This window comes from Micrasema longulum, unplaced genomic scaffold, assembly GCF_059751315.1.
Source record: "Micrasema longulum isolate JH-2025_06_02 unplaced genomic scaffold, ASM5975131v1 h1tg001167l, whole genome shotgun sequence".
NCBI classification, from domain to species: Eukaryota; Metazoa; Arthropoda; class Insecta; order Trichoptera; family Brachycentridae; genus Micrasema; species Micrasema longulum.
Window position 1 is genome coordinate 45,907 of NW_028278354.1, and position 72,089 is coordinate 117,995.

A 72,089-nucleotide genomic window follows, 5' to 3' on the forward strand; every position below is an offset into this window, starting at 1 on the left:
TAGACAACAAAGTTAATGAAATTAATTAAATGCAACAATGTTTGAGTATGTCCAAATGCTTGCAGACTGGCTAGATTTTCTCCCTAGGGAGTTATTCATATTTAAATTTATTTCAACACTTCCATATTCCCTTCTCAAAAATGTTTTCCCTCTCTGTTGAAATAAATTTAAATATGAATAACTTCCAAGGAAGGATATCCAGCCAGTCTGCAAGCATTTGGACATACTCATACATTGTTGAATTAACTACCTGGTGAAAAAAGAAGTATTAAAATTGGAAAATTGTTTTCAAGCGTTGCCTAGTAGGTGATTTGGTTCAGCCGGATGAATCTCACCCACGTGATAAAGGTTTCAGCTCTTTTACTTCACAAAAGTCAACAGATGGAAGAGTAGAGAAAATGTAGATGTTCAAACATGGGCAGAATGGTGAATGTTACACAGTGTGTAAAGTGGCCACTTACACCAGCCAGTGACAGGTCATAAGCCCTGTAAATTTAGTAATGTATCGAAAATAAAACAAGTTCATTGGATTTGAGAGAGAAAATTTGTTTGAAAATGTCATGACAAGACGAAACGCGTAACAATATACCCTTTGTATATTGTATAAAAAATAAAAGAGAATTATAATCCAATAAACATGTTTTATTTTGGGTACATTGCCAAATTAAATATGAAATTCTACCAATTGTCTGCATACACAATAAATAAGTCCTGTAAATGCCTAGACTCCCATATTCCCTTCTCAAAAATGTTTTCCCTCTCCGTTGAAATAAATTTAATTAAATGCTTTTAAAAAGGGTCGTTTTAAACGCTACTAGTTAACATGCGGTTTTTTTTTTAAGGTTTTATTATAAAACTATCATTTTTCATTAAAACCTTCAGATGATATTTCGCATGCTAATTAATTGACACAAAATAGCAATGATTCTATTGCTTATGTGTGCTGGGTTGCATGTGTGCATGTATACTGCCGTGTCATGTATTAGTGATACTAATTCGCTTTAGTCTTTAGTCCGTAAGTAGTTACGAGTCAGTTAGTCGGTGCATAATCGCTTAGCGAGAAGGTCGCCTCTCCGTTATATGTTGCTATTAAAGTGCAGTTAAAAAGAAAACTCTGTGCTAACTGTGAAAATTATTTTGTAATTGTGACTGGTGAATTTAAATAACGAAACACTAAAAAGGTAATTGAAAAAAATATTTTTTTACACCTTACTAAATAAAGTTAAAAAATCGTATCCTACCGAAAAGTCTATAAACTTAGTGGGTAATTAAATATTTAACATGTAACTAAATATTATAATGAATGAATGGTGTTCTGCACCACTGAAAATATTGAAAAAAACGTTTTTATGTAATATCAATGTAGGCATTCGCAAAATTCTTGTCTATAAAAAATCTGATTTTATTTATATTAGCTTATCTAATATATTTTAAAAAAAACATACGTAAATACATATTTGTCTTAATTTCGAAAATGCCGTATAAAAATAAAAAGTTAATTTATGTAGACAAATAATTGTATTTCAATGTTTCAAACCGATATCTTAAGTTTTTTTTATTTATTAATTTATACAGTTACTTAAAACAATATTTTTATTTTTATTTTATACATCTATTTACTTTTATATATGTATTTTGTTAATGTTATAACTGTAACTTTTCAAAAAAGAGCTCTTGGCTTGGAGAGTGACTTACAGTATTGTAGTTATTTTGAGATTTGTTAGCTATATTATTTCGAATATACACGAGAAAAAATAAATAAGAAATATGAAGAAATACACAAAACAATAATACAAAAATACTAATTAAAATAAAATGCTGTTTTTGTCGGGTTTAAAAAATTTCAACAATGTTTAGAATATGTCCAAAAAAAAGGCCATGAAAAAAACGAAACGAACGAACGAAGAGTATGTCCAAATGTTTGCAAACAGGCTAAATTTCCTCCCTAGGGAGTTATTCAGATCTAAATTAGTTTATTATTAGTCTTAAGTTAAGGAAAGGTGGATGTTTAAACACGGGCAGAATGGTGAATATTACACAGTGTGTAAAGTGGCCACTTAAACCATCCAACGACAGGTCAAAAGCCCTGTGAATGCCTAGACTTCCATTTTCCCTTCTCAAAAATGTTTTCCCTCTGTTGCAACAAATTTAGTTCAAATATTTTTTTAAAAAATTACTTTGAATTTATTTAGTGATACATTAGTTTAAATTGTTTTTAGTTCATTAACAAGATTATTACAATTTTAGATTTCTTTGAAACCAAAACTATTTTGACCATGATTTGTGTAGAGATTAGACTTGGATCTTGACGTATTTGTTTTCCTGTTGTTTTTTAAAACAATTAAAGTTCTCTATATTTTACGTTAGTTTAAATAGTTTTTCTTTAATTAAGAAGATTTTTATAATTTTTTATTTCTTTAAAAAAAAACTATTTTGACCATGATTTGTGTAGAATTTAGGCTAATATCTTGACGTATTTGTTTTCCTGTTGTTTTTTTAAAACAATTAAAATTCCCTACATTTAAGGTTAGTTTAAATAGTTTTTCTTTAATTAAGGAGATTATTATGATTTTTTATTTCTTTGAAAACAAAACTATTTTGACCATGATTCGTGTAGAATTTAGACTTAGATCTTGACGTATTTGTTTTCCTGTTGTTTTTTTAAAACAATTAAAATTCTCTATATTTTATGTTAGTTTAAATAGTTTTTCTTTAATTAAGGAGATTTTCATAATTTTTTAATTCTTTGAAAAAAAAACTATTTTGACCATGATTTGTGTAGAATTTAGACCTAGATCTTGACGTATTTGTTTTCCTAGTGTTTTCTTCAAAACAATTTAAGTTCTCTTTTCAATTACTGTTTTGTATAATGTACTTTGTGAGTATAACATATTATAAAAATTAATTTAATTTAAAATACCCTACCTACTTAAATATTATAAAAAGTGTAAATAATATGTTTTTTATACAATGCATACATGCGGTCTGTTCTTTTTAGGATTAAAAATAATATATTTATCTAAACAAATTCCATCAGGGATGGAGAACATTTTAGCGAAGGGAATATGAAAGTCTAGGCATTTTTTTATTTCTTATTTTTTTTATTCCAGTAAAATGGCTATATAGTGCAGAGCCAATTCTACCATACAAACATGAACATAATTATAAATATAAACAAAAATATAACAATAACAGGGCTTATGACCTGTCAGTGGCTAGTTTAAGTGGTCACTTAAACCAGCCCATGACAGATCATAAGCCATGTAAATTCTCCATCCCTGTTATAATTCGTTAATCTTAATGGCTTCCTAAGGGGTGAAATCCAGTTTTTTGTCTACAAACACTAAGACAAACTCAAAATATTGTAATTTATAATAATATTTTTTTAAATATACTGGAAATTAACTTAACGAAAAAGAAAGCTTTGATAATTAGCACGCTTACCTTCATTATACAGTGAAATGTAATTCACAGGATACGCATTAGGTTATAATATAATTAGTGTATTTTAAATGCGAAAGTCGTCATAATTGTTTAGAAACTACATGGGTATGAGATCATGCGTAGTTTTACGTACTGTGTTTATTTTCAGTGGACTGTTAACAATATCTTCAGCATGTAAACAATTAATGTTAATTATTTTTCCGTTCTAATTAAAACCTAGCTAATTAAAAATAATTATAATGCATAGATATTTATGTATTTTTTTAAAGTTTTTGGTAGTACACGAGTACTGATAATTCTTTATAACTCGTTGGTGCGAAGTAGACTCGAGAGTGGCTCGATGATTTGGGGACCGTGTGAGTTGAAGTACTCTATTATGGTGGAGAGGGTTCAGAAGAAATTTCTTCGGTTTCTCTACATGAGGGAGTGCGGATATTATCTATGGCTTTATCCCACTGAGTTCCTCCAGGGTATGTTCGGTTACAGCAGTTTGAAGACCAGAAGGAATGTGTATTTAACTACGCACTTCTTTCGATTGTTGCGCGGTATTATTGACAACCCTGAAATTATGCGGAGCATTAGCTTTTATGTTCCGGATAATCTGTTCTGAAGACTGTTTCACATTTTAATATACAGAACCAACCTGCCAATGATTATGCCTGTTGGAAAGGCTATCTCTATGTTGAACAATATTACTTTGGACATTGACATTTTTCAAGTCTCTGAGGGAGTTTTTCGTTAGAAAATTCTCTTACTTTTTAAAAATATTATTCTCTGGATATTATGTATACTGTTGCCGACGTAAAAGTACATGCACCAACTTGGCGGCCCTTCCTGGGGTTTTAATGTAGCATAGGAGGCTTCAGTATGTGTAAGCGATCTACCACCTCCTCAATAAAGACTAGTATTTGTCACTTTCGGGGGTGGTGATCGCCATACTGAAGCCCACATATAGATTAGAATTCATGAAAATATTTGTATGCCCATAATGTGTTTTTATGTTGTTCTGTATAAGTGTTGATCGCCGCGCGGTCGGCGGGGAACTGCGGCCGGTAGCGGGAGGGTGGGGACCTTATACGTGGCGCGAGAGAGACCGATAGAGCCGGCAAATGTGCTCGCTATCTCTCTCGCCGCGTGATTGGTCAACCTAGCACCGCCCGCTATTGGCCTAGCCCACCGCCGCACGGCAAAATGTTGTATATATAGCCCCGCCGGGGAAAAATAAAGTCAGTCATCTCACCACACTACTAAGGCTTTCTACTCTCCACTTCACCTCCCTACCTCGCTTCAAACCGGACCTCATCGCCACCTGGATTCGAACACCGCTACCCCCCTGGACTTGGAACTCGGATACTCTTTGGATTGGATTTTGGACCCCGGATAATTTGGACCCTTGGATACTTCCCCGGAACACACCCCGCCGTTCCCACCGACGGAGAGATACCGGCCTTACAACCCGGTTGCCTGACTCAGGATTGCGGCCGCCAGCGCTACTCGCTAGCGACCCCGCAAGGGATCTCTAGGCGACGATACCTCCCCCGGAGCTTATCGTTCGTCGGCCGAGGCCCGCCTACGCCCGGCCACTCTGCGTTTGACACCAGCACCTATAGAAATACAGTTCTTGTGACGGGCGCGATTGCTACGGACGAAGCAGTGATCCGCCGCGTCTGTTACAAGTTGGTCCTTCGAGAAGAACCGGATATTCATCGCAGAGCGCCTAGAGATGACTTCGAGAACCCCTTCACTCCGCTCGGGTCGAGGAGGCACGGAACCGAGAGAAGACCCTGCTACAGATCAGGACTCAGCCGAGTCGGACACATCCGAAGATACAGTCCAGCGGCTGAGGACGCAGGTTCGAACGCTCCGTGCTTCACTACACGATCAAGACCGACGCGTGCCCTTGGAGACGAATCCCGAGCCCGCGCCGCGTACTACGGATATGGACGGCATCATGACGGTGCTGTCAAAAATGGCGATTCTACTAGAGGCTTCGCAAGGAAGAAGCCCGACTTCAGCCCCAGAGGACGTTAGCAGAGTCGGCGCCATGATAGCGCGCCAATCTACTGCCAAGGACCTACCCGCCTTCGCCGGAGAGCCGCAGGAATGGGCTACTTTCAAATCGCAGTACACTCAGTCGACGGAGATGTGCTGCCTTTCGGATCCAGAAAACCTCCTGCGTCTACAGCGTGCGTTAAAAGGACGGGCAAGAGAATCTGTGTCGTCATTACTAGTGGATCCAAGCCAAGTGAGGGTGATAATGAAGACGTTGGAGCTACACTACGGCCAGCCGGACATTGTAGCGTCTTCCTTGTTGGAAAAAGTGAGAAGGCTCCGCTGCATACAGAACGACGGATCTACGCAAGCATTAGTAGATCTGTCTAGCGCAGTTCGGAACGCGATAGCGACCTTAGAAGGCTTCGGTGGCGATTACATGTCTACGCCACAACTACTAAGTGAACTAGTGAGCAAGTTACCGCTGTGCATGAAGTCTCTCTGGTGGTACAGCAGAAGAGGAAACCGGGTGAGGCCCTCCGCGAAGGATTTCGCGCTCTTCTTGGAAGATTTAACGGAATCTTCGATGATAGGCGGCGGAATAGAGCCGCAAGTGTACAGCGGAAAACAACGCGAGAAGCCACAGAAGCGAGAACAAGTGCATACAGTGATTTCAACAGAGGGAAACGGGAAAAGTGTAGCGTCATGTGTTTTGTGCGGACGAGGACATTTACTACAAACGTGCCAGGAATACATAGAGTGTAGTATTCCGGAAAGATGGGACATAGTGAAGCGAAAGAATTTGTGTTTTTCGTGTTTATCGAACACTCATCGGGCGATAAAGTGTAGAAATGTAAAAAAGTGCGGCCTCGATGGATGTCGCCGAACACATCACAAGACATTACACGACAGAAATAGTGCCGATATCAGTGAAGCTCGGTCTAGCGCCGATATACGAGCGCCAGATAATAATGCCCGCCGCAACACGCCTGCAGCGGCGGGCGCCGGGGGAAACAGACCGACCGCGAACGAAACCCGCGCCGCGAGTTCAAATGAAAGAAACTACGATTACGGCCACAGTTCGCGGACGAATAATATAGTGACGAGCACCTACGCTCGGGAGGAACCGGTCCTCCTAAAAGTGATTCCCGTCATGTTAAGTGGTCCGCGAGGACGAGTGAACGCGTACGCGTTACTAGATGAGGGATCAACCGTGACATTGATTGACGCAAAAATAGCAAACGACATCGGCGCGCCGGGAGAGACTCGAGGATTAAAAATCCACGGTGCCGGCGGAATGTGCGTAACAGATAGTGCATCAAGAAAAGTCACAATTAAAGTGCGCGGAGTTACGGAAGATTTATTCACTCTCCGCGCAAACACAATACAGAAGCTGAGTCTGCCGCTACAGCCCGTGATTGAAGGGGAAGGCAGGATGCGACAAGTGTGCCCGCAGTTACTCATCGGCCAAGATAACGCCTCTCTCATAGTGACGAGAGAGGCACGGAGATGCGGGGAATACATCGCCTCAGTGACAGCCTTAGGAAAGGTGATACACGGTGGGCGGACACGCCAGACTAACGCCAGCATACTAATGGCGCTTAGTACAGAACAGAGACTAGAAAATCTAGTTAAACAAAATTACGCCGTCGACGCGTTAGGTATAAGTTCGACAGCCAAGATATCGCGTCAGGAGGCGCGAGCCACAGAAACCATGAGAGCCACGACACGTTTCCTACCGCAAGGACAGTACGAGACAGGGCTACTGTGGAAAGACAATCGAATATGTTTACCGGATAATCGCCGTACAGCGCTGAATCGATTTTTAAGCATAGAGAAAAAGTTCAGTAAAAACAGTGAATTCGCCGCGGCTTACAAGTTAAAGATTAAAGAATATCTAGACAAGGGGTATGCCCGGGAACTGACGCTGGCTGAAAGACAAGACACTGCGAGTGGGCTTTGGTTTTTGCCGCATTTCGCAGTGACGAACGTGAATAAACCGGATAAAATACGGATAGTATTTGACGCCGCCAGCCGCTGCAACGGGAAGTCATTGAACGACATGTTGGCCAACGGCCCGGACCTTCTCTCATCGCTTATGGGAAATATAATGCGATTTCGCGAGGGAAAGATCGCGCTGGCAGCAGATATAAGGGAGATGTTTCTCCAAATTAAAATAAGAAAAGAAGACCAGAGGGCGCAGCTGTTCCTCTGGCGCGATAGTCCCGAAGAAGAAATTCGGGAAATGATTATGACGTCGATGACGTTCGGCGCGGCGTGTTCACCGAGCAGCGCACAGTACGTGAGAAATCAAGTCGCAGAAGATCACGGGCAAGAGATGGCCGCCGCCAGGGATGCTGTGCGAAATAAATTCTACATGGACGACTATATGGATGCCGTAGACAGTGCAACAGAGGCGATACAACTGCGCCACGATGTCAGCGAACTACTACGGCGGGGCGGATTCATCCTCGCGAATTGGGCGAGTAATGATCCCTCCGTAATGGAAGCGATTCCTTCAAGTCTGAGAGGGAAAAGCGCACGCGAAATAATTAGCGGAACCTCCGTGACAGAGAGGGTCCTCGGCATCAAATGGGACCCGGTGACAGACGAGTTTCAATTTAAATTTAAAGTGTCACGGGAGGTTCCAACAGAGAGGCCTACAAAACGGCAGATGCTAAGTGAAGTTATGAGCATTTTCGATCCACTCGGTTTCGTAGGGTGTTTGACAATACGCCCGCGAATACTGCTACAAGATGTGTGGCGCTCCCACATAGAGTGGGACGAACAAGTGAATGAAGAACACGCAGAGAAATGGCGCACTTGGGTGGACATATTACGCAATACCGAGTGCGCTATACCGCGGCGCGTATCGAGCGCCAATGGCCAGCCAGTAGAGCTGCACGTATTTTCCGATGCCTCGGAGCAAGCGAGCTGCGCCGTAGCCTACATCGTGGAGGAGAACGCCGCCGGAAGGAATGCGACGTTCATGGCTAGCAAGTGCCGAGTTAGCCCGCTACGAGCGCTATCAATTCCACGCCTGGAATTACAAGCCGCGCTCATGGCCGCACGACTGGCGGCCACAATCAAGAAAGAATGCGGAAGTAATATACGCGATACCTACTACTGGACAGATTCTACTACGGTGCTGTGCTGGGTCCAGAGTGATTCGCGCATCTTCACGCCATTTGTAGCCCACCGCCTAGGGGAAATAGATGAGCTAACGAACGCTCAAGAGTGGCGGTGGGTACCAGGAAAGAAGAACCCCGCTGATCTCGGGACGCGGGACGGCGAGATACCAGACATCTCCCCGGCCGGCATGTGGTTCAGTGGGCCGAGTTTCATAAAGAAAAATAAAAGTCAATGGCCGCCGCTCAAGGTAATAACGGCGACCCCGGATACAAGCAGTGAAATAAAGTGTGCGAACAGTGCCATCGTGATGACAGCCCTCCCGGACGAAAGAAGATTTTCCTCCTGGCGGAGACTGATCAGGACTACAGCGTGGGTGTTGCGCTTCATAAACCGCTGCAGGAAAAAGAATACAGGAAGCGCGACACTCATCGCCCCGGAACTCAAGGCATCAGAGAGGGCGTGGATACTCATAAGCCAGACAGACAGTTACCACGCCGAGATAGCCGCAATTAGACGGGGGGAGTGCCTCCCGCGGAACAGCCGCCTGCTGGGCCTCACTCCCTACCTCGATAAAGATAGCGTCCTCAGAATGGGGACGCGAATTATGGAAGCCCCCGCGGTGAGCGAGCAACTAAAGGCGCCCGTCATACTGGACGGAGCGCACGCCTATACGCGTCTATTGATAAGGCATTATCACGAGTCGCGGCAACACGCAAGTACAGAGCGGACACTCAGCGAACTCAGACAACAGTTCTTTATAACACGATTACGGACAAATATAAGGAAAATTATATACGAGTGCCGCTACTGTCGAATACAGAAGGCCCGCCCGCAGCCTCCGCTCATGGGACAGCTGCCTGCCGGCCGACTCGATCATCACGTAAGGCCTTTTACCCACTGTGGGGTGGACATGTTCGGGCCCGTATACGTAACTATCGGAAGACGCCGGGAGAAACGATACGGGGCCCTGTTTACGTGCATGGTTACGAGGGCCGTGCATATTGAAATTACACCGTCGTTGAGTACTGACTCGACGGTGCAGGCCCTCAGAAGGATGGCGGCCCGCAGAGGACATCCGACAACGCTCTACTCGGACAACGGGACGAACTTCAGAGGCGCAGACAAAGAGATGGCGGCCGCCATGAAGGAACTAGCCCACGATCCCGAACTACAGAACGAGGCGACAAGGAGAGGGATCAAATGGGTGTTCAACCCGCCATCGGCGCCACACATGGGGGGAGCCTGGGAACGGCTCGTCCGGTCGATAAAGGGGGCGCTTATGGTGATTCTAAAGGAACAAGCCCCCGAGAGGAAACGCTAATGACAGCGATAGCGGAGGCCGAGTACACAGTAAACACTCGGCCCCTAACCCACGTCTCGCTTGATAGCCGAGACGACGCTCCGCTGACTCCGATGCACTTTCTCATCGGGTCGAGCGGGGCCCAGCCGCATCTGGCCGATTACAGAGACGCGCCGCCCGAACTGTGCCTCAGAAAACAATGGCGGGTGGCGCAGAAACTAGCCGACGCATTTTGGAAAAGATGGATGAGGGAATATCTCCCGACGTTGGCACAGCGACGGAAGTGGCAACAGGCCGCCACACCGATCATGGTCGATGACCTGGTCATAATAACGGACGCCGCCCTCCCGCGGAATGAATGGCCGCGGGGACGCGTCATAGCAGTCACACCAGGGAAGGATGGACAAGTCAGGAGCGCCCGGGTCCAGACAGCCACCGGAACCTACACACGACCCGCCGTCAAGCTCGCCGTGTTGCAAATCAAGGACGACGTCGGCGCAGAGATGCCTCCTCGGCAGGGGGGAGTGTTGCCGACGTAAAAGTACATGCACCAACTTGGCGGCCCTTCCTGGGGTTTTAATGTAGCATAGGAGGCTTCAGTATGTGTAAGCGATCTACCACCTCCTCAATAAAGACTAGTATTTGTCACTTTCGGGGGTGGTGATCGCCATACTGAAGCCCACATATAGATTAGAATTCATGAAAATATTTGTATGCCCATAATGTGTTTTTATGTTGTTCTGTATAAGTGTTGATCGCCGCGCGGTCGGCGGGGAACTGCGGCCGGTAGCGGGAGGGTGGGGACCTTATACGTGGCGCGAGAGAGACCGATAGAGCCGGCAAATGTGCTCGCTATCTCTCTCGCCGCGTGATTGGTCAACCTAGCACCGCCCGCTATTGGCCTAGCCCACCGCCGCACGGCAAAATGTTGTATATATAGCCCCGCCGGGGAAAAATAAAGTCAGTCATCTCACCACACTACTAAGGCTTTCTACTCTCCACTTCACCTCCCTACCTCGCTTCAAACCGGACCTCATCGCCACCTGGATTCGAACACCGCTACCCCCCTGGACTTGGAACTCGGATACTCTTTGGATTGGATTTTGGACCCCGGATAATTTGGACCCTTGGATACTTCCCCGGAACACACCCCGCCGTTCCCACCGACGGAGAGATACCGGCCTTACAACCCGGTTGCCTGACTCAGGATTGCGGCCGCCAGCGCTACTCGCTAGCGACCCCGCAAGGGATCTCTAGGCGACGATACCTCCCCCGGAGCTTATCGTTCGTCGGCCGAGGCCCGCCTACGCCCGGCCACTCTGCGTTTGACACCAGCACCTATAGAAATACAGTTCTTGTGACGGGCGCGATTGCTACGGACGAAGCAGTGATCCGCCGCGTCTGTTACATATACTTATGTATTATTTTTGTATAAACCTAATTTTACTGTTATTATTTTAATTATTTCTATATGTATGAATTAATTCCATTTTGTAATGCACATATATATGAACAAATAAAATCGAAATTGAAATTGAAAAATTGATCTCTAATATTCTGATACATGGGATAATTAGTGAATCTTGATCTGTGCTAATTTGAATCAGCTAATGATCTGTACATTTTTTGTCTGTATATACACGGTTTTTTAAGGCCAGATCGCGAAACTTCAGTGCAACATTTCTCATGGTTAGCTTTGAAAAAAACCCTAATATTTTTTTTTCCAAAAACTCTTTTTTTTCTTATTTTTATAATATCTAAATGGAGTAAATCTTTAATTTCTCGGACAACATCTCTTTCGCAAGCCTCTTCTTCTACTATATTTAAAAAAATAACAATGACTAACGAAGCGATACGCACCAAACGCGGACAATGGAGGCGGCTGGGTAGTAGAGGGGTAGGGGTTTGTAGACGGACTGCTAGTCCAAGAAATAAAAGATTTAATCCGTTTTGAGATTTAAAAAAAATATAAAGTAAAATTACCTTTTTGGAAAACATTTAATAAGATTTTTTTCAAAGCTTACCATGAGGGGTGTTCCTCTAAAGTTTCGCGGTCTGGCCCTGAAAAACCGTGTATAAAGTTTTTTTTTTGTATTTATGTTTATTATTATTATTAAAGTTGGATAATTTATACAGCGCAATTTTTGTGAAAATCACTTCAAGGGCGCTGTGCAATAAATAAATATCCCAGCACGTCTTGCAGCTACAGAGCGCATGGCCGATTGGGATTCTAGTTCTTCATTTTCAATTATGATATATTTCAATTATAACAGATAATTAGGTACTTATTTATAAAAAAAGAACATTGTTAAGTGTCGTCAGGACGAGTTACCCCCGTGAGGATACACTATTTATTTAATTTTAAAAAAGTTAACAAACAAACCATCACGCCGTTTCGCCGTAGGGGTAGGCAGAGAGAATCTCATTTCATCTTCATTCATACATCAGCACGCACGCCGGTTATTCAGACTTTTGACATGTGCACTTTCAAGTATTTGTTAGATTTGGTCATTCCATGTCTTTCTCGATCTTTCTCGTTTTCTGCGTCCACCAACGTTCGGAATCTTTTTAGACGTTTTTGCCGTCCATTCGCTCTTCATGTCCAAACCAACGCAAACACCATTCTTGCTTTTGCCGATAATGCTTAGCTCGTGAAAAGTAAACATGAATAAATAAATTGACGGATCATAATATGCCCAGTAATTATCGAGACTTCAATATTCAATTTTCTTAGTTTGTCTGTTATTTGCTGTATCAAAAAACACTATTTTACTTATTTTGATTGTTTTTTTTAAAACATACCAGGAGGCCCAAATCCAGCAGCTTTAAAAAAATCAAATAGAATTTTCGTGATCTTACCGGGAATAGAACCCGAAACCCTGCGTGCATAAGGCAAGCCTCTTAGTCGTTTTAGCATGGGGGCCGCCATTTTTTCATATGGAAAAAAAAACTTTTTTTTAAAAATGATAATTAAGGTAATTGGTATTACGCCTGATGTGCTAACACAGGGAAAATGAAATATTGTAATGCAAAACCACATATCAAACAAATAGTTAACATCCACCCTGTCAGGAATCGAACCCGAGACCTCCGGCAGAGTAAACCAACGCGCCAACCTACTATACTACGAGGCGGACTTATCTCCATTTGATTTCCTTATTCAGGATTTTTACCTGAGAGTAGCCATCAAGTCAAGATCAGTCGTCCGAGGGTTTTGGTTCTATTAATTTTATTTATATGGGGCTTTTGTCGGATTTAGTCATTTTTTCCGTTTTTACATATTTTGAAAGTGTACCTATTTATTCCGAAAAAACAGCATATAATATTACAACGAAACACATTTTTTTATAGAGATGTAATATATTTATATAGATTTTTAAAAATTTTTTTTTTTTTGTTTTTTTAAAAAATAAACATAAGTGATAAAACAGAGTATTCAAAAAATAAAGCATAATTACATAGCAAAGAAATACATATTAATAGTAAAAATATTAAACAAAAAATCCCACAAAGGCATGGCCTGTTTGTGGGTATACAAGAAAATGTTAATGAATTTTTGCTCCTATAATAAATAATAGACAATTATAATATTTTTGTATAAAGATCCGTACCTTATGTAAGGCTGAGACAAGCATTATCGACAAAATCAAGAAAGGAGCTCTGCGCTGGTTTGGACATGTAGAAGGAATGGACAGCAAAATAACGGCTAAGAATATTTACAATGCGAATGTTGATGGATGCAGAAATAGAGGTAGACCGAGAAAGACACGGCATGACCAAATTCAACAAATACTTGAAGATGGACATGTCAAAAGTCGGAATAATCGGCGCGCGTGCATGAGACAATGTATGGATGTAGAAGAAGCGAGATATGTATGCAAAGTGTCTCAGACTCACGGACCAAAGGTCTGTGATTCGAATCCCACTCTACCCCAACTTGATTCCATTTTCTAATAGTTAGTTATTTACAACTCGTTGAAAATGGCCTTCAAAATTAAATATTTGGGTAAATGATAAGAACACAAATATTTCTTTAAAAAAATAAAAAATAGAGTGATGTGGCGTTCTATCCTCTCTGCCTACTCTTACGAGGAAACGGCGTGACGGTTTGTTGTTGTTGCTGTTGTTATAATATTTTTGTGTAACATAAGAAAGAAAAAATAAAATATTCTGTAAAAGATTAACGTTTCGTTTTACGTAAAAGAAAATACCATTCTTGCGTACATAAAGAAGAGTGACGTTGTATGATAATGTGTTTTTTAAACTTGGTTAGTAAATATTTTCAATGCAAAATATGAATAGCAAAAAAATATAGCGTTACCAATGAGTGTTACATAAAAAAGAATTATGAATTTAATTTTTACTTCTTCATTACAGAACTGTATTTTTCATCCGCGAGGACACAGAAACAATCAATTTAAAAAGTAGCAATTTATAAGATATTTGACAGGGATTATAAATACCTTGATGAGTAAATATTTTCAATCTAAAATATAATTAAAAAAGTAGAGTGTTACCGATAAGTATTATATAAAAAAAAAAAAGAATTTAATTTTTCCTCCATTATCACAGAACTGTATTTTTATCCGCACAGTCACACAAACAATCAATTGAATTATTAGTCAAATATATAAAATATTTTTGTTTTTAACCACAATTTTTTTTTCCACCAACCGGTTTCAAAGCAAACAAGCTTTGTTAAGTAAACCTTGAAAAAGAAGCTTGTTTGCTTTGAAACCGGTCGGTGAAAAAAAATAAAATTAGTGGTTAAAAACAAAGTTGTTTTATTTATTTTATTATATAATGATAAACCACAAAGTTAGTGCTTCAAATATAAATTTATAAATCTAAGTAATTTATAAGATATTTGATTAGGATTATAAATACCTTTATAATAGGAATAAGGTCATGCCCTTGCACAAGCTTGGTCATCGGGATAAAATACAACTTTAAAATTAAAAATTCGTTTTTATAAGAAGATCCAACCGGATATACAAATCTTGTTCCTCTCGTAAAGGTGTTTCGTGTCGAAAAACTCGAATGAACTTGACATTACTAAATGGCCACGATCGGAAGGGCAATCCCTATCGATTGTATTAGATTACTGCCAGTATAATTCAACAAGGTAATTCAGTGAAGTCATATGACGAGAATCGATGACGTCAGAGTAATTGATCATCATCATCACCATTATTGTCTTATCCGCACCTAATTGTGCATAGAGCACTGTTACAAACATTTAATGTTTTTAAAAATTCATATTTACATTTATAATAGAATTTGATAGAGCTAGCCAGTGGTTCAATGAATTTTATATATTCTTTAAAGTAAGTAGAGAGAAGAGATCTCGAGATCGATCCCCGACAGGGTTTGTATGAAATATTTGTCAAATTGGGTGTTTTCACACAAAAATATTTCATAGTCCCTGCACTGGTACCTGAAGCGTAAGACTGATCATCTTAGCTTCTTGTAACAAAAATGATCAGCATGCGCTGCGATTGGTGTACCAATTCAGTGCCCTATGCACCATTAGGTGCAGATAGGGAATGATGATGATGAGACTATTAAACTAAGCTAAACATTTTTTCTGCACCGAATGGTGCATAGGGTGCTGCATTGTTGCACCAATCGCAGCGTACCTTGATATTTTTTGTTAGATGAAGGTAAGGTGATCAGTCTTACGCTTCAGGTGCCAGCCCAAAACAATGTCGGGAATCGAACCCGAGACCTTGCATGGTAGGCAAACGCGCTGACCATTACACCACGATGCCGATAGTAAATAAATTAATAGACATGTAAACTAGGCCTGAATATATTTTTAAAATTTTTATGCTTCATATTATCAGCGTCATGATATTTTCAATTACTTTTAGTTTTTAAAGTTTATATTTGAAGCACTAACTTTGTGGTTATTCATTATAATAAAATAAATAAAGCAACTTTGTTTTTAACCACTAATTACGTAAACCTTAACGATGAAGCTTGTTTGCTTTGAAACCGGTAGGTGGAAAATAAAAAAATAGTGGTTAAAAACAAAGTTGTTTTATTTATTTTATTACTTTTAGTTTAGTTTAAGTTTACAACATTTTTTGTTACATTATTACAAAAGTGACAGTAAAGGTGATTAAATTTTATTTTAAAAAAATATTTTTATTTAAACTCTTTTATTCCCTTAATTATATAAAATCATGATTTACAACCCTTGCTCGCACTTGTATATAACATAGAAATTTGTTTAGTATTCCACAGGTCTGACGATATCGGTCACGACGATACCCGGTCACTGGTAAAAATTCTAAACAAAAGTGGAATAAAACTATATACGCATTTTAATTATTATTATAAAAATATTTATTTGATGTCTTTCAATCTTATTCATTCACATTAAAATTACTCCTTACTGATGCTGTTATACAGTTTAGGGCCCAAGAATATATAACAACTCTGAAAGAGTTTTTGGTGTTACTACATAACTATTTAATCGCAGGCGTGTACTATTTTCATGTACGGGAAAAATGTGTAATTTTGGATGAAGATGAATATATTTGATCAACTTATACATATGGATTTGTCTCACGTCAAGAAACCCACATTATTTGAGCAAATTGCTACTAGGAAACCTGATTGGTGTTCGATAGAGAACCCTAAGAACTGCTTTTTGGGTTTTTTCTACAGGATCTAAATGTGTTGCAGCTGCTCCTCTCCAGCCTAATATTCCATAGCCTAGTATCGAATGGCATAACACATAGTAAACTATTTTCTGTAGATTCTCATCAAGAGCCATACGTATCTGTCTACAAAAGTATAAATTACACAATGTAATTCGATATTCAATATAAACTCGATATTGCCAATCGATAGTAAAGTTTTTCGGCGGTACGTCACTATTACGGCGACTACAACAATAAAGTAGTAGCATTTGTTTCTTAAACTTATAAATCAATATTTATAGAACTTCATGAGCGTGTAAACGTCATAAGTCTTTGTTTAAATTACCTGTAGAGTAAAGATTATCATTTTTAACCAATTCATTATTTCTTAGCTTTAAGGAAACATTAAAAAAAATCATTCTGTTGAATATTTTCAGAGTAATTTAGGTTCAAGGATTAATTAACCAGTGATTCTTAATATTTAATGTTTTCCTGTTTGTCATCTTTATACAATTTAACTCTTTCATCGTTAAATCCACGACTTTTCTCTCAACGATTCATACTCGAAATATTGTTAATAAACTGGTTTAAGAAGTATATGTATTATTTTCAGACGTTTCCTCGTAAAATAATTTTGTGAAATCTCAATCACATCAATAAATTAACGGATAAAACATTAAACAAAAATAGCTGTATGCTTAATACACTTCAATATGTTAGTTCTTGTGTTAAAAAAAATTATTCGCTGTATGGATAAAAATTTAATTAATATTTTTTAAGATAACCATCACCGGTAAAACTATTTTTCGCTCCAGTTTGGTAGTGTAAATTTCATATTGGTATTTTTTACTTTAAACTATACCAAATGATACATTGTTATAATTATAGGCATAATTAAAAGAAAACGCCACATAGAGCTTTATTCATTAATATCTATGCCAAAAATTTTTATGGTTGTGAATGGATTAACACTGAAAATATTTTAGCGGCTTATTTGCAAAACGAATGTGAAATTAGCGTTTTCCGAGTCAGGTTGGCATTTTATTATATAAGTTATGTATGGCGAATTGAAATAAAAATATTTTATGTGTTTTTAGCAGCGAAGATCACATAACATCTGGTTCTTTACGTTAGAGATTCTGTGTTTTACATGCAAAATAATGCATTTTGGATGAAAAAATACTAGAACCATTTAAAAGTTCAGTACCTATTTATCAATTAAACAACATAGGTAAATAGGGAACTAATTAACTATTTATTTACTTATTAATTATTGTAGTATATACATATATATGCGACCTAGAACAGGTGGTAATATCTTAATTCCTAAATTAAAAACAACTACTGCACAATTTCATTATACTTACAGAGAAATATTTTTCTTTAATGAAATGAACAGGTGAAAATTTACATCTTTAATTTTTCTTTATGTAACACTGATAAAAAACATCGTTTATATCTTTTTTTGTAATTTATATACGAGTATGTTATCCTAAAAATATTATTGATTAAAATAAACTGAAACCTCTTCTTCAGCTTCACAAACATCAACAGATGAAAAAATTTAAGGAATATAGATGTTCAAATATGGGCAGAATGGTGAATGTTACACAGTGTGTAAAGTGGCCACTTAAACCAGCCACTAGACTTCTTTATTACCTTCTCTTAAATGTTTTTCAGTTCTGTTGTAATCTGTTAATATAAACAGCTCCCCTAGGAGTTGAATCTAGTCCTTGTCTACAAAAATTTGGACAAACTCAAAATATTGTTGAACAATAAATACATTAAACAATATCTTTTCGGAAAATACCAATGTGTACAGAATAGTCACCAATGAATCCTTATGAGATGAAAACAGATTGAATTAATACCCTGTAAAATATAAAAATGAAATTAGCAGCAATTTGTATTCAAGACGTCACACCATACGATAAAATAATACCACGCCGTCAGGACTCGTAATCGTAAAGTAATTAACAATAATATGTAAGATATCTTTTGACAAGTATACAATATATAATGAATTATTATACCTAAATTATACATTTCCTCAAAAACATAACATTATTATGCAAAAACTCACCTTTACGTTTTATTGATTTGCATGCATTTTTTTATTATTACAGCCAACGCATGTTTTATATGATTTTTTTATAGAATAGAAATCCAATAATGATGTTTTTTTTGTATTTTTATTGAAACCTTACGATACGGGTTTTTTTTCGGTTTGAAAAAAATATATGTCAAGGAGAAAACCTGGAGTGATCAAGGTTTTTTTTTTTTATTTAAAAAAATATTTTTTTTAAGAAAAAAAATAATTGCTAAGTACCTCGAATAAATTTAGCCAAATGGCTACACATACAGTCTTACATGCATTTAAAACCCAAAGTTTAACTTAGCCATATTTTGCACTTGATGATTCTTGATGATTGATGATCAATTCAGGCAGAGGAAAACTTGTCGAAATCCGGCGCTCCCCAAACACTAGATTCGGAGATCGTGCTTTTGCCGTTGCCGGCCCCTCTGCCTGGAACTGATTGCCATCAAACATACGAATCATCGACAGTCCCAGTCAGTTCAGATCCCAACTAAAATCTCATTTCTTTAATTCATCATACCCTCAATTTTAAATCAGAAAATATAATATGTCACTTTAGCTTAGTTAGAATGTAAGTTTAAGTATACAATTGTAAAGCGCCCTTGAGGTGATCTTTCACAAAAATGGCGCTATATAAATCATCCAAATATTATTATTGTTATAACATTCTTTCGCGATAGCTTTTTTTAGAAAAGAGAAAAAATGCATATTTTTTTGTATGCTTCAAGCAAATAACATTTCAATATTACAAATAACAAAATATTTAAGGCGTCATATTGGGACAACATATCCCTTGACAACGTGAACCCTTCGAGCAATGGTTCGACATTATTAAAGTATAATACTTTCCAATGGCAAGAGTATTTTCCTCTTAAACCTTGGTTTACTGATGTGAAAGATGTCGATCTCCAAAGTGATAATGTTCAGCTATCTGACTGCTCTTTCAATCGGCATAATCAGAGGCAGGTTGGTTCTGGAAGCCGGAAGGTAAAACAGTATGTGCTGACGCTGTCGGATCAGGAATATAAAAACTGGTACTCTCTAAAATGGCTGAGTTAGTATGTAGGTAACGATAAAACTCAAATAGCCGTATTATAATTATATGTCTACTCTATAATGTCGAAATTCGTGCATTATGTAGGGCTGAGACAAGCATTTTGGCCAAAATCAAAAAAGTAGTTACGCGGTGGTTTGGACATGTTGGGCGAATGGACGGCGAAGGAACGGCTTAAAATATTAACTACGCAAATGTCGATAGATGCAGAAAACTAGGATAACCGAGAAAAACGTAGCAAGACTAAATTATACAAATACTTAAAGATGGACATGTCAAACCCTCAGGTAAAACTTTTGTTTGTGCGTGTGCCATCCATAAATAAATATAAAAAATTAACATACAATAAAAGTCAATCCACCTTATGGAATTTTATCGTATCGTGTGGATTTTTATCATCTTAAGAAAGGAGCATACAATAAAATGTCTGATTTTATTGTTAAAATTTTTGGTGTAAACATTTATTTCATTATTTATTGATGACATTTAAATAACTTTGAATTGACCGCCAAACTATTCCGTTCCAGCCTTAATATAAACAAAGTTTTTTCCTTATTCGTACCCAGCGATGCATAGGGCATATTTTGATTTGATACACGAATGTAAGATGATCAGTCGTTGTCTTCAGAACTAGTTTAGGGACCATGAAACATAACAGTGAAGCTCAATCTTTTATAGAAATCTTTTATGTCACCCCTGCACGGTGAACGACCCCGAGACCTCATTGTTTGCATGCTTTAATCAACCACGAGATGGATTCATCTCCGCTCGATCTGTTGTCCATCTTTTCAAAACAATAATTGGTTTTTGTGTTCCTCGTTTTCTGCATCCATCAACATTCGCATAGCAAATCTTTTTGGCCGTTCTTTCGCCGTCTATTGGCTTTATACGTCATATATGCACAAGCCAATACAAAATTTCATTCTTGATTTGGCAATAATAAATCAAGATCAAGAAACACATTGTTTGTGGATTTTTTCTTCCTAATTGAATAATTTTCACGTCTGAACAGCATTTCAAATTTCTTCCGATGATATAATATAGGAAATTATTTATTATTATGACATGATTTATCATAATAACATTTATATTATGACATGGTATATTATAAATATGACCATTGACCATTTGCTCAAATTGTGGTCAGCAATTTTCCCTATCTTATTTATTTTTAAAAAAAAAGAAAACAACAGCCATTATAACAAAAAATCACAATAATTACATCAATTATAGTTTTCTATATACCCATAACTAAATACGATGCCAAAAAATCAGAAAACAGGAGTACCCGTGAATAGCAACTCAGTATCATTCCACTCGTAAAAAAAGATATTGCGATAATATAAAAATATAAAAATACATTTTAAAAATTAAATTAAAACAAAAATAATTAAAGAAAATTGACGTTAAAGAGAAAACAGATCATTTACACGAAAAGACTTAGGAAAAGAGAAGGTAAAGTATTTTTTAATTGATACATATTTCAATAGAGTATAAGAATCTTTTTTAGAAAGGTAAATGGAAATATAAGCAATAAAATAAATATTTTTGATGTTTGAAGCACTTACTTCGTAAAACTTTTTTATTCAATATAAACAACTCTGTTTTTAACCACATTTTATTTTTCTACAGACCGGTTTCAAAGCTACTCAAACTTCTTTATCAGGGTATAATTAACTAATAAATTCTATCCTATGTTATTTTAACAGTGATTACTAAATATTACATAGACAAATGGAGCTAATAAGTTAAGTCTTTTTGTCGTGATGTTTTTGTTAAGACGAATAGTATAAAATGAGTTGGATACGATCTTTACAACTAGACAGGAGAGGACTAAATAAAATATTGTTTGTTTGGTTATTTATTATTTTTTCATTATTATGAATACCTTTTTTAATCTAAATTTGTTGCGATTGATAGGGAAAACATTTTGACAAGGGAATATGAAAGTCTTGGCATTTACGGGGCTTATAAACTATCATTCGCTGGTTTATGTGGCCACTTTACACACTGTATAACATTTACCATTTTGCCTCCCACATGATAAAGATTTCAGCTCTTTTACTTCACAAAAGTCAACAAATGGAACAGTTGGGGAAATGTGGATGTTTAAACATAAACACATAGGTTTTTGTGATTCACTCAAACATTTCCGTTTTAAACAATTCACAATTAGAAAAAGGGAATCAAGTCAGTCTCGTAGTGTAATGGTCAGCGCGTTAGCCTGCCATGCGAGAGGTCTCAGGTTGGATTCCTGACATGGTTGATATTAAATTTGTATTTAAAAGGGTGCTTTTATACATGCAAATATTTCATAGTCCCTGGACTGGTACCTGATGCGTAAGACTGATCATCTTACCTTCATGTAACGAAAATGATCTAGATACGCTTCGATTGGTGTACCAGTGTAGCGCCCTATGCACCATTAGGTGCGGAGAGGAAATTATGATAATGAGTTGTGATAGAGTGGGAATGGGACTGGGGTTCGAGCCTCGGAGCTCTGATTTGTGAGTCCGCGGCACTAGCCGCAGGACCACAACTTGTTTCTGGTGATTAAAATTTGCTGCATTTGGTATTTCAATGTAGTACCCTATGCATCACCCTAATGAAACACAGTAATAATACTTTTTTTGTTATTCGTTTTGTTGATTTCAGCATACCAAATTGTTTACTAACACTTATGAGTAAGCAAACAGTGTTTATCGTTCGTTGTGAAAATATTAATGTATGCGTGAGTTTGTTTGTATATCGTGTTTGAGTCGCTGGAAGGTGTATGAATTTAGAGAAAGTGAGATCTTTTAAGATGGATGAAACTACGGTTGAGTGGTTGTTGCGCTTACGATTTTATACAAAACCACGAGTTCTTTTCCTATTCTAAAAAAAAATCATGTTTTACTCGCATATCCAAAGTTGAAAGATGGAATTGTAGAAGTTGCACTGTTTGTTTAATGTGATGACGTATACCCGCCGATGCCAGGTCATAAACTCTATTTCACCTCATCATCAAGTGGTGCATAGGGCACTGCATTCGTAAACCAAACTCAGCGTGTTTCGATCATCTGATGCATGAAGGGAAGGTAATCAGTATTACGCCCAGAGCACTGATTACAATAGAACGTTAATATTTATCTTCAATTTTGTCTACAAAGTACAATTAAGTTTTCTTTATGAAAATCAGAATAAGTATGCACTGTTTTTCTTTTGAGTTTGTTCAATTATAGGTTACCGATGAAGATACTTTAAATGTTCATGCAAATAAATTCATTTTCGTACACAAATATCGATTTTTCTTTATGGACTGTCATTTTTTAAAAGAAAATTTTAAAAAAATATCACTAGAAAACATATTTGGCATTGATAATTGTGACGTCAAGATTCGTGACGATGTTCTAAAAAAACTTGAACTTGAATGAACAAAGCAAAAAATGAACATGAATCGTGACGTATTAGAGGCGCGGCCAACGCAACGACCGTTTTTGGGGGGAATTCAAAATCACAAAAAAAAAATGCTACGAATAAGTGGTCGGCCTCGTGGTGTAATGGCCAGTGCGTTTGCTTACCAAGCCTTGCAAGTCGTCTCGGGTTCGATTCCCGACATGGTTGATATGAAATATTTGTTTTAAAAAGGGTGTTTTTTTACAAAAATATTTTATATTCCCTGGACTGGTATCTGAAGCGTAAGACTGATCATCTTACCTTCATGTAACAAAAATGATCAAGATACACGGAGATTGGTGTATCAATGCAGTGCCCTATGCACCATTAGGTGCTGAAAGGAAATGATGATGATGATATGAAAAGGCAAAGTCACAAAATTCAATTTTATTTAAAGCAATTAAAAAGTATTACGAAATGGAAAAAAATATTTATGAAGAAAAAAACATATCAAAATTTAAAATAATGATCAAGACATATGTGATAAACAATTTATAAATGAAATATATTTGCAATGTTATTATTAGAACACACATAACAATATGTATGATATGTGTGCCCTACTTTAAGATTTAAATAAAATAAATAAATATGTTGCAAAAAAATATTTTTTACTGAACAGTATTTCATTGACCCTTTTTACTTTAAAACTGTAAAAAAAAGTGGTATTTTCCTATTTGCAGGCGTTGGCGTTGGTCAAGTGGACGTTCCATTATTAATTTGAGTATTGTTACAAAACTCAAATTAATAAAAAAAAACTGAAATCGTTAGTTTGAAAAGAAACAGTGTACACATAATTAAATCTAATTAATTACGTAATGTCCTTTTCAATGACAATGTTTTTTTTAAATAGCGTGCGTTGTTTGTTCAATCTAATTGCAAATTTAATTGTTTTATAAGATACATCCTTTCTGTATAATATCACGAAGCATGCAATATTTATATACGAGCACATACGCATTTCAAATTATATAACATAAAATAAACATGATGATTTTATCCTGCAAATGCTATTAATAATTTACGCGGATAAACCATCGCATTATTTTAATACAATTCAAAGAGTAACAGATTAAAGTGTATTAACTCTGAATATAGAGATAAAAAAATTAATTGAATGAATGTGAGACAAACAACTTCACTCCATTTACGAACGCGATGTTTTGTGGTAATAAAATATCATCATCCTTATTCCCTTTCCGCGCCTAATGGTGCATAGTGTACTGTATTGATACACCAATCGCAGCGTTTCTTGATCATTTTTGTTACATGAAGGTAAGATGATAAGGTCTTACGTTTCGGGTACTAGTCCGGGGACTATAAAATATTTTATTGTGAAAACACCCCTTTAAATAAATATTTCATGTCAACTATGTCGGGAATCGAATCCGAGACCTCTTGCACGTTAGGCTAACGCGCTGAGAATTGCACCACGAGGCCGACAGTCAAATAATTTAAAACTTCAATTTTAAAGAATAAGTGCTTTGGCGGTCTTATTACTTAAGCTTCAATCAATATCTTTTAGCCAAACGAAAAACAGACTGGTCAAAAGAAGAGTTAGTCAAAAATTTGTATTAAATAAATATGTATCAAAAGAGGTTTACATTAAAAAACCTAATTAATTAAAAATAACAGCTGTTTTTCAATTGGGAGATATTATCTTTTTTTTAGTACAGTATGTTATACATATTAAATGATGAGAAATGTGGAATCAGATAATGAGTTAGGAAAGGCGAAAGGAAAATGAAACAGGGAAAGGAAAAGGGATAAAAACACATACTAAAAAAAAAACAGTAAATTTCGGGGGTTCAGGATTCTGAGGATATTATAATAAGATTTTAATATTTGTGTTGATTCGAGTATTGGAGATTATTAATTTATTCAATAAAACACTTCGTTATGAGACCACGTTAATTTTTTAAAAGCCTTTAAAATAAAATATTAAGTAGAAAACGTGAGCATTTTTTTTTTTTTTAAAATTTATAAATCATAAAACACAAAGTATTTTACAAGTATAAAACGTTTAAATACATTCCCACGAGTTACAACAACTCAATTCGGGACATAAATAATAATAACATTAAAAAAATAACACATTTTGAGAACAAAAAAGAAACAAAGCAAGTTTAGCACAACAATATATACGCCAAAACCCTTTTCTTACACAAGCAGAATAAATTTATATAAAAACGCTTTTAAGAATAAAAAAAAAAGTGAATTTACTAAGCGAGATAAGATCATTAACATCACATGCCATGCGGATTATGCAGCCATAGTGATGATGATAACATATCCATCTCAGTTAGTAAACGTCTGGATGTCTCAGAAATGTCGTAAAGTACAATGAACACATGATTATTGGAAACATAATTCGGATATACAAAACGTGTGTCAGACCGATCATGTATATACAATAGAGGCGATGATAGATAGAGAGAAAATAAAAAATACGAAAAAGGGTAGAAAAATTAAATAGAAAAACTAAATAGAAAAACCAAATAATTTTTAATGGTGAAGAATACATAATTGTGTAATTTGTTGGCGTTTTATAAAATCAAGTTATTCAATGACTCGACTGCATCCATTCTACACGAATTTTGTAACTAATCGGGGCAAATTCACAGGCATAGATCGTTTCTGCTTGTATCACTATAAACTGAGTCTCTGCACTTAATCAGTGTAAGTATTATGCTGTTATTAAATCAAATGAATATAAACACCGATATAATTAATAATATTACTGTTGATATTTTCTTATAATTAAGATATCACGATTTATTTTGAATTTTGTAAAGATATAAAACTCCCTCTCATGGATAAAATTATTCATGCAAATTAAGATTTAGAATTTTCGCAGCCAAACTAGACTATTTAAATCAAAAACATTAAAACGTTATTTATATAAATTTCTACAAGGCTGAAATTTCACAAAAATAATTTTGGGTTAAGTTAATTGAACCTTTATAATTGTACTACCTCGTATATTAAAAAATCTTTATTTTCTTCTTGTATTTAAAAAACGATACTTTGTACGGATTAATATTGAATATCAAAAAGTAAGCAAAATAATTCAAAGTATAAAATATGGACAACGTAAAAAGAAAGAATTTTAATTTATTAATGACGTACAAACTTTATCTGCCCTAAAAAAACAGTTGTAATTCGAAAACATCTATGTGCATTTTTTTAAATTCAAATTTTGACCAATTTTTTACCAGTCTGTTTTTAGCTGGCTGGAAGATATTGTTTTTAGCAATAAGTCTGAAATAAATAATGTTTCTAAATATGTTTCTTAGTCAGAGAATCTCTTATATAAAAGTGGTCATTCAACACAACATTGTGTCACATTTACTATTATGCTTATGTTTGATTGTCCACGTAATTAATAGAACTATGCGATGGGAAAATTATATTATTTACAAGGAGAAAAAATATTTATTCAGTGATTCTTTAACTGATTTCAAGCAATTTTTTTGGTGAAAATTTGCAAGGCGCGTAGTCTAATCAACTCGCTAATTTTCACATCCTTGTGATGTAATAGGACATTCCAAATATTGCCAAAAAAATATTTCGGAATATTTTTACAAAGTATTTACTTTATCACGTAAGGAGGTTGCCAAAACAAGTGCCAGCGAGGAAATGACTACCTACTTTAATTAAATAATGTTTTTTAAAAATCAAACTTTTTAATTTTTGTGGGGATAAATCAGTTTTCCGTTACAATATCAACAAAATATGTCAAAAAGAAAATTAAGAATTAATCGCCTTTTCCGCACCCAGTGGTTTATAGGGCACTGCATTGGTGAATTAAATGCAGTATCGTTCAATCATCTGTCACATGAAGGTAAGGTGATCAGTCTCACGCTTCAGATGCCAGTTCAGGAGCAATTAAATATTTCATTTTAAAAAACTTTTAAAATCAATATTTCACGTCCACCCTACCAGGAGTCAAAACAAGGATCTTTAGAATGGAAAGCAAACACGTCAACCACTACACAACGATGCGGACTTATCTCTACTCGGTTTTGTCAGTCGGAATTTTTTCCTGACAGCCATCGAGTCGAAAACATTCGTCCAGAGTAATAGTACTATTTCATAAACAGAACTGTATTTTTCATCCGCTTGGACACAGGGAAGAAAAAAATATGAGCATTACAACAGAGATGAATAACATTTTAGAGAAGTTAATATAGAATTTTAGGCATCTACAGGGCTTATTACCTGTAATTGGTTGGTTTAAGTGGCCACTTTACACACTATGTAACATTTACCATTCCGCTCATATTTGAACATATATATTTATTTATTTATTTTATTTATTTATAAATTTATTGCAAAAAAATAATATACATACTTAATAACAGGGAATCTATATAAAACCAATTAAATTTCAAATGAAAACGGAGTGTTCTCTGTTTATGATAGTCTTCATCTAACATGGCACAGCCTGTTCTAAAATAGAGATTTTCTTTATTTAGAGCATAAGTAGTCCTATACTAATAAAACAATAAATAGATATTTTTTTGACATTCCACCTTACCGCCTACTGGTTTTCAAATAATTTTGCTTATTGTTATAATAGATTTTTTTTTTAACAGATTTTTTTTTAATTCGGGATAAAAAATAAGTATCCTATTTTATTTTTCACCTCTTCGGGTATCCTTATTCAAAAAAATATGACAATCAGTCGAGACGTGTTGACTCTGTTGAGACGTGAAGGAAACACAAGCTAACAAACAGACGCACTTTCGCATTTATTACATTAGTAAGGAAGTAAGGATTTACAAAATATTTCTCTCTCAATCACAAATAACTACCGACGTGCTAATAAGCGACGTGACGACAATTTCTCACCATGTTGTTTATCGTATTCGCAATCACAATAAAAACATCCGTGAACACCTAATATTAAATGTCAAAATATTTACGTTTCGCGACGTATAATCCTGTTGCGCAGCACATATTTAAATTTCACCGATGTAAATATGTAAAATATTCCAAAACCGCTTTTTTATTTATTTAGTTAGTATTTATCATGCTGTTATTGCATTTAGCCGGCGGTTGGCAAGCCAAATGTCAAGAAAAGTAGTCGCCATAGTATTGTAGTTTAATTTTCTCTTTTTTGTATTAGATACTCCTTACTATTTTGCAAATGCAATATATTGTATTCTTTTTTATAGTAAACGCCGATTTTTCACCAGTGAACTGTAAGTATTTACGAGGAAAACAAAAAACAAACCGATACGAGCGTTGACTCAGAGATTACAGACGCGTCGACTTACACGTATGACAGCGATAACTTAATCATGTTCATTATTGTTCATTGTGATCGCTCAAATGCTTAGCATGTTTTTAAGCACCTCGATAGTTATTTGTGATGGAGCTACTGGGCTCTGTCTGCAGAAAACTCCCGTGAGTCCTCCCGAGTTAGGCCCGCGTCCCGTAGTTCAGACGCGAACTGCTAACAAACTGTCAGCCGTGGACGTCCAAGATCGCGAGTACCTGATGCCTAGTAAAGCAGACAAACGTGGTTAAAGCTCTCGGGACGCATCCATAATATATGGCCCAGCCGTATCGCCTCTGCTGACGACATTCCTTACGAAGTCAAACTACCGCACGCCCAGTATTCTTCTGAGACACCTATTTTCGATACTCAATAGTAAGGTGCCACGATTCGCATATATAGAGGAAAATAGGTGCTATAAAAGCATTGCATAGGCGGCACTTTTGTGTTTTACCGAATAAATATATGATGTAATAGGTACAATTGTTCTTATAGTAATTGGTAATAGCATAATACAGTAGAACTCTAATTATCCGAATTAATTGGAATCAGACCCCATTCGGATAGTAAAAAATTAAATTAATTGTTTTTTTCCAAAAAAGGGGTGTATTTCAATTAATTACTAAATGTTTGTTGAAAATAAAATATTAAAAAAGCCAACACTTTTACACGTTAAGCGTTGTTACAAGTGCTGTATATTATATTACATGTTTGTAATTTTAGAAATATTTATTTATTTATGATTTATTTATCAACGGTTCAAAGAAACTTTTACAGCCTTTTCCAGCTGACGATACCACGACAGAAAAACTACTATGGGGATAGAACAATGGGGAGTGTAGTATCAAAACCGTTTAATTTAATACCTGTTGAAAATCGTGAGGAAAAAACTGGAAAACATTTAAAACAATAGTCAAAAACTTATTAAAAACAGCAAGTGAAACTTAAGAGTGCACATAAATATATTATATTCTTATTCTAATAATATACTATGTGCTAAACTTTTATAAATTAAAAACAAATAATAAAAAAATGTAATTTAACCCGCAGATAAGCCTTGGCTTTGCGGGAACAAAAATACAATTCTGTACAAACAAATTACAACAGGGAATGAGAATACCTTAAAGCAGGGAATATGGAAGTCTAGGCATTTACAGGGCTTATGACCTGTCAATGGCTGGTTTAAGTGGCCACTTTACAACTGTGTAACATTCACCATTTTGCCTATGCTTAAACATCGATATTTCTTCAATTCTTCAATTTGTTAATTTTAGTAAAGTTAAAGAGCTGAAACCTTTATTGTTTTAAATTATTTCACATACTAGGCAACGCCTGAAAACAATTTTCCAATTTATTATGTATGTTATTGTATTTGTTAAAGAAAAAGTGTTATAGAAATAATTACAGCAGTGAACGATTCATTGTGTAATACATTATATGAAATAAAGTAAAATAATTCAAACCAAACAACAGTAAAATATATAAAAAAACAACAAAAAAGAAACATAACATATCTAAGATGACAAATCTCTTCAATCCGTGCCTCATGTCTGAGGATGGTGATTACGCCTGACTCCAGGCATGGCTCGTCTGTGGACAGTCTCCCTCCATCTGGAACGGTCTTGTGCTCTTCTATAGGCATTCGTCAGTGACGATTCTGATAACTCAGTGACTGTACCGCTCCATCTTGTCGGTTGACGTCCACGCGACCTTGTCCCTTCGACACTTCCCAGAAGAAGAGTTTTCTCCAAACTATCAGAATCTCCCCTGGAAATATGCCCAAAGAACTGCAGGATTCTTTTCTCGCACATGGATATCAGTCTTTCTCTTATGTCCAGTTCCTGGAGAATAGATGCATTCGTACGTCTGGCCGTCCACGGAATCCGCAGCACTCGCCGCCAACACCACATCTCGAAAGCTTCGATTTTTTTCTTTTCAGATTCCCTCAGTGTCCAACACTCCACACCATACATGAACACTGAGAAAACCAAGGCCTTCACCAGTCTCTTTTTTGGTGTTAATGGTTATGAACAATTATCGAGAGAAGATCTTATGTTCTAAATATAAATATAAAAAAAGTAATGTTGAGAATAATTAAACACAAAAATAAAGTGGCAAGTATTTAACTAGGTAATAATGAAAAAGAAAAATAATGTTTCAATAATAATAAAAATAAAAAAAGTTTTTTAGATTTAGATCAATTAGAGTATAAATGGAAAGAACACAATTGTAAGACGTCCCTGCACATTATGGTACACAAGAATTGTTTTTTTTTAATGTATATATTTAATCTGGATAGGATTGTTTTCCAGTTTTCGTTATAAATTTTATTTTTAAACTTTTTGAAAAAAAAACTTTTTAATTCCTGTTTTGTTCATCTTACTGGGATGTTGTTCTCGAATACCTACTAAATATTGTATTCCAATTTTGGAGTTGCTTTATTATATTTGTTGTTGTTTCTTTAGAAATTGAATTGTGTAGTCAGTAGCTTACTATGCTTGACATATAAAAAAAATATTGCATCAGAATACGTTTGTGCGTGGCCTACCACGTGTGTTATCACATTACTAAATGAGTGTACTATTTAGACAACTTTAAGGCGATTAACTTGTAATGGGGATATTGTATTAGTAACCGCACGTTTTCGACAATGCTTTTAATAAAAATTAAAGGTTTTTTTGTCACTTTTCGTATTTTTATGTTTAAAATTTAAATGGATTCAAATATTATGGTTTAACCCACACAAAACAAGATTAAAAGGCTAATGGCGACCGATGAGGAAAAAACGAGTGTATCGATTCTAAGAATATTTAAAAATATTATGTAGATATTTAAAAGCAATAATAAACATCGATGTTACGTATGTACCCGGCTATAGATATGTTTGAAATTAATGTTACATTAATAGGAATGGGTCCTTGAAAGCAAATAAACTACAATTAGTTTTTCAAATTAGCCAAAGGTTTATTCTTAACGACTGGAAATATAAATATATGAGAATAAATAATAATTTAAAGCAAAAATGTAGTTTCTAACAAAGAAAAAAGGATATTTTTTATTATCCATGTAAATAAATGGGAGTCAGTGTCGAGAAAGCTCCTAACGTCACTGCGAGCTATTCAGATCTGTTGTGACGGCTCCCCCTAAATTAATTCTTGCCTTCCAAACTAAGGTCTTGAAGAGCCTGGTTACTGAATAGAGGCCGAGCGCTTTAATATCTATTGCTAAATCTCCTCCTCCAAGGCCCAAGTCCTCAAAGTACCGGGGTATTTGGAAGGGGGCAAAAGCTCTCACATCCTCAGGTCCAACCAATGGTCCACCGTCGATGCGACTTCTCTAGTGATATGGAGAAAGTCACAATACACAGTCAAATCACATTCACAAACTCGTACCCGAAACATACATCACATTCACATACGAAACCCGGTCACTGGTTGAAATTATTAATAAAAATGGAATAAAACTAATTATAATAATCTTCCTAATGAACTAAAAACTATTAAAAATCATCAATAAATAAATTTGAAGTTAATCTAAAGAAATTTTTTGAACTAGTGTAAAAACAACATTAAATTTTAATTGGTGTGAATGTATTATTGTTTTATGCTTTTTCTTTATTTATATCCTGTTTTTATTTTTCTTTTTCATGAACTTGTATTTAAAATTATATAAACTATTATAAATAAACAACTAAAATAGTGTAAGTCACCCTCCAAGAACAAGAGGTCTCTTTTTTGGAGAGTTACAGTGATAACATTTACTAGATGTCTAAAAGTAGATGTTTAGAATTTTACAAAAACGTGTACTTTTTATGAAATTTATGAATTAAAAAATTTGAAAAAAAAAAGCTATTTACGTTTTTTTATGATTATAATTAAAATGCAGTTCCACCAAGAAATACCAGTAGTAAAACTCAATCTATTAAAATAAAATACGTACAATTTGGCATAAAGGTGAAAATTCGTACTTAATTACATTGTTTTTTTTTCTTCCTGACATATTTTAATTTGTTTTTTTTTTCAGGCACAAGATGTTGAACTCGTTTTCAAAAGGATTTATCAAATTCGTAATGTACATATTTCAGTGCATTTTAGCACCCTTCATTTGGCTCATAAATGTTGGGAAATCCAAAAAACTACCCAAAATTACGAATCCTTTGCTCTTCATGAGTGCAACGAAACTCTCATACATGATCAGAACCAAAAAAGTAAGCTTTCCACTAAAATTTTACTAGTCATATTTTTCTATTTCCGGGCGAATGAAGAATATAATATTTATATATCTGATATATAACGAGAATCTTCGACGAGTGTTTGGACTCAATGGCCGCTACGACTCGCCATTTCGGAGATGTGACGGACAAACAAACAAACTCAACACAGGACTTTGGTTCCATTGAGTAAAAATTCTGAAAAAAAAATCCCGTGGGAAATAGTTTTTTATAGTAGTGTAGTGGTTTGTGCGCTCGTCTACCATGCTTAAGGTCCGGGTTCGATTCCTGGAAAAGTCAACATGAAAGATTTGTTTACGGGGTAGGGTGGTTTTAATCTGGAATATTTCACTATCCCTTGAGATTGCACTTGAAGCATAAGACTGATCACCTTACCTTCCATTTTTATTTTTTTTTATTTATTAAATCATACAATTTTTTTTTTGTACTCCCAGGAGTTACAACAAACTCATTTTAGGACAGAAAAATAACAGATGATCGAGTTGAACTGCATTTACTTCATACATGCAGCATCCTATTCACTGTCAGGCGCTGATAGGGGTTTAACAATGATGATTACCAATATAAAAAGTAACAAAAAATAAAATTTATTTATTATTCCATGTCCGCTCCCTAGTTGGAGCATATGGTGTCCACAAAGAGACTCCATGCATCTTTATCGGTTGCCAGCTCCTGTGCGTCCTCCCAAGTTAGGTTCGCGCCCCGTAGTTCTGACACGAACTGCCGACCAACCGCATCGCCTCCGCTTGGTGACGATTGTCACCGGAGTTTGCTGCGTCCGTTCTCTTATTAATTCATTCCTCACAAAGTCAAACCACCGCGCACCCAAGATTCTTCTGAGACACCTTTTCTCAAAACTCATATAACCGAGTATTGCTGTTTTAGGCCCCAGTGAGGTGCCACGATTTGCATCCGTAGAGGAGAATGGGTGTTATGCAGTAGTTATATAGGCGGCATTTTGTTTTCACAGAGCATCTCCAGACAGCTTTCGTACTGTTAAATGCTGCCATTTTCCGTAACATATACTCCCTGTATTGATTACTTGGTTTGACAGGGGATTTTGAGCATCAAGGCATGAAGTGTTACAAAGTACATGGGTTTTTGCAATATTGATTTTGAAACCCATGCATCCAGTGTACATCGGTAGATGTTATACATTAATTGAATTGTACGGTAAACAAATAAGTGAATCACTGGTCAGTCATTTCAAAGACTTATTATATAATGACGGCCTACGTGGTATAATGGTGAAGATACTTGACTCACATGTGGAATGTTTCAGGTTTGATTCCCGGTGAGAACATAAAAATTAAATGCGGGTTTAAAAACGGCGGATACTTATTTGAACACCTAATAGAATTTTCAGTTTTTACTTGGTGAATTCAGATTTGTCCCGCGCCTGCAATCTCAATGACAATGTTCGGTTTCTACGAGCGTAGTACCTATCTACGTACGTACATTGTACAAACGTAGATTTTATTCATCAATTTGATTTGTACAGTAAACATTTTAGAAGGTATGCAATCGCGTGCTTCAAATTACAGCGATAAAGATGAATGTCATCTTGTGTTTCTAAATTGTTCCACGTAGATGGCTACAAGCAGCATAACGACATCAAAGAATTTTTCCGAGTCTAATTTTCAATTAATACTTTTCTAATACTTTATCCCTTTCGGCACCCAGTGCATAATACACTGTCTTGGTACACCAGCTATTTTTTGTTACATAAAGGTATGATAATCAAACCAGGGACTGTTGGGGGAGAGACACAGTTTAAAGTGACACAATCAGGAACGACCTATGCCTGTAAGCTTGCCCTGACTCGCTAAAAAATCCGTGTTGAGTCGGGGCACGACACGAGGCACTATGAAATGTTCTAGTGTAAAATCACTCTTTAAATAAATATTTCATGTCGGGAATCAAACCCGGGGCTTCTTGCGTGTTAGGCAAACGGATTGACCACAAAGCGGAGTCTATTTTTTAATTTATTTTTATTTTTATTAGTTTCTGATCCTATATTTGTAGTGATATACTCATGTATCTGTGTCAACTAATTGCTTGTCCCATCTCAACACAGGACTTTTAGTCTAATGGAGTTGGGACTTATGTCTCAAATAATGTACAATAAACTGATGTATGTAAATGAATAAATAAATAAATAAATGGCCAATACGTAGAAAATATGTGATTTTTGATACGAATTTGATGTTAAATTTTTCGTAAACATTATTAGCTATCATTTTTAATTTTTTTGCAATGCAATAGGCCAAGAGACTTTTTGTTTAAGTGGTGAAATAAACTATAGAAAACCCCAGAAATCATGTTTAGTAATTTTGATATCACCAGCAGCGCAATCACAAATGACTATCGAAGTGCTAATTAGCGACGTGATAACAATTTTTCTCCGTGGTTGTTTATCGTATGCGCGGTCACAATGAAACATCCGTGAAAGTTATCGATCGGGATTATTATATTTTTTCAATATTGTCATACTTCAACTTAATGCTAGGCAACACCTAATATTAAATGTCAAAATTCAAAATATTTACGTTTCGCAACGCATAATCAATCACATATTTGAATTTTACCGGTGTAAATATGGAGAGTATTCCTAAACTGTAAGTAAAATAATTTAGTTGTATTTTTTTGTTCACAATTTATCATGCTATTTATTTGTTTTGAATCAAATTGAGAAAGCTATTAAACTTAACAATTGTTGAAGGCGTTTGGCGTTTTGCAACGCGACCGCGATAACTTCAGCGTGTTCATAATTGTTCGTTGTGATCGCTCAAATACTTAGCACGTTTTTTAGCACGTCGATAGTCATTTGTGATTGAGCCCCAGAAATCTAATTCAAAATGCCTTTCTAAAGCTTAGCGTCCACTCTCTTGGCATTACACCAAAGATTCTTTTTTATCCTTTTTCTTGTGTTTAAATTGTCTTTAATATTTATAACTTTATCATTAATATAACAAAAATGAAAACTGTAATAATTTAAACGAAGAAATACAAAATTCTCTACAAAATATGATGTTTTAGGTGAAAGCTGAAGTAGTCATGATGGCGTTTATAGACAGATGTAAAGAAGTCAATCCCATACTGAATGCTGTAGTGGAACCAAGGTACGAAGTTGCTCTTACTGAGGCCAGGAACATTGACAATCTTGTCGCTTCTGGAACTCATACAGCAGATGATCTGGAGAAACTATTTCCTCTGCTTGGTGTTCCACTGACAGTGAAGGAGAGTATTGCAGTTAATGGTAAGCGAAGCTAACTTTTTTTAACAATTACCAGATTTAAGGTAAAACCATTGTGGAATCAGGCTGGAGTCACCAAATGGAGGGCAAATTCGTTTTAGTTGTAAATCATATCAGCGACATCAGACGAAGAGTAGTATGCACAAACACCACTAAATGGTTCGTTTGTTCTAAAATCACGTCAGGATCACCTGCTGAAACAGGAATAATGATTAATTATGAATACAATGTTATTAATAGAGCACACATAAGAATATGTTTATGTCTGCCCTATTTCAAGATTAAAAATTAAGAAACACCAATTATTACAAAAACAACAACAACAACAAACCATCACGCCGTTTCCCCGTATGGGTAGGCAGAGCGGATAGAACGCCACATCACTCTATCTTTGCATACAGATCTCGCTTCGTCTACATTCATACATCTTCTTATGCACGCGCGCCGATTATTCCGACCTTTGACATGTCCATCTTCAAGTATTTGTTGGATTTGGTCATGCCATATCTTTCTCAGTCTACCTCTATTTTATGAAAAGGATAAAAATCTGGCTTTATGGTTACACAACTGTCAAATGTACGAATCGCGTTGTTGTCGCTTCACTAGTGTCGCGGACTTACGAATCAGAAGTCCGAGGTTCGAATTCTGATTAACCGCAACATGATTCTCATTTTCTTACAGTGAGTTATTTACAACATGTTGAAATTGGTCCCAAAGTTGATATATTTGGATACATTATATCATACAAGAATTTAAATATTTGTTTTTTATTTTAAAACATCGTATAAATTCGTAAATAATTCCTGCGGATAAATCCAGTTGGTACTTATCAACAAACCTGCGTCCCCACTCAAAATACTATTAAGAAAAGGAATAAAAAGTTCTGGGCTCCAGCAGCACAATCACAAATGACTATCGACGTGCTAATTAGCGGCGTGATAACAATTTTTCACCGTGGTTGTTTATCGTATGCGCGGTCACAATGAAACATCCGTGAAAGTTATCGATCGGGATTATTATATTTTTTTAATATTGTCATACTTCAACTTGATGCTTGGCAACACCTAATATTAAATGTCAAAATTCAAAATATTTACGTTTCGCAACGCATAATCAATCACATATTTGAATTTTACCGGTGTAAATATGGAGAATATTCCTAAACTGTAAGTAAAATAATTTAGTTGTATTTTTTTGTTCACAATTTATCATGCTATTTATTTGTTTTGAATCAAATTGAGAAAGCTTTTAAACTAAACAATTGTTGAAGGCGTTTGGCGTTTTGCAACGCGACCGCGATAACTTCAGCGTGTTCATAATTGTTCGTTGTGATCGCTCAAATACTTAGCACGTTTTTTAGCACGTCGATAGTCATTTGTGATTGAGCAAAAACTAAAAACTAACTAACTTTTTACTTTTAAAAATGTGTTAGTTATCATGTTCGATGCGGGAAAAATATGTTTTTTTATATATATATATAATATTGTTATATTGAATAGTGAAATAAGCTCGGTAAAAAACAGCGCGATATAAAAAAAAGGGTTGAGTGTTATTATATATTTGTATATAACCACTTACCGACTTTTCAATGTCTACCGGTTTCGAGACGTACCCATCTCTTCGTCAGGACATCAATTAAACCAACGTGTAAAACCAACTATACACCTTCACCATAATTGTTACACAAAAATATAAAACCAACACGACATGCATTTAAATTATTAACCTTTACATGCACTGATTGGGTTATGAAATTATTTTATGTTATGGGAGAAATAGCTGAAAAAAAGGGGGTTTGTTTTTTTTTTTATTTTTTTTTATTTAACATTTTGTACAAAATGTTATTTGTACATTGGCGGGCTTATTGCCAAATGGCAATTTCTTCCAACCAACCAATAAAATAAAAGTTTTATTTTTATAATTCAAGTTACAGAACATATTTAATAGAGAAAAAAAAAGATTAAAAAGTTAAAAATATATAAAAATAGAAATATACGTATTTGTTTATAAATTACCTTAAATCAAAACTATTACTCAATGGGAAAAAGGAAAAAAGAGGAAAGAGGAAAAAGGAAAGGAGGAGAGATTAAGGAAGAGAAGGGAGATGTTTCTTCAGACGTGATTTAAATAGAGATAATGTAGTAACATCTTTGATGGTGGATGGGAGATGATTCCACAGTCGAGCCGCATGGACACTATATGAATTAGAGAAGAAATAGGAATTGTGTATGGGTATTAAGAGAGGGCCTTGAGAATGAGAACGAAGAGGTTGCAGATGTGTTGCTGAATTAGCGGACATTCATTCTTCGCGTAGCAAGGATAAATATTTTTTGTCTTCACATCAAGCATAGTAATACAAATTTTACATTCCAAATCCGGTGCGAAAATGTCCATTTGAAGATTTAAAAAAATAAGAGTTCATCATTTAAAAAAACTAAGAGATATATATCGAGTCTTGTGTCCTATGTCGACTAGTGTGACATCACAGCCACGCAAGAGGTAATGACGATGTTTAGTTTTCACGACTTAATATTTTGCATACCAAATATACCTATTCAAATACTGGTAGTCATTCTACAAAGTTTTGCTGCTGATGCCTTGCCTTCCACTTGACCTTCAAGGCCACGTTGTATGAGTATGTGCATCGTCTTGTCGGTGCTTCAGTGTTGCAAACATTTGAATAGAGCCTGGGCTCTGTAGAAATTAAAACAAAACTCATGTAAGTGCATTATCTATTGACATTACTTGCTGAATGAATAATGGATGTAATAAATAAAAGAGTTTATTGTGTTTTTAATGGCGTAGATAATTGAAAAGATACAGATAGAGACATAAACTGAAGAGTGTGGCGTGCGTTTATAAAATCACTTTAGTCATTTTAAATACAAATTATAATGAAAATAAAATGTCGGCCTCGTGGTGCCAATAGTCAGCGCGTTTGCCTACCATGCAAGAGGTCTCGGATTCGATTCCCGACATGGTTGATGTGAAATATTTATTTATAAGGGTGTTTTCATACTAGAATACTTCGTAGCCCCTAGACTGGTACCTGAAGCGTAAGGTACCAGTCTAGGGGCTGTAACAAAAACCTTACCTTTATGTAACAAAAAATATCAACATACGCTGCGATTGGTGTACCAATGCAGTGCCCCATGCACCATTGGGTGCTGAAAGGGAATAATAATGATGACGATGTTAAAGAATTTTTATTATTTTACAAAAACTCTTCTAGAGTTTCGAGAGAGAACTCCTCCCATCGACTGGTGATATAGTTTTATGTAGTTTTATATCACCCGTCGACGGGAGGGCTCTCCCAAAACTGTAGTAGTGTTTTTGTAAAATTATAAAATTTGTATAACACTAATAACGAAAATTTATTTTCATAATAATTTTTAAAGAAGTGTTACGAAGTGAATGCTGATTTATTTATTTATTTTCAATTTTTTAGTTTACATAATATATTTCAATTTATTTATTTATAAAAACAAAAAAATCACACATAGGCATGGCCTATGCGTGGATATACTAAATCTAAAATACATTATGAAATCTATGGAGTAGATGCATTTATAAATACATTTTAAAAACATATAAAATAAAAATTAATAAATAATATTAATTATCAAATACTATTTAATAGTATGGATACAAGGTTCATTTGCTAAGCATTTGAAATAGTATATGTAGCTTTGCTAAATCGCAATGTTTTATATTATGGTTAGATATTATAATTCAAGAGTTTTCCAAAACCTTTTTTTAACATTTTTAGATATAAAACCCTATTTTAGAATTTTCTAGACTTTCCTAGAATTTTTATCATTTTTTCGATTTTCACATGGCGCTTTTCCCTAGTTTTCATTTCCGGGCCATTTTATAGCTTTTAGAAATGAATAAACCACTAACGTTGCAAAAAATTCATTATTACGATATTACGAAAAAATATGAACAACCTAATGGTCTTTATAATACAAATGTACATCTATCTAAACCGATAGCAAATCTCCCGTTCTTTATCGCAGTTATTTTTCATCAGGTATGAGCAATTCGGCTGGAAGGGTGATCATGAAAAGGGTTCCAGCGACTCATGATGCAGAATGCATAGCACAGGCGAGATTAGCTGGGGCTATTCCCATCCTGGTCAGCAACACTCCTGAACTCTGCCTGTGCTGGGAGACTTACAATAACACAACTGGGACTACCAACAACCCATACGATACCAGAAGAACACCTGGTGGATCTTCAGGAGGGGAGGTAACTAACGAACCTCACAATATTGATCAGAAACTAAGTCATCAGCATGATCGTATATTCAACTCATTAGGTCAATCGCGCGCAGGAGATAACGATTTGAATCATCGCAAAACAAAAGAATTTTCTGTAGATAATAGTACAAACAATAACTAATCCAACTGACCCATTTCCCGTTCCAAGGCATGTTTAAAGATATTGCTAATATCATTTTGACCTCTCTGGATTTGTTACTTTTTTATTCAGTCATTGAACTATCAGCTGCTTTATGCGTTTATACAAGATTAATCATTTGCATAACACATTTTTAGTTTTATCGCATGCAATGAACTCATTTGCGATTTCCTGTCACAGTTCTGCAGAAACCAATCATGATCTTGAAATTTCTTTAACTTCTAAAGTTATTTTTTTATTGCAAATCGCCGATTAGCATTTTGCGAATGTCTCATTCTAGGCAGCGCTTATTTCTGCCGGTGCCTCCGTGGTTGGCGTCGGATCAGATATTGCTGGTTCTCTGCGGCTTCCAGCTCACTATACCGGAGTGTACGGACACAAACCGACTCCTTACGCCGTGTCTACAATCGGACACATGCCGACTTCTAACTCTCAAGACTGGAACAAGTTTTTCACCCTCGGACCGATGACGAGGTACGCGGAAGACCTCACTCTTATGATGAAGGTGATGCAAGACCCTCGAGGACCACCGCTTCAACTTGATAAGAAGGTAAAACATTTTGAGATCCAAAAGCGTATTTTAGTAAAAAAATCTTTATTCATGTAAAATTTTTTGGAGAATGTTTTTTATCATGGTCGTAAAATTATTAATGTTTCATTAGAATAACCTATAGTCCATGAACTAATGCCTAAAATAGTGGGGGGGTTTGAAAATGATGAATTCAAAAAACCTACAAAATGCTATGAGGTGTAATGTATACAGGGTGTTCTTTAAACTCTGTCACATCCGAAACCACGATGATCAGTATGGGCAAGAAGACATGTTGGCATATTTAAAAAAATATTTAGAACGAAGAAAATTTGTAAAAATAAAATATTAAAAAGAACAAATGGTTGCTTACTTCTGCAGGGGAGAAGCGAGGGGGGTTAATGGTGAGTCAGACTCCCCCCTCCCCCTCCTCGTTTCTCGCCTGCAGAAGTTAGCAACCATTTGTTTTTTTAAATATTTTATTTTTTTAAATTTTATTTGTTCTAAATAATTATTTTAATGTGTCAATATGTTTTCTTGCTCATACTGATCATCGTGGTTTCGGATGTGACAGGGTTTAAAAAACATCCTGTATATATATATATATATATATATATATATCAATAACAAAATGCTGGCTCTTTTATATATAAATAAACAATATTTTATTATAATCAAGATTATATCTTTGTACACTTATTTGTTTATAAATTTGTATAAACCACTTAATTTTTTTAATTACACTTCGACCGGTTTCGAGGTTACTACCTCATCGTCAGGAATTTAACTAACTTATAATTACACGCGTTGCTATTTATGAGTTAGTTAAATTCCTGACGATGAGGTAGTAACCTCGAAACCAGTCGAAGTGTAATTTAAAAAAATAAGTGATTTTACAAATTTATAAACAAATAAGTGTAAAATGTCATACCACAAAGTGAAAAATGTTTTTGATAACAATAATATTATATCTTTGTATTAATATAATTTATTTTTTGGTAATTCTTTTTAAATAAAATATAAATTTTATTTATTTTACTAATTTTTCACACCTATACGACTTTTACGTACATAGAAGCTATATAAAATATATAAACAACATAAAATATAAAAAATAAATAATAAACTAATTGGTATATATATATATATATATATATATATATGTTTATATATACCAGTCTGACGATGTCGGCCACGATGAAACCCGGTCACTTGTAAAAATTTATAAATAAAAGTGGAATAAAACTATATACGTATTTTTATGATTATAATATATATATATATATATATATATATATATATATATATATATATATATATATATATATAAAGAAGCTGTAAAAGAGAGAAAAAATCGTAGAAGATATTAAAAAAAAAAATAGGTAATAAAATAAAATACGAACATATGAAAGAAATACAGTTTAATAGTTTAAAGCAGCTAGGTACATAATATTAAAATACAATAAAAACAGAATATTAAGTTCTAAATAAAAACATTTTGTTTTTAACCACGTGCTTATTATTCATAGGACAATATTTTACTACCGGTTTTCGAGCAACGCGAGGTCTTTTGTCGAGGTATAATTATTCAGAATTTAATATGAATCCTCTTTTATAATTTCAATAGTGTCTTACGTCTAATAATGGAGGTAATAAATCAAGTCTTTTGTAATATTTTGTGTTTGTGCGATTATTAGTTGTTATTCTAAAATAAGACAGGGGGTGACTGTTGGAAATAGTATTTATTTGATAGTTAAATTGCTATTTTTTTTCGCTTTTTATCAATTATACCAAGGTAAAAGGGCACGAGTTGCTCCAAAACTGGTCATTACAAATACAAATTTAAAATGTGGTTAAAAACAAACTATTTCAATTTTTATTTTTATTATAAAATTGTATATGTTAACCATAGTGAAAAAATTTATTGACGAAGTTATCGGTCGCTCAAATTAAAAAATTACACCATGTTATCTGCAGAATAATAATATTTCCTAGTAGTGCATTTTCACATCAATTATTACAACCTAATTTCTTCATTGATCAACGTAAAATAATACAGCTTATTGTTTATAAAAACCCTACCATGTCTATATAATTTTTGCATCAGACTATCAAAAAACGAAACAAAGCAATGATTTTTTTAATATTTTTAATTTATCGATGGACTAAGAAAAAAAATATATTTCGGTATATGTAAAAATATTATCAGATGATTTTTTCAAGTTTTGTAATTACTTGGCTTGTGACGTCACAAGTTCTCGTCGGTAAGTTGTGCTGGCTAGTAAATTTAAAGTTCAGTGTTTTTAATTTATTTTTGAGTATGTCAATAAACTTTTAAACTAAGCCAATTAAATATATATATATGTATATATATATATATATATATATCTCGTCTTTTCAGCACTATGATTTTTTTAAGTTTTGTAATTCTGAAATAACTCCGCGTGTGACGCCAGAGGTTCTTCTCCGTCAGTTCTGCCGATTGGTTCGTTTAAGATAACCTTCACAGTTTTCATATCATTGGTTGGTTCATATGAACCAGTGACGTCGTTCCGTTCAAAGAAGTAAGTTTTTTTTTATTTTTAATTCGTACATTTTCAAGAATATTTGCAGTAAAATTTAATGCTCTAATTTTTACCGCGCGCTAGAAAACATTTTTTGTATCCAATTTCCCGTAGGGCTGAAGTTCCTCATTGACTTCCTGAAAAATCGGAAATCTGTTATTGGTTGATTCGGAAGAACTTTACACGTAGCTCAAAGTAGTTCATTTTTATTCTTTTTTTTTAATTTTCAAGATACTTCACTTTACATTTTTTGTATCTTATTTCTCGTGGCACTGAACTTCCTCAGTGATTATCTGCACGTACACATATACGTGAATCAATACTGAAATTTAAATTGTTGTGTGTTTATTTCAGCGATCGTTAGAAAATCAATTAGAATAATGTCCATACTTGGTAATGAAAACAAGTGGCCTTGTTAGATCAAGGTAGAAACACTGTTTCTAAATAGGTATATATAATATGTATAATTAAGTTTTGTTATTGCCAATAACCATCTTTCATTTAGTTCTAGTGCCAACCCTAATGTATGGGAGCGATGTATGGAATTGGAAAAATAATAATGAAAGTTGGTTAAATGCTGTCGAAATGCGATCTCTCGGGCGAATTTGTGGTAAAACGATGTATGATAGATGCACAAATGTCGAGATCCGTCAACTATGTAAGGCTGAGACGTGCATTATCGACAGAATCAAGAAAGGGGTGCTGCGTCGGTTTGGACATGTAGAGCGAATGGACAGGGGAAGAACGGCCAAAAGGATCGACGATTAGAATGTTGATGGATGCAAAAAACGAGGAAGACCGAGAAAGACATGGCGCATTCAAGTCTATCAAATACTTAAAGATGGACATGTCAAGAGTAGGAATAATCGGCGTGCGTGCATGAGAAGATGTATGAATGTAAAGGAAGCAAGGCCCGTATGCAATTACGGAGTAATGTGGCGTTCTATCCTCTCTGCCTACCCCTACGGCGAAACGGCGTGATGATTTGTTTGTTTGTTTGTGTACCACCTTTCCTAATATTTTTTTGGATTTCCTGCTTTTTTGACAAGAAAACATTAGAAGATTTTCGAAAAGCTTGCAGTAACAGGAACAGTTGAGAGTTTAGTATTGTTCACATGTGGACAATTCAAAAGACATGACAATATTGTCTTGTCCCAGCGCTGTGAACAGCTTCGATCGCGCAGGACAGAACGCTGGGACAATACGAAAATTCAGCCGCAGGTCACACGTGTTTTATTTTAAACTTGTCAATTTAATTGATGGATGCATCAAGAAAATAGGAAACTGGATGGCTGAAAACAGACTAACATTAAACCCATCAAAAACTGAACAACTGTGGGTGGCTTCAGCCAGACGACAGAATTTGATCCAGGATACGGCTCTACCTAATGTAGGGAGTACCGTTTTACCCACCGTTAAACTACTGGGAGTTTTACTCAATTCTGACCTATCTCTTGACGCTCAAATGAGTAGAACGATAAGTTCATGCTTCTACCAGCTGAGACAAATTAAATGCATACGCAAAAAATTGCCGGTTGATGCCGCCCGTCAATTAATAAATGCGTTTGTAGTGTCTAGAGTCGATTATTGTAATGGTATCTATGCAGGTCTACCAATGAACAAAATGACTCACCTACAATCTGTATTGAATGCAGCAGCGAGACTTATTTTCGGAATCTCTAGTTTAGTCATATCACTCCACTACTTCGGGAACTACACTGGCTACGTTTTCCACAGAGGGTCGAATACAAACTCTGTTGGCTTATGTATAAGTCACTGCACAACTCGGCTCCGGAATATCTAAGGGAACTATGCATTCCAGATGAACTAGCTGACAGGCGTCTCACGCTTAGATCAGCTACGTCTACGGCGAGAGGAAAAGTTATTATACCTCTACGCAAACAGCGCACTAAATTTAGTGAACGCGCATTTGCGGTCGCAGGCCCTATGGCATGGAATGCTCTCCCAGCAGAGGTGCGAGGCTGTGAAAGTGAAGTGATGTTTCGGAAAAAACTTAAAACCCACTTGTTCTCTAAATCATTTGAATAAATCCGTAGCACGTGACAACAAAATAAATTATTTTAATTAAATTATAAATTTAAAAGCTTCAATCAAATTAATTTAACAATAGAATCACCATGTAAAGCGCCCATGAGGTATTTTATTACGAAAATGGCGCTATATAAGTTATCCATAATAATAATAATACTAGAATTATATATACTAAATTTTAAAAATGTTTTTTTTCTGTCTCCATTTCCGAACATTTCGCTATTGTCTTGAGGTCCTGTCAATGCGCGTTCACACAAGGACAATGCGGCCGCGCGCGGTGGTAGAGCTAATCACCGTCTGCGGAGATAACCTGCCCGTCTATCTCGGTGATAATTTCTAATAACAATGTTTTGTCCCACAACTTGCTGTTTGCACGTGGACAATGGTCGGATCAAAAAAATATTGTATAAATCAACATTGTTCTCGGTGTAAACATTTTCAAATGTATTATTATTATTTTTATGTTGTATTTCTTTGATTGCAGGTCGACATAAAAACAATGAAATTCTATTATATGGACGGCGGAGATGTTTTCTTAGCCAAGAAAATAAACCGAGACGTTAAGGACGCTTTACAAAAAGTCATTGTCTATTTTCACGAGAAACACAATATTGTAGTGGAAAAGGTAAATAATTATCATTAATTAGTCTTTATTCTTGTTTTCCTGATACGCTGATCAACATCAAACATCACGACCACCACTCAATTTATCGCTCTAGATGCAGGATTTAACTCTTGAGTGATTTCAACAAGATAGATAGATTTCATCAATATAGATGAATTTCATCAAGATATATAAATTTCATCAATATGGATAAATTTCATCAAGAAAGATAGATTTCATCACGATAAATAGATTTACAGTATTTTGAGTGTGTTCAAATGTTTGTAGATACAGAATTTCATTATCTAGGGAGTCATTAAGATTAAAAAATTTCAACAGAGATAGAGAACATTTTAGAGAAGGGAATATGGAAGTCTAGACATTTACAGGGCCCATGACCTGTCATTGGCTGGTTTAAGTTAGCCACTTTACACACTGTGTAACCTTCACTATTTTAACTATGTTTGAAGTCCATATTTCTTCAATTCTTCCATCGGTTAATTTTAGTGAAGTTATTGTTTTCAAGCGTTGCCTTGTATGTGAAATAATTAGATTAGATTAATCTTTTCACAACAATAAAGTTTTTAGCTCTTTTACTTCATATACATCAACAGATGGAAGAATTGAAGAAATATGGATTTTCAAATATAGGCAAAATGGTAAATGTTACACAGTGTGTAAAGTGGCCACTTTAACCAGCCAACGACAGGTCATGGGCCCTGTAAATGCCTAGACTGCCATATCCCTTCTCTCAAATGTTCCCTATCTCTGTTGTAATTTGTTACTAGATAGATTTCATTGAGACAGATTTGTTTTAAAAGGGGTATAACCAACCAAGCGTCAATTTTCGAGGCTAGTCAGCAGTTGGGAAAAGGGGATTTGGAATAAATTCATTAAAATTCACCACAACACCCAGACCATTTGAGAAAACATGTTTCTTGGATTTTTTCTTGCAATTGGCGGGAATCAAACCCGCGACGCAAGTTTAATTGTATTTCCTGCTTTTTAAACTTTAGAAACAATTATTTAATATTGATGAATTTATCGACGTTTAGACGTAGATCTATATAGAGAGTATAGCTAGCATATGTAGATCTTTAAGTGTTAGTGTTATTATAAAGGTAGTTAGCCTTTTCGTCAGCCTCGTGATATAATGGTCAGCGCGTTTGCCTACCATGCAAAAGGTCTCGAATTCTATTCCCGGCACGGTCAATACGAAATGTTTATTTCAAAGGGTATTTTCTCACAAGATTAATAGTCGCTGGACTGGTACCTGAAGCGTAAGACTGATCATCTTACCTTCATGTAACAAAAACGATCAAGATACACTGCGACTGGTGTACCAATTCCGTGCCCTTTGCACTATTAGGTACGGAAAGGGAATGAAAAAAAAGATTTTCATTTTCAAGGGTGTTTATCAATCAAACCACAAGATTCTACCAAATTTTTTGACCCTATCAAATTATCTTTTCGGCAAAAACATTTATCAGTCCAAATATGAAGAAATAGTAATTCAGTAAGCGATGATGATGATTCCTTTAAGACAAGCATTGGTTTTTAGAGTTTTCACCCTATTCTAGTTTTAGCTGTATTTTCTGTAAAAAGTAATTGTATTAGCATATTTCTCCTCCTGATGAACCTCCAGGAGTCCGTCTCAGGATGACCTGATGATGGATTACATGTTCTTCCTGTTAGATTGTCGAATGTTTCAAGGTTCAGACACAAACGTTATCACATTGGTTACGAATTATGTGGGTACGCATGGATCAAGTATTGTCACAAATTCTACATTTTTTTTACCCACAACCCTTGTTACCTCCTACCTCAGTATCCTATGATCACCTGCCACCTTAAGACCTCGTGTCGTACATCGCGCATTTATTTCGTTAAACGTGTGCCGCATTAGAAAACTTTGTTTCTACGACCAACAGTGTTAAGCTCCGGATCGGGGCTTGCCATCGTGTTAGTACCACTCGCAAGTGTCAAGTCGGATCCGGCAAGTCCATCAAGAATGAGGATAAAGTTAGTGGTATCCCTTCCATCTCATTTGCTGGAGTCAGGGCCGGTTTTAGCACTACCAGCGCTCTGGGCGGGATTTCCACCCCTTTAAACCCATACAAACCAAGTTTATAATGAAATAACCATTTAAGAATAAAGTTTTACTTTTCTAGCCTTTCTATCAACGAACTCTTTTATTTAAATATTTTAGTTTATGTTCTCCGTAATTGCGTTTTCTATTGACAAAGATGCCAAGTTTTTCAATCTAGATTGAGATATTGTCGATCATAGATGAGTTTTTATCAGTTTAAGCTTAGAAAAACTCCTTTCCCAACTAGCAACCGTTACAGGTAGGTTGGTAAAGTGACCAATATTTTCAACGCTATCCATACATTTGGATACAGTTCTTGTAAGTTACGTTCTTTGATATTATTCAAAACAATGACAGGATTAACCACATTCTGATCTGGCAAAAATGATTTCAGACTTGTGAGTTCACCACACAACATACAACCATCTATATCGGATTTAGAATCTACTGTTAATTTCAATTAGAAATTACTACAGAGTTTGAGAAGGTCTGGTTTCTTAAATCATTTTTATATAGAACAGAAAAGACCAAGATTTTGAGTATTCATTTAACCTTTAAAATCTTTTATTGAGTGAAATTAAGGTAGTGTCTAAAAGGCTGTAGAAAAATTCAACTTCAAATTTCTTTTTTGGAGAAGTTGTAGGCCACTATAATGAATTTGTCGCTAGATTTAGGAAATTTATGAGGAAGTTGGACTCGCTCGATGAGCGAGAGGATAAAATGGGGCGCCTGCAGCGCCCCTTTATATCTGGCGCCCTGGAAGGTCGCCCAACCGCGCCCTACCCTAACGCCGCTACTGGCGGGAGTTATGACCGGTTGACACTGAATACCGCATAGCGAAGATACGCATTTATTTTCATTTAATTCAATTACAGATCACTCCGCTCAATAATATCGTTAAAACCCTAGGGCTTCGCCCCCGCTATTTCGCGCCCCGCATCCGCATGGAATTTTGTTTTCCCACCATACATAAAAACTAACTTGAACATGCCCAGCAAAGTTCATTGCTTTGACGAAGAAAAGCGCCGGCCGCCAGCCCTCTTTTTGATTTGTTATTATGACATCTCCTTCATTTTTTATTTCGTTATCAAACGATCCTGATATTCTGACTGGATATCGGATAAACGGAGTTCTACTGTAGTCTTTCAACAGTATTTTATTTGCAACCCACATTTCATTTATAACCCACATTTCATTTATAATTCGTAATGCGGTCCGGTCCGTCTTACTTTCGGAATACGTCGGAAATAGTAAACAGATACAAAAATAGGTCTTGTTAAACACACGTAAATAAATCTTTGACTGTAAAAAATGATCCGTTAAACCATATTTAAACTCGTTTATTCATTTAAAAAGTCTTTCTTTCTTCTTTGTTAAGATTTATCTACGTTTTCCATTTGTAAATTCATTGGTTTTCGGGTAGTTTTTCCATGAATTTGTATTCGTTCCTTACTTTTCAGGCGTCATTGAAAAATATGAAATACTCATTCGAAGCGTCCACTCTTTGCATCTTGAAGCTTGACGGAGTGGAAACTATATACTCTAAGCCAGGCAAACCTCACGAATGGAAGTCAGTATGGCCAGAAGTGTTGAAGAAGGTATTGTGCTGCTCCAACTCTACCTTTACCAGTGTTATGTATGGACCACTCAAGAAGATAGGAGACAAAGCAGGGAAAGAACGATTTGAAAAGGCGGAGAAGGTGAACGAGGACCTGAAAGAGGAATTTGTGGTATGTCTTTTTTTTCACAATTTCTTAGCGTTATGTTGTACCTAAAAATTTACAGAGTAATATTTTTACCACTTTATCATTCTATCTATTGGCGTTTTACAGAAAAAAATCTGAGTGCCATGAAAAAACAAAACACAGTAAAACAAAATGAAAAAAAATGTAGCAGGGTCCCGATAATAATGAAGAGTTAAGCGAGTTATCTTCAACTGTCTGTAAAGAAAAATCGATATTTGTGTACGAAAATAAGTATATTTACATGAAAATTTAAAGTATCTTCATCGATAACCTATAATTGAACCTGTTTTAAATAAAAAAATGTATGCATTTTCTGCTTTTCATACAGAAAACTTAATTCTACTTTGTGGATAAAATTGAAGGTAAATGTTAACTTTTCATTGTAATACGGCCCCTAGGCCCCGATTTTATCTACTAAGTAATATTAAGTCGTTCAGACGCTGAAGTCTTTGTGGGCAGTATTTTCAACAACAACAAACCATCACGCCGTTTTGCCGTAAGAGGCAGAGAGGATAGAACGCCACGTCACTCTATCTTTCCTTACAGATCTCGCTTCCTCCAAACTCACACATCTTCTCATGCATGCGCGCCGATTATTTCAACTATTAACATGTCCATCTTCAAGTATTTGTTAGATTTGGTCATGCCATGTCTTTCTCGGTCTTCCTCTATTTCTGCATCCATCAACATCTGCATCGTAAATATTTTTAGCCGTTCTTTTGCTGTCAATTCGCTCTGCATGTTCAAACCAGCGCAGATATATTTTCTTGATTTTGTCGACAATGCTTATCTCAGCCTTACAAAATGTACGGATCTCGACATTCGGGCATCTATCTTAAATAGTTTTACCACACATTCGCCTAAGAGATCGCATTTCGACAGCATTCATCCTTCTTTCATACCTGTTTTTCCAAGTCCATACTTCGCTCCCATACATCAGGGTCGGGACCAGGACTTCATTGTGGATTGCTTATTTTGCCTCTTGCGACAAACATTTATTTGCCAAGGTTGATTTAAGTACACCGTTCACTCTGTTCTCGGCACTCACCCTCCTTTCAATATCTTTCTCAGTCATTCCATCCCTTGTAAATATTTTCCAAATAACGGTATAGCTTAATTTTAAAATGTGTGTTTTAAAGTGTATTTTTGTAATGAAAATTCCATGTAAATATATGTATGGAAAAATAAAATAAATAGTAAAAAATATAAAAAAAATTCTAAATGAAAAATAGAATATGCATAAAATGTTAAAACATGTTTAATTACAGGTTACAGGTTACCGACGAAGATACTTTAAATTTTCACACAAATATACACATTTTCGAACATATATATCGATTTTACTTTATAGATAGTCGAAGATGACTTAAATTTGTTAAGTTCAGTGTTTTTTTGAAAAAAAAAAAAAAAAAAAAATTTTATGTATTGTATTATCAGCGCCATGATTTCGTCGGATCGTAGAACAACGAAGGATGTGCGAAAAATGCGACATTGACCTTCTTTTATATCTGATATTGCAAAAGTATTTTAAAGTCTTTTTTTTCCAGGTTTGAAAAAAAAACATATAGTAAAACTAAAAAAAATTAAACCGCTCTCAAGCAAAGTTGAAGAAAATCACATGCGTCGTTGTTCTACGATCCCCACAATTTTTTTAAGTTTTGTAATTTTGAAATGTGTGTGACGTCGTTCATAGAAGTTGGTTTTTATTAATTTTTAAGTTGATTTTTGAGAAATTTCACAGTACAATCAAATGCTCTAATTTTTCCGCGCAAATAAAACCTTTTACATCTAATTTCTGTAGCACTGAACTACCCTATTGTCGTCCAAGTTAGATAACGTATTTCTGTGCTAAAATGGTTTAAGTCCACGCTTAAATAAATTCTCATTCATTAAACAGATGTCATCATCATCGTTTTCCAATTAATCATAATTTATTGTACGAGATGAAATACATTAAATTTGTAATAGATAGGTAGTCAGTTTATGTAAATATTTTTTTATGTTTTTTAGAGAATTATTTTATCAAGGCTCAAATTTGCTGTAGAATAATAATTAATACAAGCCAAGTAAATTTTACGTAGGCAGTGAACATTTTTTTACAATCGCGTGGTTGCAAATATTTTAATTTGTCTGTGCGTGAATTAAGACAAAAGAAAATTATTTTGTTTCTGGGTGATATACAAGTATTAAAATAATAAATATATTTTAATGAATTTAAGTTAATTAGCAGTTACCGCCAATTCTAATAATGTATTCTTACCTCCGCGACCCGATTAATCTCCATTCAATTTCCTTTTTAATTTTTTCTTGCCCGAGGGTAGAAACTAAATAAGTAAAACGAAAAAAGAAAATAATAAATCTACTCACCATAATTTTACCGCGCCGTGTGGATTTGGACGATATACTTCAAATAAGCCATTGTGATGTCCTAATTACCAACAATACCACTATAGTCCTTAAAATATAGCTTGATTAGAATGACAGCTGTCAAACTTATTTCATTAGTGATGGGAAATTACTGATCACTGATCAAATCGATTTTATCACTTATTTCATGCAATCATGAAACTCTGTTTCCGAAAATTGATTTTTTAAAAAAATGCAAAAACATGCCTTTTATTATGTGTTTAATACAATTATTTACCAAAAATAAGACATTTATACTTTTTTCGTGAACATTATCAAACGAAGTATTTTTTTATGCGATCAAATTACATTGATCAATTTGTCCCATCTCTAACGTTTTTGCTAAATGATGTTACCTTGTGAGAACGTCGTGAATAATTAGGTTTATTATAGTTTTTTTTAGTTTTAAAGCTGATTTCATATATAAAGTTTATATTTGAAGCACTAACTTTGTGGTTATTCATTATAATAAAATAAATAGAACAACTTTGTCTTTAACCAATAATTTTTATTTTTCACCGACCGGTTTCAAAGCAAACAAGCTTCTTTGTCAAGGTTTACGTAACTAATGAATTGATTCCTTTTTAGATTTATTGGGTCCATGTGTAGTATTTAGTGAACATGATAGAAATAAAATAAAATTATTTATTATTCTTTTTCTTCAGCCTTGTTTTCTCCACTGCTGGACAAAGGTCACTTCCAAATGTTTCCATTCCTTCCTATCACCCGCGTTTATCATCCATGTTTTACCGACTATCGAGGGAATATCATCGACCCATCTTTTTTGTGGCCTTCCAACACTTCTTTTGTTTGCTCATGGTGTCCAGTTTATTATTCTGGGTGTCCACCTGCCATCATTTTGCCTCGCCAAGTTTCCTGCCTACAGCCACTTAAAATTTTTCTCCAAGATCAATTATATCTACGATTCATTTCTTATTCTGTTCTGAAATAACATATTCAATGCATAATGACACAGCATACAGATTTTTATCAGAGTTTTACTAGGGCTGGCTGTTTTCTGCAAAATGCACATTTTAAGTTGTGTGGTCAGCCAGCCTTATGAATTGATCAAATACATAATTAAAATATTTTTTGAAGGAAACCAAAAAATAAAAAATATTCCGATTGTTGTGTACATTTGATTACTCACTTTAATTAAATACGATTATCTAGTAAGTTACTAGGCTGGCAATCCACTTATATATGTATTGCCTTTTTTAAATTATCCTTCTTGAAATATTAACATAAGTATTAATAAAATTTATTCATTTTCTTTTTTGTAGAAATTGCTGGGAGACAATGCCGTGTGTTTCCACCCGACATTCCACGAGCCTGCACAGTTCCATTACAACTACCTCCGGAATCTCCTGAACTACATATTTCTCTTCATGTTCAACAGTCTCGGTCTCCCGGTGACCAACTGTCCCCTCGGCTTGACTCCGAAGGGTCTTCCAGTGGGGATCCAAGTCGTGGCGAGTCCCAACTGTGACCACCTTACCCTAGCCGTGGCGAGAGAACTGGAGAAAGCGTTCGGTGGATGGGTCGAACCATGATTTCGTGAAAATCAGTAAAGATATTTTATTATTTAAGATGATTATTCGTTGTAATTTCCAAATCGTAATTTGGAAGATTCTGATGAGAAAACTGATTAGCGATTTCTTAAGTCATCACCATCATCATTCCACGTATAAACCAAAGCAGCGTATTAAGATCATCTATTACAAGAAGGTGGTCAGTCTTACGCTTCTGGCACAATGGAATATTACAGTTTAAACAACCAGCAAAATCAATATTTCACGTCCACCCTGCCAGGAATATAGCTCATGACCTCAAGAATGATAGACGAACGTTCCAACCGGTACACAACGAGGCGAACTTGTCTCTATCCGATTTTTTGTTCAGGATTTTTACCTGAGACCTGAGAGCAGCCATCGAGTCGAAAATACCTCTCCAGGGTTATGGTTCTATTTTACAAACAGAACTGTACTTTTCATTCGCATTAAGATAATAACTGGCTGTATTATCCAAATATTCATTTGGAAGAATGTAGTAAAAACAACGTGAACAATTTCTATGTACAAAGCTTTGTGTGCTGGAATTGAATCCCTATTGGGATTATAAAGCATGTATAGGGCTTATTTCTGCCATTTCCTAGTTGAAATTACCACTTTACGCAATGTGTAACATGCACCGTTCTGCCTAGTGTTTGTGACCATCTGTGCTTTTACATCAGAAAATTATAGAGATGGGTAATTCACAAACATTTGTCAGAACGGAGAATGTGACGCTGGGCGTAAAGTGATCACTTAAACAAGCCACTGAAAGATCATAAGCCCTGTTAATACATAGACTTATCTAAATTTCCAAATTCAAGGTATAACTCAGTTAAGATCGCCTCTGTTTAGAAGACAGTTGTTTTACCATCAATCATTTATACAGATATTTCATCATTAGATTATATTGTCTTTTATTATTATTATCATAACTTTGATTTTTGCCATGTACTGTGCATGATTTTTATGTATTATTTATTTATTACTCTTGCAAAGCGAATCTTGTACAATTCGCCAAGTTGTCAAACAGTATATTGTCTTGACAATGTAATACTATTTTAAGCAATAATAATTACGCAAAATTGATGTTTGTCTGATAATAAAGAATAAGAATTAATAAATATACATCACAGAGAATCTCATAAATCGCTCGTGATATATCGTTAAATAAATTATTGATTTAATTAGTGATTTATTTTAATAGATTCTCATATACTCAGGCAGCTCGAAAATAGGATAGTTAATTGTTAAGTATAAAAATCGGTTGATTAAATTAATACTGTACCTTAAAGGATAAACCACAGGAGTCAGATTGGACGAAATGTTCAGGAAACAAGATTTTGTGATCGCGCTATCTCAAAACATGGTAACTTTTGAACTAAATTAGATAATTTAAATATATCAATGAAAAATAATTATTATTTTGATAATAATAGTACATATTAAAATAGCATATCTAAGACTACTGATATTTTTGCATTAAAACCAAATGGACTAGAGATTTTTATTTTAACTTAAAAAAACATTTTTTATGACGAAAGTGGAGTTCGATGTTCTATTCGCGTGTGAAATAGCTGATTGCGATAATTTCTGCATTTTTAACATCAAGACGTCAAAAAGTGGACTCCCGTGTTTACTTTCTAAGGTACAGATTATAAGTATCTTAATCTAAATTTAATAGTAAACCTCTCATTAGATTTATTGCTATCTAATAAAATTTTTTTAGAGTAAGTAAAAATTTTATATGTACCTTAAAACATGTGATTGTTAAGCCCACTGTAAGTGAAATGAACCAACTGACAAAATGGCAAAACTTTTGTATTCAAAGTTTTAACCAATGAGCATTTTGCCTATTTTTTTACTAAACTGTTTTGATTATTTCAATTAAATTGGATATTCTGTACTTAAAAAACCTGAGAAAAAAGTATGATGATTACATAAAAAATGTAAAATAAGAAATCAGTTTACTTCACTTTAAAAATATCAATTGGTTCACCTCACCTGCACTGCTCAATAAAATATCATCATTATATGTGATTGTAAAATTTTAACTTTATTTTTTTAATTGATTAAAAAAATATATTTATTTATATTAGATAACAAATGAAAACATCAATATCTATATACAATTAATATTTATAGCACTTACTTTGTTATTTTTTATGTGAAATCATGTATTTGCGTATTCGTTTTGTGTAAAAATATTAAATTAAAATGTAATGAATACTCGATAAACCTGAAATAGTATTTTTATAAATCCAAACGTTAAGCCAGATTTTAATTATGAAAACAATTTTAAAACTACTTATCGTACTTTTAGAAACACATTTTTATTTATCAATGACAAACAAAATATTGTATATTTTTTTTATGTATGATCAAAAAACTGATTATTACTTAAAACAACTGTGTTGGTCCCATATTAAAGAGACTGCATAGTTCTATTAGGGAAAGTTCTACCAGTTATGTAAAAAAGTTGAAAGGTAAATAATTATTGTGTCTTCGTAAAAATAGGATAAATTAGTGGCGATTTCGCTTTTCTCGTGAAACCTATTCTATCTGTTTACAATGAATTAAATGACAATTATTTAATTTTTAACTTTTTAAACTTGCATTCTTATGGTGCATTTAGGTCTAAAGCTAACTTTTATCAAACTGAAGTTAAAATATGTATAATATATAAGTATATTATTTATACTCTAAAACTTCTTTTATCGACGTAATATACGCAGGGTTTGCAACATTTAGCAGAAAATCGTTTTATTTACGTTAATTTACGCGTTTCTCTTCATATCATTTTAATGGGTTGCATAATAGTAGTACTAAAGTTGATAGTCCGGGAGGTAGCGTTGCACTTTAGGTAGTGTTTTTACGCCGATCGATTGTTGTCTTTTTCGATAGATCTAGTTTGACTAATGATATAACCGAGCGTCAGCTGACGCACACGCGGTGGGTCAAGGAGTAGGAGGCTGCGAAATTGTTTTTTTTTTTTTTAAGTCATAGTACGCCGGCGAAAACGTTTTTAAAAGATAGTTGACATCATACTGAGTTGAAAAAAACTTGTCACCTGCATAGTGGAGGGGGGATTAAGCGTCAGCTGGTCGCATGAACTTGAAAAAAAAGTGATCGTACTTTGAAACTTAAAAAGAAAAAAGTAGACATCATAGAGAGTTGAAAAAAAATCGTCAGCTCGCATAAACTTTTAAAAAAACACGTTAAATAAAGTAATAGTACGCCGCGCCGGGTGAAATTTAACTAGGGGATTGTTTACATAATTAAAAGTACGAAAACAACAACCAGCTGCGTAGGAAGCGGTGGAAAGTACGTCAGCTAACGTAGTAAAGATCGAGCAATTCACGGAATCTTTCAGGGTCCAGCTGACAGAACATTCCTCAGCCCGCACCCAGCTGACTGACAGTTTTCGGAAACGTAATTATTAAACTATAATATCGTCAAGTTTCAACCGACATAGTAACAATTGAATGATAATCTCGGGTATAATAAAATGAGCTATTATTTTATTTTACGTGTTTTTTTACAAGATCATGCGAGCAGCTGACACATAATCCCCCCTCCACTATGCAGCTGAAGATTTTTTTTAAACTCAGTATGATATTAACTATCTTTTTAAAAACCATCACTCCACTTTCGCAGCCTCCCATTCCCAGGACCACCGCTACTCGAGCAGCTGACGGTCGGTTATCTGATTAGTTGCACGGATCAACTATCGATTTCAAAATCAGCCGGCTTACTATGACTTTTTCATTTGCAACGCTACCTTCCGGACTATGATTATGAATACGTAATATATTAGTACCAGCTTATAGACTTTTTGTGGTAATTTTTATCATGTACGCAGTGGAATTTTGTATTATAATTTTGGGTACGAGGTTCTTTTCAGTACCAAATCTATCGGTAAGACAATAAAATGTGTAAATATAAAACTAAACACAAAAATGCTAATAATTATTTTGGGTACTCCTATTTAAAAAAATTTAAACGTAATTAATTTTTTATTCTATCAAAAACAAAAATGTTATTATAGGCATGACATGTAATTAGCACTGCCGTTGATTTATGAAAACATTTATCTTGTGAAATTATTGGTTATTCAGCCCTTCGGGACGCGTATTAAATTCGCCATTTTATGTACCCATTTTGGGAAATAAACTGCATCATCAAACATCTGTACATATTTATCTCATTGTAATCGAAGAGCTGTTCAATAAACTAACTGATTTAATATAATTTTATCAGTTTTCAAAAATGATTTATATTTAATAACAGTCAAAAAATGTTAAAACAAAACTGTTACTATAATTTTAATGATATTTAAAATCTTTTTAAGAAATTATGAAATAATATTTTATAAAATCCTTTTGTAAGTGTCCAATGTGTAAGACTGTTTATTTTTAGATCTGTTTTTATTTTTCTTATCATTTAAGTTTTATAAATACTAAACTAACGAGGTTTTAAGGGTAGATTTATAAAACACATATTTCAATTACCATATTTTGCGAACCATAATACGCATCGGACCGTAAGACGCACCCCAATTTTTGTTTGAATTTTCGTAGTAAAAAAGTGCGTCTTTTGGTCCGAAATTATACGGTAACGAAAAAAATCAAGCCACACTTTTAGTTCCCCCGTTTATAAAATTAACACTTTTTTGTCTCATGAAAAACAAATATGATTTACCCAAATATGTCTATTCTGGGGGCATTTTCAACGAGTTGTAAATAACACATTATTAGAAAATGGGAATCAAGAGGGGGTAAAGTGGGGTTCGAACCTCGGACCTTCGATCCGTGAGTCCACAACCCTAGCCACGGGACCGCAACCCGGTGCATTGTATATTAAAATTTTATATGAATAATATGATTAAAAAAATATATGAAGCCGCGCTATAACTACCGTGTCATATATTTTTTAAAACCTAAAGGCAATAATGTACATAATTACATAAATTATCCTTGTAGGTACCTAATTTGAAAAATATTTATTTTTATTGGGATTGTTTTATTGACAACTAATCAAGAGCTGCTTATTATATTACATCCACTATTCGCATTCCATAAAAATTGCTAAAAAGATTTCTTTCGAATAATTTTTTATGAAATGTAAATTTTAGTATATTATAAAATTCGTGAATATTGCAGTATATATTCATAGATAAATACCAAATTTTAAATTTAGTTGTAACATCAATTAACGGTTTCTTATCCAAGCATTCAGAAGCAAAATAATCTAGTTGTATCTATTCTATAAAAAAAATAGGACATGTTACTTATGGTGATCACACTGTTCTGTAATTTTTCAAGAAAGGTGACATTATATAAAATTTAATTCGTTTCGCTTTAAATTAAAACGATAATTAACTAGTATTTATAAACCAGGTTTAAGCATTTTAATTGTAAGCAGTATTTAAAATTTGTATTTTTGTAACTGCCGTAAAAAGCGCGAATAATATATACATTTCGCATTTTTAGATTGTATTGTCTTGCTCAAATTTCGCATTAGTGTAGAATTAATAAAAAAGAAGTATTTTAATTTTGCGTTTTATTCTTCCTTTTTTATTTTTTTTTATTGGATGGTTTTTAAAAGGGATGAAAATATAACTAAATGTGAGATAAGTGTGAACGGAGATATTCTGAATCAGGTTGAAGAATTTGTGGATCTGGGAAGTATGTTTACTAGGGATGAAAAGGAGGGTGAGTGCCGGGAACAGGGTGAACGGTGTACTAAAATCTACCATGGCAAACAAATGTTTATCGCAGGAGGCTAAACTAGCAGTTCACAATGGAGTTCTAATGCCAACTCTAATGTATAGGAGCGAAGTATGAAATTGGAAAAATGATGATGAAAATAGGTTAAATGCTGTTGAAATGCGATCCCTCAGGCGAATGTGTGGTAAAAGATGTGTAAAAGATGGTGCACAAATGTCGAGATCCGTAAACTGTGTAAGTCCAAGACATGCATTATCGACTGAATCAAGAAAGGTTGCGTTGGTTTGGACATGTAGAGCTAATGGACAGCGAAAGAACGGCTAAAAGAATCTACGATTCGAATGTTGATGATCAAATACTTGAAGATGGACATGTCAAGAGTAGGAATAATCGGCATGCGTGCATGAAAAGATGTATGAATGTAGAAGAAGCGAGGTCTGTTTGCAAAGATAGAGTGATATGGCGTTCTATCCTCTCTGCCTATCCCTACGGTGAAACGGCGTGATGGTTTGTTTGTTAATAAATTATATAATACACAGTACAATTCGTAAATTAATTACATTCCCAGGAGTTACTACAACTCAATCGGGACTTAAATAATATTAGCATTTTTTTAAAAAGCAAACATTTCAGAAAAAACAAGGAAACGCAGCATGTTTAACATCTTTATTCAATTTAATTTAATTCTTTTATTCAAAAATAGCATATTTAAGTAAATTACAAACTAAAATTCAAGACATGCATTTTAAAAAAGAAAAAAAATACATGAAATAGACTCTTGTCAAAGTAGTAGGAGATTCTGCTCCGGAAACCCCTTTGGATACATGGAACAGATCAACATCCCGAGCGATGTTGTTCAGCATATCGGTGGCTCTTCCAATAGGCATAACCGTTGGCAGGTTGGTCCTGTTTATCGAAATATGAAACAATCTATGCTGACGCTGTCTTGGGTATCAGGAACATACGAACCAATGCTCATCACAATCTCAGGATTATCGACCATACCGCGCAACAATCAATAAAAATGTGTAGTCAAATACACATTCCTTCTCGACTCCAAACTGTTGTAGCCAAGCATACCCTGGAGAAACTCGTTTGGGTAGAGCCAAGGATAAAACCCGCACTCTCTCATGTAGAGATATCTCAGAAACTTCTTTTGGATTTACTCTATCATAAGAGAGTACTTCAGTTCATGTGGCCCTCAAATCATCGATAATACCCGCACTCTATCACAACAATATGTATTTTCTTACATGGACAAAATGAATAAATAAAAACGTTTTCAAGAATGGTGAAAATCGTAAATCTAGGTCTAAGGGAGATAAGGTCGTTAAAATCACATGCTGGCAGTGACAATCCCTGATGCTTAAAACAAATCTACTTTATCTTATTTAGTAAAATAAAATGTTTACATATTTTTTTATCTTTAGGTTTTAATCTCGAGCGATTTGGTCATCGAAATATTATGAACCTGTAAAAATACAAAAAAACAAAACATATTAACAATGAAATTAAACAATTTTGAATAACACTAAACGATAGAAAAATAATTATTTGTATTTTTATTTAAAACTACTACTTAGGTAATTAGTATAAATATACATACTGATATAAAAAAATGATAAAGAGAAATAGTATGTACTTTTAAAAAAAAAAAAAAATTATATTAACAGTAAAATATATTTACCGTATACTCCCAGGTAAAAATCCTGCATATGGAAATCGAGCGGAGATTAGTTGGCCTCATCGTATACTAGTTAGTGCGTTTGCCTTCCAATTAAATAAATTAAAATGACAAATAAATTAGGGATTAGGGTAAAATAAAAATCAATCCATTCTATGATATTTTATCGTGCCTAGTGGGTTTTTACTGCCGTCTGAAATGGGCCTAGCTGTTAAAATATTTTAGTGTCTACAAAATATTGTCTTTTTTTTTATATCTTAATTTGACATAATTTACATCTTAATGTCTAAAAATTTTTTTTTGTGTATACAGGGTGTTCTTTAAACCCTGTCACATCCGAAACCACAATGATCAGTATGAGCAAAAAGACATGTAGGCACTTTAAAATATTTTTTTAGAATGAATAAATTTAAAAAAAATATATATATCAAAAAATCAATTCGTGGGTAATTACCTTCATTCTCTAACGGACTTACGCTACGAAGAATAATGCGCCGCGTTTGATGAGATGATGCTTTAATTACATTTTGTGAAGCAGAGCGCAAATTCAATATCATTTAAACTTTTAATACAATTCAATTTATTTATTTATTTCAAACTCCAAATGCAAAAGAATATTGGTTGTTACAAATTATGTGGGTATGCATTGGTCAAGTATTGTCACAACTTCTACATCCTTTGTACCCACGGTTGTGTATGACAGAAGTGGTTACTGCTCACTTCCTACCTCAGTATCCTTTGATCATCCGCCACATTAAGACCTCGTGTCATAAATGACACGTTTATTTCGTTGAACGCGTGCCGCATCGTAAACTTTGTTTCCAACAACCACCAGTGTTGAGCTCCTGATTGGGCGCTTGCCCTAGTGTTACTGCCGCTCGCAAGTGACCAGTCGGACTTATTCGGACTAATTCCTAATCCATCTCATTTGTTGAGGTTGTGACCGATTGACACTGCATACCGCATATCGAGGATACCACTTAGGTACTTTCAGTAAAATCAAATACAGTCCACTCCGCTCAATAATATTGTAGAAGTCCTAAGGCTTCGCCCTCCGCTATTTCTCGTTTTCATTTTCGATTTCATTCGTTTTCCCACCAATTGGTGTGCACTTTGGCGGGCATATTGCAAAAAGCAATGTCTTCCAGCCAGCCAAAAACAAACTAGTCAAAAGAAAAATTTGTCCTTTTTAAAATATAAACACACAACTGAACAATGTTGACAAATTTGCAAAATTTGCTAGCGCTAGGTGGAAAAGTGGGATGCCCTTCAAGGAATCTAAATGCGCATGGTTTTTTGGCTACTAAGGGATTTTAATCGGATGATCTTCATGGCAGCAATGCAGAACCGAACTCAAGTCATGTATATTCTATTTCCGTAAAAGGGAACAGGTTTTATCTGCTAATACTCTAACGAGTAGGGCTGGAAGGCGTGTATCGGTCGGGGGTCGGGCTGGGCGGCTACTTCGCCGCCGTGGTGTGTTATGAAGGACGCTGTCCTAGTATGTAGGATTGGGTTTTCATATTACGTAGGGTTAATAAGGTTGGTTGATAGGCTGGTTGATAGATTGGTTGCTAGATCTTGACTAGGATGGTGCCAGGTTTTAAATAGGTTGATGCTAGGTTTTCGTGTTAAACATATTTTCAAATTACAGCTTATAGGCGCTCATGGCGCTGTTAGTTAAACGGCCAACTATGAAACTTGCGTCGCGGGTTCAAGTCCCGCCAGTTGCAAAAAAAAAACAAAATAGGTTTTTTTCTAAACTGTGTTGTGGTGTATTTTTAACAACTTCCTTCCATCCTCTCTTTCCCATCTGCTAGCAAGCTTCTAAAATAGAAGCTTAACGGGTTTTTCAGTTTTAAAAAAAGCGTTGTCAACATTATTAGAAAATGGAAATCAAGTTGGGGTAGAGTCGGGTTCGAACCACGGACCTCAGATCCATGAGTCCGCAACACTAGTCACAAAACCACAAGACGATGCAAAGAGAAGAAATTAGGCATATTTATTAATTTATTTGTTTTTATTTGGGAAAAAAACAACAGTTTTTTCATGTAATGTATACAGAAAATAAGAATATATATAAACGAAAATTCCTCAGTGGTGTAAGCTTTCTATTAAGTACATTATCGGTATCAAAATAAAAGCAATTAAACAATCAACAAATGTTAGGCAATTGGAAATTGCAAATAAAATAAAAATACATATTTTTATATACAGTAATAAAAACAAAGTAAATAGAAACAAGATAAATTTACATATAAAAAATAAAAAAAGAAAAAAGATATAATATGCTTACTGAAACTACTGAGTTAGAGCAAAATCTATGTCCCGTGCCTCAATGACTAAGTCGCCTGTTTCACCCACGAGAGGTCTGGATTCGTTTCTTGGTGAGATGATTACAATTATAAAAAACTCTTTTTTTTTCAAGCCTGGATGTTTTGTGTTCAAATTGGGCTACCTAGCTGGTTATGGTACAAAAGTAGAAATATTATATACTTACCGTTTATTTTTCAGTATTGTACTTATTACTTGTTTTTTTAATATAATGAATTATTTATTTTTAAATAAATAATGGAATGTGCTTTTCTTGACTTAGACGCCTGTAGTTTTACCTCTGAATATCTGCCCTATTCAAGTTTTTACTAGTAAAGCCGACTCTGTCATTATACTGAGAAACATATTATTTTAGTTTTTCTTAAGCATCTGATTGAGCGGTTGTGTTTAATTAAATAACAGTACATATAGAATTAAAAACAAAGATTTCGTGCTGACAAAGCAAAAAACATCAAGGTAAATGTAACTATTATTTAATTATTAAGATTTATTTATCATTCTTCTTCTTGCGGTGCCTTGTCGGGTCCCCACGACGCTGACGTAGGCGATCGCTACAGCGAAAGCATCTCGGTCCAGCACTAGTCTTAGGGGAGGGTGGGGCATAATGGGGCCTTTAAGGTAATACGTCAATAAAACGCGTTTCTTTTTTTAAATCCTTTAAAATGAGTTTATTTTTATAAACTTTGATCTTTAATCTAACAAACGTGTTACAAAAAAACTAAAATTAGATAAAAAAACTAGTGAAATAAATCAATTAAAAACAGTCGTAATTATCCCGTCTTGCCCCACTGGTGGGGAAAGATGGGGTACCGCCTACTGCGGTTCGCAACTAGGACAGACAAGGATGGGGTCTTGGTTTTTTTTCGTTTTCTCCAGCGCATGAACAGTGTGCCCAGCTCTGGCACATTTGACACGCTATCCAGCCTTTATTTGACTCAACGTATGACCCTCTACAAAACAGGCACTCTGTATCATCTTCATCATTTATGGAAGAAGAATTACGTCTTGATCGTTTCGATGGCTACTTCATTTTCATTAAAAACTGTATGTTTAGGACCCAAAAAACCTTCACCTTATCTATCCTGTTATTATTTTGCCTGGCCAACATAACTTTTCGCTCCAAAGTAGTTTGAGGAATAAAATCTTGCAGCTAGTTTATATCCTTTTCTCCCTTCTAAAATGTCTTCTTTATCTCGATTCATGCATTCCTTTGACCAACTCTCCCTCTTGGTCTTTCAAACGTAGTTTCGGACCATATTCTGCTTACACAAAGAAAATAAAAACTGTTACTACATTATGTTCAAGCAATTAAGTAAGATAGGGTACTGATATCCTGTCTTACCCCTTTTACTATGCTTGTTAACAACGCTTATTGTTTACGAAATACAATTTCTCTGGAAATAATTGATGAACTTACTGTAAATGACAATACTTTGAGCTTGTAAAGCGACCACCAGCCAGATAAAATCACGATATGCTTTCTTTAATGTCACAAGCTGCAAAACTCGATAAAATAACATAAAATTTGCGAAAATCACGTTAAGTATCGCTGCGTATCGGAGCGTGTACACATGTCCGCTGCAATTGCATCATTAGTGGGGGGTCTAAGGAGATCATCAAATGGCGTTATGTGCTCGGAGCTACTCGGCAGATTTCGGCTTTTATCGCAGGGCCCCATCTTGCCCCACTACCCCATCATGCTCTACCTTCCCCTATATTCCGCAGCCAAGACAACTGCTTATTTAATGTACTCGCCATAGTGATTCCTGGGAAATGATGACCAGAGTGAGAGAGTTCCCGTTGCCTTCTCTGGTGGATTTTTCTGTCGGGGTTACCTTCCCTTAGCTGGTTGGTTCTGGTTTGGAGGCGCCAGAAACTCGCCTTTCATCCTCTCGTTATCTGCTGTGCTCACACCGTTGAGTGTGATCCCATTGCCCAGGGTTCGCGACGTGGACGCTAACGAGCCGGACTAGTCAGTAGTGCTGCCGGTGGAATTCAACTGGGCGTTCGCAGCATTTTATACACTCACACCCTCCAGCAAGATGTGACTCACTGCGACCCTACTGACAGTTTGAACTCCAGTATTTATCTTTATACTAGATTTAAAAAATGTCCAAAATTATTTTAAGAGGTCTCCTCACCAGGAAATCCTGTCTTAAAGAGGACTATACAGTGTTATTGTAATTTAATTTGCATTGTTCAGATATCACAATATGATTAAAATATATATTCAATAATGAATTAAATAATTACCAATAATGACTTTGTTTGGTCAGCTCAATGCCTTTCAGGTATTGAGCACTGATAACAGAGAGGGTTAGAGTTAAGTGGACTGTATGGATATTGTTACTCACTTTTAAAATTCTTCCGATTGTTTCTTATATGGAGCACTTCACTATTGCTGCAGCACGGATACCGGTATCGTGTAGATGATGATGAACTGTATAATTAAGGCTGTTAATATTTTTATTTTTATTTATGTATACTTTTACATTGTATCTATTCTTTTTTTAAACAGAATAATGTTCCCTCACTGAAGTGTCCCGTGCCGAGGGAAACATTTTACAAAATGTGAAACATGCCTAAGATTAGCTATTTAACAAAGTTAACATAATAATAACAAAAAAAAACGTAATTAATCTAATTAACCTAATTATCATTTACATAATAAAGAATAAAAAACTAAGATAATAATAAAAAACATACCAATTTATATAGACCAATAGAACAAATTTCCTAAACAGTACACACATTTTACCTATTTGGCTTGATCCACTCATCGATCCGTGCGCAACCCACCTCCATTATCCATTTCTTAATAGCAATTTTATATTGTGAGAACTTACTCATTGTCCTTATGGATAATGGAAGTAGATTGTACACTTTAACCGAGTAGTAGGCCAATCCTCTTTGACCGAAGGTTGTATTTATTTTTTTATTTTTTTGCAGCATCAGTATGGAGTATCTAGTAACTCTTGTATTTGTAACAGAAGGTAGATAATAATGTTTACGTGCGTATAGTAACAAAGCGTTTACATACAGTTGTTTTATAGATTTTACATTAAGATTTTCAAATATACCGAGGGAGATAGTTCTGATTGGGACTCTTAAGATATAACACTAAACTTCACTTGGTACGAAATATGCTGACGCAGGATATGATAAAGATTTATCAGAGAGACAAATTTTCACATGTGACTTGGTCACAGGACGGTAGAAGCACAAGAATTTGAAATAGGAAGGATTTGGGAAGGAACGGGATATTTACAGTCTTTATGAGTTGCCAGTATAGAAAATGTAAATTCAGTACGTAACAGAATTCTTCAAATAATGGGTAATACTCGTTTTTACTTAAACCTGTATTTTTAACACAACAGACTAGGAGGGCCAAATTACAGTGATGAATTACAGCACAGAGCGCCCAGGTTTAAGAAAAATCACATTATTCTTTTTTGTGTTCTCGCCGGGAGTCGAACCCAGAACCTTCCGTGCGTTAGTCAAGTGTCTTAAACAATACACCACGGAGCCTACCAATTTTAATTTAAACTAAACATGTTTGAGTAATAAATTTATAAGAACATTTAAGATTATGTTCAATGCCGAAAGTTAATATACGCGTTGTCCTGCAGGCTTATACAGGTTCAAAACAACCATTTTAAATGATGTGCTGACTTTCCTGTATATTAATAAATTAAATTTATATGTAGATACCGAATATACAAAATATTGAGATTTTTCCTTGTTTGCGAAATTCGTGATTAGATTAAATGTTTTTGTTTACCACGTGGCAATTTCGTAGTAGCTAGGGTTTATGTTTTGCAATAATACATTTATTAAGTAGAGATCAATAAGTGAGATATTTTTTTTTTAATACTTTCGTTAAAAAAGTAGATGCGTATTAAAAAAGATACGGAAAATCAAACTTAAATTAATAAATACGTTATTTTGAAATGCGATATTTTAGGTAAGATGTTGAAAAAATTATGCTTCGATCTTTCTGGCTTATAAAACCAATAAATTATGAAGTAGCGCATAACATAAATAATAAAAATGATTGGCATTGTTTAGAAACGTAGAAACCGTAGAAAATATTTATATTTATACCGGCCATTCGATGGCATAATTTTAAAAAAAAAACGTGCCGTATAAATTAAATATTTACAACCAAAATTTAAGAATTTGATTCCATAAAAAATTGATAAAAGTATTTATTTTTTCAGACAATCATTAAGGGAAAAATTAACCATAAAATTTAAGAAAACTTTAACTAAATTTGTGTGATTTAAAACGATTATACATATTTTTTTGTTTTTCATTAACCTTAAATCATTACATCAAATTTTACTTAAATACTTCGTCTTTATATGATACCAATATACCTAAGTTTAGTCTAAATTACATGAGGCGTTATCTGCCTGTTAAAAAGTAATCATATTTTACTAAAACTTATTTTAGTCATGCAAAGTTTTTTTTTTTAAAAATACCTTAGAAAATAGTTATTATAGTGATTTGGCATTCTATCCTCTTTACGTATTCCCACGGAGATTCAGCATAATGGTTAGATCGTATTTTTCTCTTTAAGTACCTACCGTAGTATTTATTTTTTAATTTGCATTAATTAAAAACATTTATAAAAAGTGTCATAAAATATGTTTTTGTTAGAGTTTTACTACTGTTTCACTGAATCAAAGAATTTCTCAGGGTTTATTTAATATATTTTACCAACAATAACAACGTATCTATAACCAATTACTAATATTATAATATCTATAAACAAAATAGTAATATTGTAATTTATTGGGACGTAACAATTTAATTCTCAAGGTTCAATAAATAATTTCACTACGCAAATATTCTGATTAATGTTCAAAGTTTATTATTAGGTAGGTACTCTACATAAAAGAAGTATTTGAATTTTGCCTCTTTTTGGGAAAACTTATAGATTCTGCACAGAGAGGATATTTATATTTTTTGTTATAATAATTTGTAACAATACAATATTCTTTATCAATAGACCGCACCCTTTATAAATAACCATCATCATAATAACTTCGCACCCAGTGGTGCAAAGGGTACTGAATTTGCATTACATTTGAGGATCGTTTTCACAAAGTGAAATTTCTACAAAAAAAAACAAATGCGTTTTTTTATTGAAATGGGTTTTTCCATGTGAGCGTTATCGATTGGTGAAATAAAACTTTAACAAAACGATATATATGCGAAGTTGTAGCGGTTCAAATATCGTGAATTTTTACAAAACGAAATATCTACACTACATAGAATTTTCACAAAGCGAAATACCTACATATTTTTTTGGGGTGTTAAGTTTTTTAAAATCGAAAAAAAATCGGAAACAAAACATGATTTCGGCCAAGAAAAAAGAAGTATAATAATAATAAAATAATATTATTTGAAATATATTTTTTTATTATTTTATTTGTGCTATTATGTATGTAAAAAAATTATAGGAGGTAAATACCTAAATGTGTATATTTTCAAAGGTACTTAGATATGTCAGTAGACATATAATTTTACAAAAAATCGATTTAAAATGATTTCATGCAAAAGTAAACTTATTTAATTCCCAACATAAATCAATGTTCAATACATTCCTATCCCAAAAATATGCACATATTTATTTTTTGAGAAAATTCGTGAATTTAGAACATTTTTATAAATAATTTTACTGATTCTACATTGTTGATTTTTAGTACATGTGTAAGGATTTTATGTATTTATAAAACGTAATTTTTATTTTATTTAAAATCGAAATAGTTTATTTTTAACATGAAAAAACCTTCTCTTGAAAAATTTACATTTTGTAGATAGTTCGCTTTGTTAAAATGATCCTCAATTGAAATATGTCAATAGATTTTTTTTGACGTGGAAGGTAAGGTGGTCAGTTTACGCTTCAGGTAAAATGAAATATTGCAGTATGGAACCACCTTTAAAACAAATATTTCATATCCTCCGTGGCAGGAATCGAACCCCGGACCTCAAGAATGGTAAGGGAATGCGCCGATCGATACACAATAAAGCGAATTTATCTCCACTCGATTATCTTTTTGAGGATTTTTACTTGAGAGTTTGAGAGTATCCATCGAGTAGAAAACACTCGCCCAGGGTTCTGGTTCTATTTCATATACAGAACTGTATTTTTCATCCACCTGGATATTGAACTACCGATAATAGTATGTAATTATCATTTAGGATTGTTACCTTCACGGTATCCTAAAAGAAACATAATTTTTATGGTTGCTTGGTTGGTACGAGGTATTCAAACAATTATTTCAAAGAAGCTCTACAAGATATCGTGTTTGTTTTTACGTAACATCTTTTATTTTATTTGATTACAAGCCTTCAAAATGGAAGGTCAAGTAAACAAAAGTAAGCCTTCTGTTCTGTTTAAAAAAATTATTATTGACTAATGTTATGTAATTTTATTTTGTTGTGTCCTCTAATTCTATTAATTTGGAAAAAAACGAACACAACTTATGTCAACACCCAATATCTACCTTTTATTTCCACAGAAACCGACATTTAAATTATTTTTTTTCCTATTAATATATTAATTGAATCTCACGAGTAAATGATTATATTTATGTCAATACTTGTAACATCATGCATGAAAAGTTTCAAAAATTAAGTATATGTGGGTGTTTAAAAAAAGAAATATTAAAAAATATATATATCTATGGATTTTTTTGTTAATAATTACGTAGGTTTACAGAACATGTAAATAATAGAACAAAATGATAAGGAAAAAAATCCACATAGGCATAGCCTGTGCGTGGGTACATTGGTTATTTTATGTGCAAAATTACAAACACAACAAACAAACATGAGTATGTACACACATACTTTAATACACATATATCCGCTTACACATAAATATATATAAAACACTCAATATAAATATTTTAGTACAAAAACTAAAAAGTAACATATTTTGGTAGCAATTTAGCTAAAGAAATCAAGGAAAATCTCTTTCCGTCACCATTTTTTCGCATATTTTTTAAAGGTATGATTGGTTAAACTTTTCATGTCTCTCACATAATACGTAAATACATTGTATAGTCTGCGAGCGAAGAAGATTTATACCAAACAATGACAAAATCTCGCTGTAATAGTCTTATTAAAAACTCCGTCTCTAATCAGATTATTTGACTAAAATAACATATGTTTGTTTCAGAGGATGAATAGTAGGCATATCAGGAGAATATCGTTCTTTTTAACAAAATTAATTGGCAACTTAGTTGGGCTGGGTAAAATATTCGCAATATGTAAGACGAGAAAAAAAGTTCCTCCAATTACCAACAACTTACTCTTTATCAGTGGAACCAAGTTAGCTGAAGGCATTAGGAAAGGAAAGGTAAGATCTTAATTAATGTACATTTTTTTATTAATAAATTATAATAACTTTTGCTCTGCCTATATCTACCTCGCATTTCTTTGTTGTTCTTCTTTAATTAAACTGATTGACCGTAGTGGAATTGACAACCATTTTGTTAAGTTATTTCTGAAACCACTCTGCTAGAGACAAAGATTTTATTGGGGTTGAGGTGAAATTGAGACTACAGAGCTTCTAGCGATGACCCCACGAACACGAGAGTTCGGTGTTTTAAATGAGAGTTTCTATATTTTTGGCCTTGCTTATTACATACGAGGCATAATATATTATGTATTCTGTGTTCCTTCTAGTTGCTCTAACTATTATGAGAGACTCGGGTGAGATATTTCCCTGCAGTTTTACTAAGGGGTTTCTCTGGATTTGCTTTTTGAAAATGAAACTACAAACGACTTATTCAGAAAAAACTTTTGAAAGACATTAACAAAATTTTTCGTTCTACAAACAATATTCCCCATTTTGCGTCTTGTTTTAGTTAATTTTACCGTTTACTTTACAAAAAATACTTCTATACAGCTTATATACAATAACAAAACATAAATATATTACAATAAACCACATTGTTTCTAAATATTTATATACCTAGGCATAGGTACTGTAGTACATTGGTAATTTTAAAAAGAGTAACAATATTGAATTATAGACTATAAGTTATTAGCAAACTTCACTAGAGATAAATATTTATATGTTCTGAAGTGGCTAGTCAAGTGTAGGGTTATTTTGATTATAAAGACCTCGTGATATACATCTCTAGAAAAAATGGTCCAGAAGGACATTTGATAGAGTAGAAACTCTCATCTATATTTAATTCAACCCAGGAAAATTACATTAATAATTATCACTATCAAAAAGATTTAAGCAATATTTTTTAATTGCGACAATTCTGGATTTTTTATTCAATTTTTCGTGTCTTAGCTCATCGGGCAGTTTATTATATTCAGAATGGCCAATATTTTTCGAGGACCTACTGCCAAACTTTGTTGAGCGAAACATAGACACATGAAGATTCCCTGAATAACGCGTATTGTAATTGTGAATATCATGACCAAATGTGTATTTTAAATTTGAGTGAGCAGAAAAGTTTATGATATTTAAAA

General features: G+C 34.4%; 2 protein-coding genes across 3 annotated transcripts in view; both read left to right on the forward strand.

Annotated features, from left to right (window-relative positions):
• The first annotated feature begins 1,036 nt into the window (after positions 1-1,036).
• On the forward strand, positions 1,037-54,950 carry LOC148276661 (fatty-acid amide hydrolase 2-like). The gene is made up of 8 exons (XM_088233969.1): positions 1,037-1,181; positions 32,413-32,596; positions 35,660-35,879; positions 39,910-40,127; positions 40,579-40,848; positions 45,928-46,068; positions 49,597-49,866; positions 53,571-54,950. The coding sequence occupies exons 2-8, from the start codon at positions 32,420-32,422 to the stop codon at positions 53,838-53,840; spliced, it is 1,566 nt and encodes a 521-aa protein (XP_088090095.1). The 5' UTR covers positions 1,037-1,181; positions 32,413-32,419; the 3' UTR covers positions 53,841-54,950.
• An 8,989-nt stretch (positions 54,951-63,939) lies between these two features.
• LOC148276662 (fatty-acid amide hydrolase 2-B-like) overlaps positions 63,940-72,089 on the forward strand; it is a 19,018-nt gene continuing 10,868 nt past the window's right edge. Inside the window, exons 1-2 of one of the 2 annotated variants that reach the window (XM_088233963.1) lie at positions 63,940-64,040; positions 70,777-70,956. In XM_088233963.1, coding sequence (XP_088090089.1) covers positions 70,780-70,956 — 177 coding nt within the window. In that variant the 5' untranslated portion in view covers positions 63,940-64,040; positions 70,777-70,779. The remainder of the gene's footprint in view (positions 64,041-70,776; positions 70,957-72,089) is intronic. The other variant, XM_088233964.1, reaches the window with a different exon arrangement.

Coding starts and splice junctions, on each gene's coding strand:
- LOC148276661 (XM_088233969.1), top strand. CDS start 32,420: ATGTTGAACTCGTTTTCAAAAGGATTTATCAAATTCGTAATGTACATA. Junction 32,597..35,659: donor ACATGATCAGAACCAAAAAA/GTAAGCTTTCCA, acceptor ATGATGTTTTAG/GTGAAAGCTGAAGTAGTCAT. Junction 40,128..40,578: donor GTGGATCTTCAGGAGGGGAG/GTAACTAACGAA, acceptor GTCTCATTCTAG/GCAGCGCTTATTTCTGCCGG.